At 43.0% G+C, this 72089-nt stretch overlaps 1 protein-coding gene across 2 annotated transcripts; it reads left to right on the top strand.

The window, feature by feature from the left end:
- The first annotated feature begins 13947 nt into the window (after positions 1–13947).
- On the top strand, positions 13948–71518 carry rims4 (regulating synaptic membrane exocytosis 4). Of its 2 annotated transcripts, none has more exons than XM_046318329.1 (6): positions 13948–14610; positions 34090–34228; positions 67063–67175; positions 67479–67580; positions 67875–68014; positions 69401–71518. In XM_046318329.1, exons 1-6 carry the CDS (start codon positions 14472–14474, stop codon positions 69617–69619), a joined length of 852 nt encoding a protein of 283 aa, XP_046174285.1. In that variant the 5' UTR covers positions 13948–14471; the 3' UTR covers positions 69620–71518. The 2 variants fall into 2 exon arrangements, with proteins under 2 accessions (XP_046174285.1, XP_046174284.1); XM_046318328.1 differs by having other exon boundaries at positions 13948–14625.
- The last annotated feature ends 571 nt before the right edge of the window (positions 71519–72089 follow it).

The following is a 72089-nucleotide window of genomic DNA, read 5'->3' as shown; positions in this document are numbered from 1 at the left end:
ACTTTTGATAAATATATTTTAGCAATTAGATTTACTTGTGATACTTTATTATCTTTAGACTTTTACTCAAGGAGTATTTTACTGGGTGATTTTCACTTTTACTTATTTAACTTTCTATTAAGGTATCTATACTTTTACTCAAGTATGACACCTGGTTACTTTTCCCACCACCACTGCACTGGAGCCTATGCAGTCAGGTCACATACTCTCGAGCAGAGGCACTGCTGTGAAGCCATGCGTTTGAGACAGATCGGCTCTGACCACTCTTGCAGGAAGGGCCAGATATGCTAGTTTGGTGCGACTGGTCCTTAAACCACTGATCTATCATGATTTGATTATGTACCACCCCCCTTCCCCTCCTTCCACATTCACCCTTTTTTCCTTCACCTGACTACCAGGAGATAGATACTATGTGCCAAATAACACCATATTCTCTATTTATTGCACTACTTTTAGTAGACACCATAATCGCAATACCCTCAAGGGCTGCTCTGTTGATTGAGAGTGTGGGGCAGGAGTACACTGTACTTACTGTACTTTCTAATTATTGGTGCTGTTCACTCTTGGACAACTTCCCAAATGATTCAATGGAGTTGTCACGTTCATTGTACGGAGGAGACCAAGGCGCAGCGTGATGTGAATACATGTTACTTTAATGAATGAAGAAACACTAAACAAACTATACAAAATAATAAAACGAACGTGAAGCTATATAATACTAGTGCAGACACAGGCAACTAGACATAACAACCCCATAAACATACAAAACCCCTAGACAGTAAAAAACACATACATCACCCATGTCACACTCTGACCTAACCAAAATAATAAAGAAAACAAATAATTCTAAGGTCAGGGCGTGACAGGAGTTGCCAAAATAATGTCTCCGTTTGGCAAGAGGTGCAACACTGGTCACATGAAAGGACTGACTAGACTGAAACGTGGTGGTTAGATTAAAGGACTCTGTGTATCTATGTTCTAATTTTGTCTATTGTGAGATTTGCGTCGGCAAGTACGATTCTGTGTGGCTTGGACATTAATTAGCAGGGTTTTATTTAAGCTATTGTTGATGCAACAGAGTTCACTGGGGTCCAAAATGGTTTTCTACAGAGCTCATTACAGTATGGGCAGACTTCAGTTTTAAAAATGTAGCTTGGAAAATAAAGGATTTCTGTGGCTGCTTGCGTTCTCTGGGTATTGTAGAGTGGTCTACAACTGTCCTGTCAATAAATGATCTATGATTTTCACATTTCAATGACATTATTGAAATGTGACTCGTCCCTTGACAGTATTAATTGCCATACTAAACAGGACAGGTAGAAAATCCCTGAGTGTTGGCGCCACAGAAATATGATTACAACTTTGCCTCACATAACAGTCTCACCAACAGCAGATATTGTAAAACAACAAATTAGAATATTCAAAATCAGGGCAAACCAGTAGTTCTGGATTAAATACTCCTTGATTTAGTAATGGTTGTGAATGCCAGTAGCTGTTACATAAGTATTATTCACATAATTTACCAAAAATAAATAGAAACCCTTCCAAGAATGATAGGATGCTCATAAATACAAACAACCACATGGACAGCATTTACTAATGAAAAAGTTATTAAAGAGTAGTGGAATATTATACGATGCCATTCATTTTTGTACACAGGTGACACCCAGCACAAGTCGGCTGGAGGATTTATGCAACAATGACAGGGTTGTTTTGCAGCTACTGTGACAGATATGATTCCAAAATTAAAGCCTGTCTCGGATGTCAAACGGCATCTTGAGGAAGAATACTGGGTAGAAATTACCTGAGGCCTATAAGCATGGCTGAGTCACTGAGCACAGCGAGAACCAACATAAAAAACAACATAACTGCCTAGCCAAAATGTCAAACATGCCTGGCATTTGAACAATAAACCACTGAAGGCTCATCCTTAAAGAAGGACAAACACTACTCTCTCAATGAATTAATTTCAGGATGTTGTTATCTGCAGGTGGCAAAGTATGGCGGGAGGAGCTATAGAAGGACTTGCACATTATAATGGCTGACATTGAATTAAATGGAACGGTATCAAACACATCAAACATGGAAACCACAAGTTCTATTAATTCCATTCCAGCCATTACAATGAGCCTGTCCTCATCTAGCTCCTCACACCAGCCTCCTCTGGTGCATACTAGCCTTTTTGTTATTAATTGAAATTGAATTAATCACACCATCTTTTCAAAATGGTTGACGAAGTCGTCTGCACACTCGCCTCCCTGCAGACCTGGCATCCTTTCACTCCCTCCTCGCTACATTTTCCTCCTCTGTCTCTGCTGCTAAAGCCACTTTCTACCACTCTAAATTCCAAGCATCTGCCTCTAACCCTAGGAAGCTCTTTGCCACCTTCTTCTCCCTCCTGAATCCTCCTCCCCCTCCCCCCCCTCCTCCCTCTCTGCAGATGACTTCGTCAACCATTTTGAAAAGAAGGTCGACGACATCCGATCCTCGTTTGCTAAGTCAAACGACACCGCTGTTTCTGCTCACACTGCCCTACCCTGTGCTCTGACCTCTTTCTCCCCTCTCTCTCCAGATGAAATCTCGCGTCTTGTGACGGCCGGCCGCCCAACAACCTGCCCGCTTGACCCTATCCCCTCCTCTCTTCTCCAGACCATTTCCGGAGACCTTCTCCCTTACCTCACCTCGCTCATCAACTCATCCCTGACCGATGGCTACGTCCCTTCCGTCTTCAAGAGAGCGAGAGTTGCACCCCTTCTGAAAAAACCTACACTCGATCCCTCCGATGTCAACAACTACAGACCAGTATCCCTTCTTTCTTTTCTCTCCAAAACTCTTGAACGTGCCGTCCTTGGCCAGCTCTCCCGCTATCTCTCTCTGAATGACCTTCTTGATCCAAATCAGTCAGGTTTCAAGACTAGTCATTCAACTGAGACTGCTCTCCTCTGTATCACAGAGGCGCTCCGCACTGCTAAAGCTAACTCTCTCTCCTCTGCTCTCATCCTTCTAGACCTATCGGCTGCCTTCGATGCTGTGAACCATCAGATACTCCTCTCCACCCTCTCCGAGTTGGGCATCTCTGGCGCGGCCCACGCTTGGATTGCGTCCTACCTGACAGGTCGCTCCTACCAGGTGGCGTGGCGAGAATCTGTCTCCTCACCACGCGCTCTCACCACTGGTGTCCCCCAGGGCTCTGTTCTACGCCCTCTCCTATTCTCGCTATACACCAAGTCACTTGGCTCTGTCATAACCTCACATGGTCTCTCCTATCATTGCTATGCAGACGACACACAATTAATCTTCTCCTTTCCCCCTTCTGATGACCAGGTGGCGAATCGCATCTCTGCATGTCTGGCAGACATATCAGTGTGGATGACGGATCACCACCTCAAGCTGAACCTTGGCAAGACGGAGCTGCTCTTCCTCCCGGGGAAGGACTGCCCGTTCCATGATCTCGCCATCACGGTTGACAACTCCATTGTGTCCTCCTCCCAGAGCGCTAAGAACCTTGGCGTGATCCTGGACAACACCCTGTCGTTCTCAACTAACATCAAGGCGGTGGCCCGTTCCTGTAGGTTCATGCTCTACAACATCCGCAGAGTACGACCCTGCCTCACACAGGAAGCGGCGCAGGTCCTAATCCAGGCACTTGTCATATCCCGTCTGGATTACTGCAACTCGCTGTTGGCTGGGCTCCCTGCCTGTGCCATTAAACCCCTACAACTCATCAAGAACGCCGCAGCCCGTCTGGTGTTCAACCTTCCCAAGTTCTCTCACGTCACCCCGCTCCTCCGCTCTCTCCACTGGCTTCCAGTTGAAGCTCGCATCCGCTACAAGACCATGGTGCTTGCCTACGGAGCTGTGAGGGGAACGGCACCTCAGTACCTCCAGGCTCTGATCAGGCCCTACACCCAAACAAGGGCACTGCGTTCATCCACCTCTGGCCTGCTCGCCTCCCTACCACTGAGGAAGTACAGTTCCCGCTCAGCCCAGTCAAAACTGTTCGCTGCTCTGGCCCCCCAATGGTGGAACAAACTCCCTCACGACGCCAGGACAGCGGAGTCAATCACCACCTTCCGGAGACACCTGAAACCCCACCTCTTTAAGGAATACCTAGGATAGGATAAGTAATCCCTCTCACCCCCCCTTTAAGATTTAGATGCACTATTGTAAAGTGACTGTTCCACTGGATGTCATAAGGTGAATGCACCAATTTGTAAGTCGCTCTGGATAAGAGCGTCTGCTAAATGACTTAAATGTAAATGTAAATCAGGAAGTGCAGTCACCCTTTTCCACAATGTTTGCAGATATTGCATTCACAGTAAATGCTGCGTATGGTAAAGTGTACTGCTGTATAACATGCCTTGCATAGCCGCGGGAAGTAGGGGTGCTGCAGCATGCTCAAAAAATGTAATAATATTAATAATTTAAAAATATATATTACTAAGACCTGTATTAGCAGACCAATATAGTCGTTTCTAGCATGGGCAAAAAAATAATAATGCAGCTCCGCCAATGTTGTTGACCATGACAATAAACTAAACCTTAAAAAATGTAGATGGTGTAACTAGCTGTCATGTTTTGTCGTATATTGTCTTGTCATTTTGCTTTTCCTTCTGTTCGTTTTCCCCCTGCTGGTCTTTTTAGGTTCGTTCCCTTTTTTCTCTCTCCCTCCCTCTCTGTCTTCTCTCTATCGTTCCGTTCCCGCTCCCAGCTGTTCCTATTCCCCTAATCAATCATTTAGTCTTTCCACTCCTGTTCCCTATCTTTTCCCCTGATTAGAGTCCCTATTTCTCCCCTTGTTTTCCGTTTCTGTCCTGTCGGATCCTTGTATATTGTTCACCTTGCTGTGTCTTTGTATCGCCCTGTCGTGTCGTGTTTCCCTCAGATGCTGCGTGGTGAGCAGGTGTCTGAGTCTGCTACGGTCAAGTGCCTTCCCGAGGCAACCTACAGTTTATGATCGAGTCTCCAGTCGGTTCTCGTCATTACGAGTGGAATTGTTTTTTATGCTTTATTTACCGCTCCGATTTGTCTAGGAGTATTGCATATTTCCTTTACTGGATTAAAGACTCTGTTTTCGCCAAGTCGCTTTTGGGTCCTCATTCACCTGCATAACAGAAGGATCCGACCAAAGAATGGACCCAGCGACTACAGACGCTCGTAACACTGCCGTCGAGATCCAAGGAGCCATGCTCGGCAGACACGAGCAGGAATTGTCTGCTGCTCGTCATGCCGTGGAGAACCTGGCCGCTCAGGTTTCCGACCTCTCTGGACAGTTCCAGATTCTTCGTCTCGTGCCACCTGTTACTTCCTGGTCTGCCGAGCCTCCGGAACCTAGGGTTAATAACCCACCTTGTTACTCCGGGCAGCCCACGGAGTGCCGCTCCTTTCTCACCCAGTGTGATTTGTGTTCTCTCTCAACCCAACACATACTCTAGAGAGAGAGCTTGGGTTGCTTACGTCATATCACTCCTTACTGGCCGGGCTCGAGAGTGGGGCACAGCTATCTGGGAGGCAAGGGCTGATTGTTCTAACAATTACCAGAACTTTAAAGAGGAGATGATTCGGGTTTTTGACCGTTCAGTTTTTGGTAGGGAGGCTTCTAGGGCCCTGGCTTCCCTATGCCAAGGTGATCGATCCATAACGGATTACTCTATAGAGTTTCGCACTCTTGCTGCCTCTAGTGACTGGAACGAGCCGGCGCTGCTCGCTCGTTTTCTGGAGGGACTCCACGCAGTGGTTAAAGATGAGATTCTCTCCCGGGAGGTTCCTTCCAGTGTGGACTCTTTGATTGCTCTCGCCATCCGCATAGAACGACGGGTAGATCTTCGTCACCAAGCTCGTGGAAGAGAGCTCGCGTCAACGGTGTTTCCCTGCTCCGCATCGCAACCATCTCCCTCCTCTGGCTCAGAGACTGAGCCCATGCAGCTGGGAGGTATTCGCATCTCGACTAAGGAGAGGGAACGGAGGATCACCAACCGCCTGTGCCTCTATTGCGGACTTGCTGGACATTTTGTCAATTCATGTCCAGTAAAAGCCAGAGCTCATCAGTAAGCGGAGGGCTACTGGTGAGCGCTACTACTCAGGTCTCTCCATCTAGATCCTGTACTACTATGTCGGTCCATCTACGCTGGACCGGTTCGGGTGCTACATGCAGTGCCTTGATAGACTCTGGGGCTGAGGGTTGTTTCATGGACGAAGCATGGGCTCGGAAACATGACATTCCTTTCAGACAGTTAGACAAGCCTACGCCCATGTTCGCCTTAGATGGTAGTCATCTTCCCAGTATCAGATTTGAGACACTACCTTTAACCCTCACAGTATCTGGTAACCACAGTGAGACTATTTCTTTTTTGATTTTTCTTTCACCTTTTACACCTGTTGTTTTGGGTCATCCCTGGCTAGTATGTCATAATCCTTCTATTAATTGGTCTAGTAATTCTATCCTATCCTGGAACGTTTCTTGTCATGTGAAGTGTTTAATGTCTGCCATCCCTCCCGTTTCTTCTGTCCCCACTTCTCAGGAGGAACCTGGCGATTTGACAGGAGTGCCGGAGGAATATCATGATCTGCGCACGGTCTTCAGTCGGTCCCGAGCCAACTCCCTTCCTCCTCACCGGTCGTATGATTGTAGTATTGATCTCCTTCCGGGGACCACTCCTCCTCGGGGTAGACTATACTCTCTGTCGGCTCCCGAACGTAAGGCTCTCGAGGATTATTTGTCTGTGTCTCTTGACGCCGGTACCATAGTGCCTTCTTCCTCTCCGGCCGGGGCGGGGTTTTTTTTGTTAAGAAGAAGGACGGTACTCTGCGCCCCTGCGTGGATTATCGAGGGCTGAATGACATAACGGTTAAGAATCGTTATCCGCTTCCCCTTATGTCATCAGCCTTCGAGATTCTGCAGGGAGCCAGGTGCTTTACTAAGTTGGACCTTCGTAACGCTTACCATCTCGTGCGCATCAGAGAGGGGGACGAGTGGAAAACGGCGTTTAACACTCCGTTAGGGCATTTTGAGTACCGGGTTCTGCCGTTTGGTCTCGCCAATGCGCCAGCTGTTTTTCAGGCATTAGTTAATGATGTTCTGAGAGACATGCTGAACATCTTTGTTTTTGTCTACCTTGACGATATCCTGATTTTTTCACCGTCACTCGAGATTCATGTTCAGCACGTTCGACGTGTTCTCCAGCGCCTTTTAGAGAATTGTCTCTACGTGAAGGCTGAGAAGTGCTCTTTTCATGTCTCCTCCGTTACTTTTCTCGGTTCTGTTATTTCCGCTGAAGGCATTCAGATGGATTCCGCTAAGGTCCAAGCTGTCAGTGAGTGGCCCGTTCCAAGGTCACGTGTCGAGTTGCAGCGCTTTCTAGGTTTCGCTAATTTCTATCGGCGTTTCATTCGTAATTTCGGTCAAGTTGCTGCCCCTCTCACAGCTCTTACTTCTGTCAAGACGTGTTTTAAGTGGTCCGGTTCCGCCCAGGGAGCTTTTGATCTTCTAAAAGAACGTTTTACGTCCGCTCCTATCCTCGTTACTCCTGACGTCACTAGACAATTCATTGTCGAGGTTGACCTTCAGAGGTAGGCGTGGGAGCCATTCTATCCCAGCGCTTCCAGTCTGACGATAAGGTTCATCCTTGCGCTTATTTTTCTCATCGCCTGTCGCCATCTGAACGCAACTATGATGTGGGTAACCGCGAACTGCTCGCCATCCGCTTAGCCGTAGGCGAATGGCGACAGTGGTTGGAGGGGCGACCGTTCCTTTGTCGTTTGGACAGACCATAAGAACCTTGAGTACATCCGTTCTGCCAAACGACTTAATGCTCGTCAAGCTCGTTGGGCGTTGTTTTTCGCTCGTTTCGAGTTTGTGATTTCTTACCGTCCGGGTAGCAAGAACACCAAGCCTGATGCCTTATCCCGTCTTTTTAGTTCTTCTGTGGCTTCTACTGATCCCGAGGGATTCTTCCTTATGGGCGTGTTGTCGGGTTGACAGTCTGGGGAATTGAAAGACAGGTTAAGCAAGCACTCACGCACACTGCGTCGCCGCGCGCTTGTCCTAGTAACCTTCTTTTCGTTCCTGTTTCTACTCGTCTGGCTGTTCTTCAGTGGGCTCACTCTGCCAAGTTAGCTGGTCATCCCGGCGTTCGAGGCACTCTTGCTTCTATTCGCCAGCGCTTTTGGTGGCCGACTCAGGAGCGTGACACGCGCCGTTTCGTGGCTGCTTGTTCGGACTGCGCGCAGACTAAGTCAGGTAACTCTCCTCCTGCCGGTCGTCTCAGACCGCTTCCCATTCCTTCTCGACCATGGTCTCACATCGCCCTAGACTTCATTACCGGTCTGCCTTTGTCTGCGGGGAAGACTGTGATTCTTACGGTTGTCGATAGGTTCTCTAAAGCGGCACATTTCATTCCCCTCGCTAAACTTCCTTCCATTACATTACATTTACATTTAAGTCATTTAGATTTAAGTCATTACATTTACATTTAAGTCATTTAGCAGACGCTCTTATCCAGAGCGACTTACAAATTGGTGCATTCACCTTATGACATCCAGTGGAACAACCACTTTACAATAGTGCATCTAAATATTTTAAGGGGGGGAAGGGGGGTGAGAAGGATTACTTTATCCTATCCTAGGTATTCCTTAAAGAGGTGGGGTTTCAGGTGTCTCCGGAAGGTGGTGATTGACTCCGCTGTCCTGGCGTCGTGAGGGAGTTTGTTCCACCATTGGGGAGCCAGAGCAGCGAACAGTTTTGACTTCCGCTAAGGAGACGGCACAAATCATCATCGAGAATGTGTTCAGAATTCATGGCCTCCCGTTAGACGCCGTTTCAGACAGAGGCCCGCAATTCACGTCACAGTTTTGGAGGGAGTTCTGTCGTTTGATTGGTGCGTCCGTCAGTCTCTCTTCCGGGTTTCATCCCCAGTCTAACGGTCAAGCAGAGAGGGCCAATGAGACGATTGGTCGCATACTACGCAGCCTTTCTTTCAGAAACCCTGCGTCTTGGGCAGAACAGCTCCCCTGGGCAGAATACGCTCACAACTCGCTTCCTTCATCTGCTACCGGGTTATCTCCGTTTCAGAGTAGTCTGGGTTACCAGCCTCCTCTGTTCTCATCCCAGCTTGCCGAGTCCAGCGTTCCCTCCGCTCAGCGTTTGTCCAACGTTGTGAGCGCACCTGGGAGGAGGGTGAGGTCTGCACTTTGCCGTTACAGGGCACAGACTGTGAGAGCCGCCAATAAACGTAGGATTAAGAGTCCAAGGTATTGTTGCGGCCAGAGAGTGTGGCTTTCCACTCGCAACCTTCCTCTTACGACAGCTTCTCGTAAGTTGACTCCGCGGTTCATTGGTCCGTTCCGTGTCTCCCAGGTCGTCAATCCTGTCGCTGTGCGACTGCTTCTTCCGCGACATCTTCGTCGCGTCCATCCTGTCTTCCATGTCTCCTGTGTCAAGCCCTTTCTTCGCACCCCGTTCGTCTTCCCTCCCCCTCCCGTCCTTGTCGAGAGCGCACCTATTTACAAGGTACGTAGGATCATGGACATGCGTTCTCGGGGACGGGGTCACCAATACTTAGTGGATTGGGAGGGTTACGGTCCTGAGGAGAGGAGTTGGGTTCCGTCTCGGGACGTGCTGGACCGTTCACTGATTGATGATTTCCTCCGTTGCTGCCAGGATTCCTCCTCGAGTGCGCCAGGAGGCGCTCGGTGAGTGGGGGGGTACTGTCATGTTTTGTCTTATATTGTCTTGTCATTTTGCTTTTCCTTCTGTTCGTTTTCCCCCTGCTGGTCTTTTTAGGTTCGTTCCCTTTTTCTCTCTCCCTCCCTCTCTCTCTTCTCTCTATCGTTCCGTTCCTGCTCCCAGCTGTTCCTATTCCCCTAATCAATCATTTAGTCTTTCCACTCCTGTTCCCTATCTTTTCCCCTGATTAGAGTCCCTATTTCTCCCCTTGTTTTCCGTTTCTGTCCTGTCGGATCCTTGTATATTGTTCACCTTGCTGTGTCTTTGTATCGCCCTGTCGTGTCGTGTTTCCCTCAGATGCTGCGTGGTGAGCAGGTGTCTGAGTCTGCTACGGTCAAGTGCCTTCCCGAGGCAACCTACAGTTTATGATCGTGTCTCCAGTCGGTTCTCGTCATTACGAGTGGAATTGTTTTTTATGCTTTATTTACCGCTCCGATTTGTCTAGGAGTATTGCATATTTCCTTTACTGGATTAAAGACTCTGTTTTCGCCAAGTCGCTTTTGGGTCCTCATTCACCTGCATAACACTAGCTTTTGTGTTGATTTGGTCCCCCATGAATAACATTTGCGTAGGCCGATGCAATGCCTGGTCTCTGCGTTAAACTGCGTTTTTAGATGTTTTAATGTCGTTTACGTATTATAGGGACACAAAGAGGCAGTTCGTCCATGAGAGGGTGGCCGAGCACCTTGTTGTAGCAGATTTGTTTTCTAGAGTTTTGGTGGACGGTGAGCGTAAGCTGTGGCTTGCAGGTTTAAGAGTACCATAATTTAGCCATTTAGGGGTTTTGCCTAACGTTAGTTGAGGATTTTGCATCCTCTTTCTTGCACAAACATTTGACAGCCTAGCATTTTCACATTTGTGCCAGTTAATTTTCACGTTGTCAAGAATCTAAGTGAGTTTGCAAGATCCAGTTGAAATGCTAGCCTACAGTTGCCCTGCTCTATTTGTTACCCTTCATGTGTTACCCTAAATGTCATCCCCAATGCAAATGCAGATGTTCTACATTAAATTCCTTGCATTTTGCAACTTGTATCAAAACTTACTTGACTGTCTTGCAATGTTAGAGGAATTTGAAAATTGCATGTAGCCAATCGCATTGTGTTGTGTGACCCAAAATGGCACTTTTTTAACATACTACACTGTACATACACAATAACAATCGTGTACTGAACCAAATATTGCAGTAAGCCTGCAGGTTACCATTTCCCAAGGTTGCAAAAAAACTGTTGAACTGCTCTACGTACATATAAAAGTTGGAATGTTAATACCGGGATCGGGATTACCTGGAAATAACAAACATTTCATTGCATAATCCCCACAGGCTAAACAGGGGCAGTGTTGGCTGATGAACTGAGAGTTATGTGGTGTTGGAGAGGCCCTTAAAGACTTGGATCAGACAATGGACCTGCACATTGTAATTCTTAGCTGAGTTTCTTCTACTCCAATCGCTCTATGGAGTCCCATTGAAATTCCATTGGGAAAGGGACCTGCCGGTAACTAGGTACAGAGGCCAGGAGTAATACAAATGCTCCTGGTCTGCTGTTACTACAGAAAAATCTGTTTGGAGGATTTGCCAGTGAACGGACACAATGTTCACCTAATCCTTTAATTGGATTCTGCATTGGTATGAGTGACACTTTGCCATAGCACAACTCCACTGCAGATGCTGGCGTCAGACAGTAGTTGGTCAAAATGTGACACAAAATGAGCCAGCATCCGTGTCAAAATCAAATCTTTGTTAAGTATATGGCTCCCCTTGAAAATAAAGTATTTTGCGACTTTGGAAAGAAGGATATCAGATCTTCTCCATTATGCAAGGTATGTCAATACGAACCCATTTTCCCCTGAACTTCACAGATGGTAATTTCCTCATTTGCCCACAAACTGTCACATTAAAACCTCAGTCGTTAAAAGCTTAAATTCGTGTTAATCTAACTGAAGTTTCCAGTTTCCAGTAGCTATTACAGTAAAAAAAATACCATGCTATTGTTTGAGGAGAGTGCACTAAACACTTTTATCATGACAACTGATTTGATACATTCCCCTCTGAAGGTAAATCATGTACTTACATTCAGCAATCTTGTTCTGATTTGTCATCCTGAGGGTCACAGAGATAAAATGTAGCATAGTTCTGTTTGATAAAATCAATTTTTATATTTAAATGTAGGAACTGGGTTCCACAGTCTATACCCCTGCTGTGTTTGATACACACAGGAAACTGTTGAGCGGGAGTAACCCAGCAGCGTTGCAGTTCTTGACACAAACAGGTGCGCCTGGCACCTGCCACCACACCCCATTCAAAGGCACTTAAATATTTTGTTTTACCTATTCACACACTGAATGGTACACACACAATCCATGTCTCAATGGTCTCAAGGCTTAAAAAGCCTCCCCCCCTTCATCTACAGTAAACTGATTGAAGTGGATTTAACAAATTACAAATCAATTAGCTATCATAGCTTTCACCTGGATTCACCTGGTCAGTGTATGTTATGGAAAGAGAAGGTGTCCTCATTGTTTTGAACACTCAGTGTATATTTACACACTAAAATACCATGTTAGTGTAAGCGCTGTTTGAAAAGACTGCCTGAAATTCCAGCCCGATTTGGTGGGATGGATTTTTGGCCTCCCATGGTGACATCACCATGCGTTAAATAAGTTAATAGACCAATAAGAAAGAGAGTTCCAAACCTCTCTGTCAAAAACAGCACATTTTCTGTTTTCACCTCCCCACTCAGACCACTCCCAGACAGTCCTAGCAGGTTTCAATCAAGGAACTCTCTGTACTTTGCTCCGTTCATCTTTCCCTCGATCCTGACTAGTCTCCCAGTTCCTGCCTCTGAAAAACATCCCCACAGCATGATGCTGCCAACACCATGCTTCAACCGTAGGGACGGTGTCAGGTTTCCTCCAGGCGTGACGCTTGGCATTCAGGCCAAAAAGATTAATCTTGGTTTAATCAGACCAAAGAATCTTGTTTCTCATGGTCTGAGAAATTCCAAATGGGCTGTCATGTGCCTTTTTACTGAGGAGTGGTTTAAAGGCCTGATTGGTGGAGTGCTGCAGAAATGATTGTCCATCTGAAAGGTTCTCCCATCCCCACACAGGAACTCTGGAGCTCTGTCAGAGTGACCATCAGGTTCTTGGTCACCTCCTTGACCAAGGCCCTTCTCCCCCGATTGCTCAGTTTGGCTGGGCGGCCAGCTCTAGGAAGAGTCTTGGTGGTTCCAAACTTCTTCCATTTAAGAATGATGGAGGCCACTGTGTTCTTGGGGACCTTCAATGCTGCAGAAATGTTTTAATACCGTTCCCCAGATCTGTGCCTCGACAAAATCGTGTCTCAGAGCTCTCCGGACAATTCCATCAACTGCATGGCTTGGTTTTTGCTCTGACATGCACTGTCACACTAGACAGGTGTGTGCCTTTCCAAATCATGTCCAATAAATTGTATTTACCACAGGTGGACTCCAATCAAGTTGTAGAAACATCTCAAGGATGATCAATGGAAACAGGAAGTACCTGAGCTCAATTTCGATTCTCAAAGGGTCTGAATACTTATGGAAATAAGGTTTTTCTGTTTTTGCTTTGAAATTTTCAGGTATTGTGTGAAGATTGATGAGGAATTTTTTTATTTATCAATTTTAGAATAAGGCTGCAACGTAACAAAATGTGGAAAAAGTCAAGGGGTCTGAATACTTTCCAAATGGACTGTACATGTGACACGTTAGGCTTCTGCTGGAAGAGCCAACGCTAGGTGGATGATTGGATGTGATATGCTATTCAGCGGAGCAAACATTTCGAAAGTGAAGGCGCGGTGTTTGAATGTTGACATGGAGGTGGTTGAGCAACACTGGGCTGAACAATGACGGATGGAGATAGAGGTACTGAAAAATAGTAACAGAGAGAAGGAGGAGAAGACAGAGCAAGAGAGAGAGAAGGAGACAAATGGAAGTCCAGAAAAGAGAGAGAAGGACAGTGAGAGAGAGAAAAACAGATGCAGAGAGCGAGAGAAAAAAAGAGAGCCAGTGAGAGCGAAAGATGGATAGGGGATGTAATAAACTTGCCAGCCCCATTGTGCTGGGGGAGTTCTGCTGACAGCACTAAACCACACCCAGTTTCCCACATCGGCTTTCCTATTGGCTGATCCACAAAATCCCAGCAACAGCCTGCTATCTCTCCTCCCCTCTCTTTCTCCACAAAGGACTTACCAGTGAATGAACTGAGTCAAGCACAAGCTGTTGAAATCGTAAATGCCTCTCTCCGCCGATCTTTATCACCAAGAGCAACCAGACAGACACCGACGCCATTGCAGTGCACAGGAGAACCCTACCCTGGGTGAAGCTACATCAATAGAGCATGCTACGTAGGAATATACCTTCTCTTCAACAAAACAACAGACTCCACTGAACTGAGAGTCTGTTTTTCCATTCAATTCTCCCCAGAATTATTATATTTTCTCATTCTAGGACAGCATTGCTCCTCTCCTCAGCGACTACACTCGAAGCAGACACTCCCACAACACACCAGGACACCCCAGTCTGACCATACAAAAGTTGTGGAAACCTATCAACTTTGGAGAGAAGCCTATCTTTACGGCCGGATATACGGTGGCCTTCCAGTGCAGAGAGAGAGTGACATTTGGGGAGAGAAAGAGGGGATTTGGGGATTTTTCTCTCTTCTGGTGGGTCTGTGAAAGTCTGTCAAGACGCCGCGTGCCGTGCTCCGCGTGAAGAATGCCCAGGCGAGGATGGCCAAGCCGGCTGAGCCAGCGCCAACACCTGGGCTCTACATGGAGCGCTCGCAGAGTCGGATCAGCCTGTCGGCCTCCTTCGAGGCTCTGGCCATCTACTTCCCCTGTATGAACTCTTTTGATGAGGACGATGTCGGTAAGCAGCCTAAAGGTGCTAGCAGCAGCCTCCACGGGCCTCCTCATTCACTACTTCCATCATTTCCATCTTCACTGCTCGTGGGCTTCTCGTAGTAGCTCATAATTGTTGTGACAGGTTGGTAGACAAGGTTGTGAAAGTTTGTGAGAGGAGCATGGTTATGCATGTTGGTATCCCTCTCTTGAACTCAATTCAAGTGTATTTGTGAGTCTTATGGTTTAGTGGTGGTTTGCATGTCTAATAAACCATCTGTGCAGATCTTTTGATGTATAGTGAACATAGCTTCTGATCAAATGTTGCCACGATGTAAATGTGTAATACATTTGCAAATGGCTGATGGGTGACTGTTAACAACTCCAAAATTAATATTATAGGTGTCACCCAACTTGATGCATTGCAAATATTAGAACTGCCATTTTAATGTGGAGCTTTGAGCACAAAGCAATTCAGTCTCTCTCTGACTGAGAAATTATTTATCCACACCAATCTCATTATAAATGGCTGGATGCATAAGCACAACTTTTCCCATTACTGCTGCCAACACACACACAAAAGTTGGCTACTTTAACTACTGTAATCAGATGGACGCTTGGAAAAGAGAGTAGTAGTTCTGTGTCTGAATGGCAATTGAAATGCTAATTCCTTTGTGATTTGACAAACTACACTTCTCAAGTTCAACACCCACTGATTACAGGTTAATTTCTCCTCTGTTGAGTCGAGCCACAAATACGCCCTCATCATTTCACTTCTCATTCAATCTATCGCTGTCATTATATTTAGGCTGATTTGGACTCTCCCTGGTGCACATTGACAGCCAAATGTGTGAAGGTGAGGAGAATTGATTGTGAGATCACTACTGTCGCTGTTTTATCTCATCTCTCCTCCTCTCTTTTCACTGTGTATGTCTCCATCTTCCCCTCTCTTTTACTGTGTGTTCTGTCTCCGTCTCCCCCTCTTTTTCACTGTCTCCATCTCCCGCTCTCTTTCATGACTCCATCTCCCCCTCTTTCACTCTCTCCATCTCCCCCTCCCTTTCACTGTCTCCATCTCCTTCTCTCCCATTCGCTTTCATTGTATATCTCAATCTCCATTATCTCCTCAGTTTTATGTCTCTATCTCCCCCTCTCTTTCACTGTATGCAGTGCCTTCAGAAAATATTCCTACCCCTTGACTTTTTCGACATTTTGTTCTATTACAGCCTGGATTCAACATTTATTAAATTGCTATTTTTTTTCTTTACGAGGAATTTAAAAACCTCTGTGGTCTTTGAGGTTGAATCTGTGTTTGAAATTCATTGCTTGACTGACGGACCTTACATTGTATGTGTGGGATACAGAGATGAATTCAAAAATCATGTTAAACACTATTATTGAGATTGAGTCCACACAACTTATTATGTGACTTGTTAAGCACATTTTTACTCCTGAATGTATTTAGGCTTGCCATAACAAAGGGGTTAAATACATTTCAGCTTTTCCTTTTATATACTGTACATTAAAAAAAAAATCGAACATATTTCCGCATTGATGTTGTGATGACACAAAATCTTAATTTATTCCATTTTAAAGACACAACCAAATATGTCAAGGAGTGTAAATTCTTTCTGAAGGCATTGTACAGGTATACAGTATCTGTATATGTCTCCATATCCTCTCCCCTCTCTGACTGTCAGCCTGTGGGGATCTGCATGTGAGACAAAGTGCTACCAGGCCAGACATCACATCTCCCCAGCTAAACCTCACCGCCAACAGGAACAGCACATCAGACTGCACCTCCCCATCAAGCTCTAGCTCTACGTACAGTCAGAAGAGTCACACACAGCAGCCCGTTGTCACAGATTTTTCACAGATAGAAATCTCTGGGATTTCATCATCAGCCCTTCCATGCTAGTATGTCATTACACTCGATTAAATGGCAGACGTTTTATTACATGATTGAATCCTTGCATGTATAGCTAAAACCCATGGTCACTGATCTACGTATGTAGCCTACATGTATTAAATGTTTCTCTGTTTCAGGATCTCATCCGCTTTCCATAACTCGCATCTCATTAGACTTAATCTTGTCAGACAGCAGACATAGACTTTTCATCATGGTAATTTTCTTGTGTGTACTGTAAGAATCACCGGAATAGAATGCAGCAGGTGAGCATATGGTAGTGATGCTACTGGGAAGCTAATGCTGGCAGAATGCATTGCTGTGGCTATAGCGTAGCGAACCTAGTGGTGCTGGGAGCCAAAGAGGAGGATTATTGCCTGTTGAGACATGTACTGGCACTCAGCCTTGATTACAGCTTGAAAACCATCGCTGACCCCTGTCACCATGTCTCAGCCTGGGGAAGAAGTGAATAAATATGAATATACTGTATTTGGGAATATATCTGGGGCCCAATTGTTACGAGCAGCATTTTAATGCCAAAAGTGAGGAAAATGGGGAACAAATAAAAGCAGAGTGACGGAGGAAATGAAATGGTCATGGAAAGAATCCTGTTTCATAATATTTGATACTGTCATATAGCTGCAGTACTATAAGCCATTTCATATGGATGAGGGATGCTTCTAATTCCACCAAATCTGTCAAATTTGGTTTGACAGAAAAGTAAAACAGCAACTCTAAATATCTACAAATGAACCTTAAACAGGAGTTGAAGAACACTGTGACGTTTCTAACAGAACATTGGATGAAACAACAGCAAAAACCAACAACATTGGACTAATTAGGGAAATAACCCCAGGGCACCCTCCTACTAATACCTACCATAAATCAATTTCTAAGAGGAGAAATTGGGCACAATATAGAAACACACATTGATGAAAAAATGAAACCATTTGTTTTGGTTGTGGTGATCTATACATTTGCAGGTAATGGCAAAGCTAATAATTACACATCAGTTATATCCAGAGGAAACTGAACATTTTATGTTGTTCAATCAGTCAGGTCTATGTTTTAGACAGTGCTAGAACATGGAGGAAGTTTATTTGCAGAAAAGTAGGTCTAGTCAGTGGTGAAAAGAGGCAATCCATTGAAGAACATTACATTTACATTTAAGTCATTTAGCAGACGCTCTTATCCAGAGCGACTTACAAATTGGTGCATTCACCTTATGACATCCATACTGTACATTATATCTACCGATTCCTGTGATATTTTGCATTGCATTGTTTTTCTGTGTCGGTAGAGTTGATTTCCTTAAGGGTGGGCTTAAAAATGAAATAATCACTTAACAATCTAATGATAGTGTTATTAACTGTTTGCCCTTTATGCATTCAGTAAGCTTTATTTACATATACTCTAACACTTTGCACTAAGTTGTTCTTATATCTGTGTAGTATAGCAGTAACAACACTAACATTATTAACATCTTGTTTTGCACATGGGCGCCTGACTGTCTGAAAGTGGGGGTGAAAACTCTTGGTGGTGCACCCAGACTATTTTTGCATTTTAAATGTTTTTTCTACACTGTTTTTCTTAACCCATTAGACTTGTTCTAGTATACGGGTTGAAAATGGCAGATTTGGGCACTGATAAATGCCTAAATTGGAATATAGAGGCTGTACAGTAACATGCTATACATCAAATAAAATACAATTTGATTGGTCACATACACAGATTTAGCAGATGTTATTGCGGGTGTAGAGAAATGCTTGTGTTCCTAGCTCCAACAGCGCAGTAGTATCTAACAATTCACAACAATACACACAAATCTAAAAGTAAAATAATGTATTTAAGAAATATATAAATATTAGATTGAGCAATGTCAGAGTAACATTGACTAAAATACAGTAGAATAGAATACAGTATATACATATGAGATGAGCAGAGCAGTATGTTATTAAAGTTATTATTAAAGTGACTAGTGTTCCATTATTAAAGTGGCCAGTGATTCCAAGTATATAGGTCAGCAGCCTCTAAGGTGCACGGTTGCGTAACCAGGTGGAAGCCGGTTAGTAATGGCTATTTAACAATCTGATAGCCTTGAGATGGAAGCTGTTTTTCAGTCTCTTGGTCCCAGCTTTGATGCACCTGTACTGACCTCGCCTTCTGGAATATAATGGGTGAACAGGCCGTGGCTCGGGTGGTTGATGTCCTTGATCTTTTTGGCCTTCCAGTGACATCGGGTGCTGTAGGTGTCCTGGAGGGCAGGTAGTTTGCCTCTGGTGACACGTTTGGCAGACTGGATGCCCAACAGGATGCTCTCAATTGTGCATCTGTAAAGGTTTGTGAGGGTTTTAGGGGCCAAGCCAAATTTCTTCAGCCTCCTGAGGTTGAAGAGGCGCTGTTGCGACTTCATCACCACACTGTCTGTGTGGGTGGATCATTTCAGATCGTCAGTGATGTGTACGCCGAGGAACTTGAAGCTTTTCACCTTCTCCACTGCTGTCCTGTCGATGTGGACAGGGGCGTGTTCCCTCTGCTGTTTCCTGAAGTCCATGATCAGCTTCTTTGTTTAGTTGACATTGAGTGAGATGTTATTTTCCTGGCACCACTCTCCCAGGGCCCTCACCTCCTCCCTATAGGCTGTCTCGTCATTGTTGGTAATCAGGCCTGCTGCTGTTGTGTTGTCTGCAAACTTGATGACTGAGTTGGAGGCGTGTGTGGCCACGCAGTCATGGGTGAACAGGGAGTACAGGAGGGGGTTGAGCACGCACCCTTGTTGAGTCCCTGTGTTGAGAATCAGCGAAGTGGAGGTGTTGTTTCCTACCTTCATCACCTGGGGGCGGCCCATCCGGAAGTCCAGGACCCAGTTGTACAGGGCTGATTAAGACCCAAGGCCTGAGATTAATGATGCACTTGGAGGGTACTATGGTCTTGAATGCTGAGCTATAGTCAATGCACAGCATTCTTGCATACTGTAGGTATTCCTCTTGTCCAGATGGGATAAGGCAGTATGCAGTGCGATGGCGATTGCATCGTCTGTGGATCTATTGGGGCAGTATGCAAATTGAAATGGGTCTAGGGTGTCAGGTAAGGTAGAGGTGATATGAAAGAGGTGATATGAACCTTAACTTCTTGCGTCGAGCCATCCAGCCTCAAGCTCATTACCATAACGCAACGTTAACTATTCATGAAAATCGCAAATTAATCGCAAATTAAATGAAATAAATATGCTAGCTCTCAAGCTTAGCCTTTTGTTAACAACACTGTCATCTCAGATTTTCAAAAATATGCTTCTCAACCATAGCAAAACAAGCATTTGTGTAACAGCATTTAGCGTTAGCATAGCATTTAGCGTTAGCATTCAGCAGGCAACATTTTCACAAAAACCAGAAAACCATTCAAATAAAATCATTTACCTTTGAAGAACTTCGGATGTTTTCAATGAGGAGACTCAGTTAGATAGCAAATGTTCAGTTTTTCCTGAAAGATTATTTGTGCAGGAGAAATCGGGCCGTTTTCTGCGTCATGTTTGGCTACCAAAAAAAAAGAAAATTCATTCATCCAAACGCCAAACTTTCTTCCACATTAACTCCATAATATCGACTGAAACATGGTAAACGTTGTTTAGAATCAATCCTCAAGGTGTTTTTCACATATCTCTTCATGATATATCATTTCTGGAAGTCTCCTCTCTGTCTCAATCACATGGATGAATGCGAGCAGCTTGGAGATTACGCAACAATTTCAACAAAGGACACCGGGCGGACCCCTGGTAAATGTAGTCTCTTATGGCCAATCTTTCAATGATATGCCTACAAATACGTCACAATGCTGCAGACAACTTGAAGAAACGATAGAAAGGGCAGGCTAATTCGTGGCGCTTTCACAGCCATATAAGGAGACAATGAAAAACAGAGCGTCAAAAATCCTGCTCATTTCCTGTTTGAAGTTTCATCTTGGTTTCGCCTGTAGCATCAGTTCTGGGGCACTCACAGATAATATCTTTGCAGTTTTGGAAACGTTAGAGTGTTTTCTTTCCAAAGCTGAAATTATATGCATAGTCAAGCATCTTTTCGTGACAAAATATTGCGCTTAAAACGGGCAGGTTTTTTTTATCCAATAATGACATAGCGCCCCCATAGGTTGAAGAGGTTAACTAAGCCTCTCAATGCACTTCATGATGACCGAAGTGAGTGCTATGGGGCAATAGTAATTTAGATCAGTTATCTTTGCTTTCTTGGGTACAGGAACAATGGTGGACATTTTGAAGCGTGGAAAGCAGACTGGGATAGGTAGAGATTGAATTTGTCCGTAAACACTCCAGCCAGGTGCTCTGTGCATGCTCTGAGGATGCTGCAAGGGATTCCGTCTGGGCTGACAACTTTGCAAGGGTTAACACGCTTAAATGTCGGCCACAGAGAAGGAAAGCCCACAGTTCTTGGTAGCGGGCCACATTGTTGGCACTGTGTTACTGTCAAAGCGGGTAAAAGAAGGTGTTTAGCTTGTCCGCAAGCAAGACATCGGTGTCCGCGACACGGCTGGTTTTCCCTTTGTAGTCCGTGATTGTCTGTAGATCCTTGTGTCTGAGCCATTGAATTGCGACTCCACTTTGTCTCTGTACTGACGTTTTGCCTGTTTGATTGCCTTACGGAGGGAATAACTACAGTGTTTGTATTCAGCCATATTCCCAGTTACCTAGTCATGGTTAAGAGCTCTGGCTCAGCGATTCACAACACTGTATGGGTTTTGATTGACAGCCATTCTGAACTTGAACATGACAATAAGTTGCCCCCATCCCTCCCGCTATTTCAGCAATTTTCTGCAAATTTTTATTGTCTGAGTGAGGGAAATGCCGTAAATTAAGAGGACTCCATGTATTTTGAAAGATGAGACATTGAGAATTATAGTAAATACTGATTTGATGTCATACAAACAAGCCAAAAACCTGTGAGTCGAGATGTGTACTTCACATTTCCATATCATAAAATTTAGGTAATTTACAGTGTCAACATTTATGATCACTATTATGGAGAGAATTTGCCATGGCAAAATGGGAGGAATAATATTGTTTTACCCAAAATGGATTTGAATTAGAATGTTGTACATGGTAGGTTCAGATTTTTTTTTTTGAAATTGTACATTAAGTTGTCATCTTTTTTTGTCACAAATAATGCAGTCACAATAATGCAGTACAATTACAAATGTGACTGTGATAGATCTTTTAACAATTTTCTTTCTAAATAAGGCAGTATAACACGTGAGGGCATTGAAAAAGAATTGTCAACTTGAAAATGCAAACTGGAGTTTTGCATTTAAATTAGGTAATTGATGATGTTCACATAAAATATTGCAAACATATACTATATAAATATCCATAACTTGCGGCCCTGAATCTGCAATAGAAATAATAAAATGTTGCTCCGGTAATATGGGTCATATTTGAACAGTTTGGGCTAGAGCTGGGTTCTCCAACCTTTTCTTTCATAAAAGCTACTTCATACTAAAACATGTTTTCGCAAGCTAATCATATACAGCTTGCATATTTTGTTATTGTGTAGGCCAAATTTGATGACTAAAAGCAAAGAACATTCATAACTTAATTGCATTTTGGTTCTTAAAACCACACATTGTTTTTACAAAAACCATTCTACTGTAGCCCACATTGAGAATCTTGCCTTTTTAAGATGAGAGAACAATCTGGTTTGAACAGTCCCTGCAGGACAAGGCTACTATCAATTATTTTCCAATTATTGTTAAATTGTCATTCTCTTTAATAGTGGCCTCTTGAACAATAACCACCGTGAGTAGGCTACATATCTGTCAACAAATGCTGAAGAAACATCATAATCATGAAAATCATTAAAATAATCATTAGTAGATGTCAAAAAGGCAGAATGCTGTTAAATGCCTGTAAACAACTTGGGAGGAAAATTATTTATCTGATTTAATTATGTAATATTAGGCCTAATGTCACTATCTACTTGCGAGTTACACATTGACAGCCTGCGAGCTACCGGACAGGCAGTTTTCTGCTCAGGTGCAACCTTTGGTAGGCTGAAGGATGACTACTCAGAGTCAGAGTTTGCACTACAGTGAAGCCTAATCAGACATGCCCATGCTCATCATGGTTCTAACAGGCAGAGTGAAACGATACAATGAATTTGCTGGTGGTGCACGCAGCTCAAATTATGTAACAGCACCTTTGGACCAACACCATCAGTAAAAATTTAACAACAGCACAAAAAAATGTATAAACCATTTTATTTTGCAGGTGCCTTTTCATTTTAAACACCAGTGGTGCAACTAGAGCTTTTTTTTTTAACCAGGCAAGTCAGTTAAGAACAAATTCTTATTTACAATGACGGCCTAGAAACAGTGGGTTAAATGCCTTGTTCATGGGCAGAACGGCAGATTTTTACCTTGTCATCTCGGGGATTCGGCCTAGCAACCTTTTGGTTACTGGCTCAACGTTCTAACCACTAGGCTACCTGCCACCCCTTTCTAACTAAACTAAAACAGTGGCACACAGGAGGGAAGCAAAACTTTCCAGTGCTCAAAACCATTAATCTTGAGTCCATTGGGGGAGTGGGTGAAAAATGGAATCTGTTCATTTTTATATCATATATAAAATTGTCATATCTATAGTATTACATTACATTACAAATCATATATAAATCATATATAAAATTGTCATATCTATAGTATTACATTACATTACATTACATTACATTACAAAACATTACAAATATTTAAAAAAAGACAGATTTCCCAATGGAATATGATCATCTGCAAAACAATACATTTGCACCCTTATTTTGAAAGTGGAAGTGCAGCTGCTCCATTGGCTCCATTGCTCAGGCGCCTCTGGTTATGCAGCAGATGGCTAAGTGCATCACTATTGCCTTCATGACACCTAGAATTACTGTTACGGTAACAGAAATGCCTTGGCTTTTCGTGGTCAGTGAGATTGATGGTGCTTCTTGGGCATGTTATGTTACGGTGCGAAAGGTTGTGAGTTCATGCCCTGGTGCACTTGACTCAAATCACACAGTCGGGTTTCATCTGACTGTTGGGGTTGCTGCTAGATGAGGCCAAAGTGTGGTGGATCGCTAAGTGCATCACTACTGCCATCCTGAGACCTAGAAGTACTGTCATCCAGATTCAGAAATGCATGGTCTTTTCTGGGTCAGTTTACAGTTATCTCCATGTTCACTTCATAGCCTCATGGCATGAATGAATAATCTCTCTATTGGGTCCTCAGCTCAACCAATGCCTCAAAGGTCAAGTATCTATTACCTTCCCCAAGGTCAGTGTCTCAGCTGTGTTCATAGGGTCCCATAATGGACTACATGTAAGAAATGTGTATTCAGATCCAACCCACCGCACAACCTTCTCCCAATGTATTTAAAGTATCATCCTTTACATCAAATGTTTGTGTTTACCACTCGTATTGACACACTACTGAGGATCTATATGCCGAGCCTGTTTTCTAGCGCATCCAGGAGAGGAACTGGGATCTATTGAAAAAAATCTCAGAACTTCCTATGCTTGTTACCACTCCCTCACTGTCAAGCCTGGTTTGATGCTGCCTCTCAAAATATTATTGAGACTGAGAGAGAGAGAAAAATAGAGAGAATGATAAGAGAGTGAAATAGACATGGCCTCGAGAAATGTAGTTCCCATACCTATGCACTTGCAGTCTGCATTGTATTAAACAATGAGGAATTAATGTTGTCAAGTTGTCATGTGTGTGTAGGGGGTAAACATCCCTTAGCCCCTAATGGATTTTGAATGAAAAAAGATGTGTATCTGAAGTTACTCAGTGGTAATGTGACTTTTTTAGGCTTTATCAAGTGTATAATCCTTCCACGATTTATATAATCTGTCACTATGTATGAGATTTCATCCTAGAGCAATCCTCTAAAAATGGCAAATCCATATTTGATTTACACAAACATGAGATAGATGAGATGAAGTAACCCTGTTAGCAATCTATTGATGTTCTCTTGTTAGCCATGTGAAACCCATTCATGCAGCTTGCTTGCATCAACCCCTCCACATCCTCCTCCTTTCCTTGCTTGCTTTGTTCCAGCTAATACAATGCTGTGGATATGCACAAACATGTGTTCTATGAAAGCAATGTCTGTACAGAACAAGCACTGATCTGACCTTTAAGCAAATGTGTGCTACAGCTACACCTCCCCATCTGGAGCTAGCTTATAACAGGAGCTGTGGAACATTCAGATATAAATATATGATGTAGAACAAACATGCCTCTCTTACATGTAGAATGAGGAATCATGTTGGCCCTATTCATGACATTTCTATCTGCAATGTTCCATGTTAGCCTACTGAATGTGGCCCAGGACTGTGTGACAGACCTAAATCATATGTTTCTCTTGGTCGTCTATTAGGATGGCTGCTTGTTTTGTTTTAGGCATTTACATAACATGCTCTTATCGGCTTTGCAAAATGGGACTACTTAGGGCTTAACACAATGAGCCCATCCCAAACCCATTGGCCGTACTGCAGCATTGTTATTAGGACATCTGTATCCTCCACATCAATGTCAAGCTTCATTTCTAGTGTATTATGGGATGTTATTACTCATGGTATTTGATTTAGATGCCATCGACCAGAATGACTATATCAAGTCAGACAAGTTACAACAAAATAGAGTTGCACAGGTTGCGAAATTGTAATATTGTGTATGGATGAGTTCCAAACAAAGGATCAGAGTCTGTTTCATCAGAGACATCTGCAACCCTGTGTATATCCTTCATCAGATGTAGGATTGCATATTCTGTTCAGTGACTTTCAAACTTCATGACCTGGGTCATCTGATCAAACCATCTAACACAGAAGACACCCCAGAGGCAGAGTGGTCTACAGCAATACCCTTATCTCTGGCAGACCATTCCTTGAAATCATTAGGGATTGATGAGTTACAGGCACCACCAATCCATCACCTGCTTAATGGTTCATTAATGGAAGAGTGAGTAATGGAGTGCTATATGATGGCCCAATCAATGATCAGAATTAAAAAGAGCATTGACGACTGGGGTTTGGGATCGATAACAGGTGATAGGAATGGTGATAGGAATGGTACATTTACTTATATTAAAACATTAGAAAATATCAATTTCACAAGCCATTCTCTGTTGGAGGAGAAGCAGATACAGATGTTGATAGAGATAGTGATAAAACATGTTGTTTCTGATGCATGAGTTTTTGAAGATACAATGTTCAGTTTCGTGAACTTAAAAAACTAGAATGTATTTCATCAATCAATGGGATTTTCACACCACAGGCATTTACAAGGCCTGTGCCTGTTTTGTAGTGTCGTGTGTTCAAGGATGCCAAGGAAAGCCCCAAATATCCCCAAATATTTTACAAATAAAAAATAAAGATGATAAAATAATGTATATATGTTTTTATTAGGATCCTCATTAGTGACTGCTAGTTTTACTGGGATCTAACACATAACGAAAAATACATTGCAGACAAAAGACTGTTTGGATAATTTTCCTTCAATTCACAAGTGCCTGAATCATATATTGTGCCTCTGGCCTGAGACGATATGTTCAATATGTAGCCTACCTAGGCTCATGTCAACTAGCTAGCTAACTTAGCTGGTACATTGTTCCCCATGCGACGACGTTAGGCTTGCAAGCATTTAAGCTAGGTAGCCTATGACAACAAAAACTAAAAGTGTACTTTATGATAGAGCCATAGACCGTTTTGCCAACCTGAAAGTGAGGAGGATGGCATTGGCGTTCAACTAGTCTACAAGTAGTCCACACACACACACACACACACACACACACACACACACACACACACACACACACACACACACACACACACACACACACACACACACACACACACACACACACACACACACACACACACACACACACACACACACACACACACACACACACACACACACACACACACACACACACACACACACACACACACACACACACACACACACAAATCAGTACCATGGACAGCCACACCATATTTAGGATCATTGATTGGACTAAATAGTTTTCAGTATCTTTAAGTTTGATTCATTTGTATTAAATTAAGAAGGGTAGCCTAGTGCGACAGGGTAGCCTAGTGGTTAGAGCATTGGACTAGTAACCGAAAGGTTGCAAGTTCAAATCCCTGAGCTGATAAGGTACAAAATCTGTTGTTCTGCCCCTACCCACTGTTCCTAGGCTGTCATTGAAAATAAGAATTTGTTCTTAACTGACTTGCCTAGTAAAATAAAAAATATATGTTTATTTGATGATGTTGAAATGGTGCTGGAATAGCTGTGGCAGTGGACTTTGTGCTGACTTGCAATAACTCCGTTGTTCTAAATCAGTAGTTGTTTAGTAAACTGTCGAAAACATTAAGTTGCTTGACCATGCGATATTTGCTTTGTGGACTTCGCTCTCCGGTTTTGTAATGAAACACAAAACCGCAACTGTGTGACTGTTGTCTTTTTGTTGTCTTGACCTTATTGTATATCATGGTGGCGTATGAACAAATGGGTTAAAGAGCAAAAATCGCAATTATCACAACATAGGCTTGGCTTGGCTTCAGCAGTGATTTTACCCATGTACCGCTACTGATATCTTGTGAACCATTTAATAAGCAAAATTATCAGCAGGTGTTTTAAAAATACCCCTTCTTTCCCTTTCCCTGTTTCAAATTTATATGCTAAATGATTTCAGCCAATTTAATCAATGTGCTCTATTTCATTTATATCCCCACACTAGGGACCTCTGTAATGAGACCTACTTGTACATGTGCTACATTAGACTGGACACCAAAGTTATCAATCTGGTTCACATTGATGGGAAGGTATGTGTGTCATACGGTCCAGATTCTTGTCTTCATATGCAAGGATTGTAGATTGGTGGTTTCCTAGAGGCCTCTAAGTAAAGACAAAGTCTCTTTTCATGTAAAAAAAGCAGATGCTTGAAAACAAACCTATGTTGAAATGAGGTAATCAGCTGAAAATGCATTGCTTTCTGAGTCTGTTTTTTAGTGTACATTTGTTACAGAGAATTGAAATGTATTTAAATACTGTATACATTATCAATTTGTTATATTGCTGCTATACTAAACAACAATATAAACACAACATGTAAAGTCCCATGTTTCATGAGCTGAAAAAGATCTCAGGAATTTCTCTCAAATTCTGTGCACAAATTTGTTTATATTCCTGTTAGTGAGCATTTCTCCTTTGCCAAGATAATCCATCATCCTGACAGGTGTGGCATATCAAGAAGCTGATTATACAGCATGATCACTACAGAGGTGCACCTTGTGCTGGGGACCATAAAAGGCCACTCTAATATGTGCAGTTTTGTCACAAAACACAATGCCACAGATATTTAAACTTTTAAGGGAGTGTGCAATTGACATGCGGATTGCAGGACTGTCCAACAGAGCTGTTGCCAGATAATTTAATGTTCATAGACTAGAGCACATATAACATCGTACCAATAATGCTTTTTATGATGAGAAATCAATGAGTCTGTGTATTTTCCTTCAGTTTATAGCACTATTTTTAATGGCAAGTCATTTATTATACTATTTGCAACAGAACAGGTCTCTGTATTCAGTGTTTATTGAATTTTTATTGTCCCTTTCTATGGGATATGAATTCTTATACCATTTGTACTGTACATCTGTCTCAACCTTGCAAGAACCATTATAGTCCTACCTGCTGTGCATAACACTATTGTTCAGCTGGATCTTGCTGGAAAGGTGAAATAGTGTTACAGTGTTACACTCATAAGAGAGTATAAGTAAGACATAATGATCCTTCTATAAAATTTTAACAGGGTTAAAACATTTTCAAAGCCACAGGACACACTTCCAGAATGTCTTTGGTGTGGTTTCCCATAGCAACAACATCCTTTTCATACTTGTTGTGGCAGAATGTCCTTTTTCAGACATAGCTTTAGAGAAGTTGTTAGGACAGCATGCTGCTCATTGCTTTTATATAATACACTCGGGTTGATATGGTTTCAGACAGCATGTACAGGTAGTATGTGAAATGTGTCTAAGATTCAGGATTTGAATGCTGAACATGATTTTATTCCCATTCTTAATGAGTGGAATTCGGTTACCTGCAGACAGGATGCGTATCAATGCACAATTATTTGAAACCAGTCTTTGAGTAACCCCAATATGCCTATGTTTAATTTCCCAGTGAACAGCATGGAAATAGCAATGTTCTGGGTCACATCTGAGCAATATTAAAAACCTAATCCCTGACACCCCCTACTGGAGTTGCTATGTAAGACTGGGCCAAGTACAGATATCACAGTTATTTTACACGCACCAAATGATCAAATCTCAATAGTATGATTATTGCACGGAAGACTATGGACCAATTCTCTGTATCTTTGGGTAAGGTGTCTATAATGTTCAGTACTGTACTGCATGGTTGTGAGACAATGGCACAGTACAAAGTTAACATAGACTAGGATGACCTGCAACTGATACTGCACTCTGTCTGCTCCACCAGGCTGTAAAAAGGGGACATTTTCCTGTCCTTAGTAATAGATTGACGATGTCAAAGACTTTTTATCAAGCCTGTTGGAGCACTCTATCAAAAAGTGTCTCTTGCTTAGAATGAGAAATGTTAGGTAGGCGAGGCTACTACTGTGAACATCTTGTATTTACTGAGAATTAGAAATAGAAAAAAACGACTTTTGTCTCTATAACTAAAACGACCTTTGTCTCTATAACTAAAACTACCTTTGTCTCTATAACCTTGTACTTTGCACAAGGACAAGGTAGCCAATTTATTATTACCTTGACATTATGAACCGGTAAGGTTCCTCTTAATTCATTGTTATGCGTTGATGGACAGGAATAACTATGAATTGTTACTGTAAATAATGTGGCTGTGTGGTTGGCACTTGTTGTACAACAGTTCTGGCATTCTGTAGATTTCCAAATTTAAAGTTTTGCACTGCTGTACATCAACAGCTCAATTTGGAAAAATTCTCCCTCTGAGTTAAGAAATACTGCCTTTCGAAAAATCAAAGCCCTGTTTTTAAATGCTGCTAGTGTGTTTGCAGTTGGAGGCTAAATCAAGGAAGTGATTCATGAGCTAGTATGTGGAGCAAACATTATCCTATTATTGATACAGCCTAGTATAATATTGTTTTGTTTTAGGTTTTGGAAAAGGAGGTTTGGGTGGAGATTTGAATGTAACATTGACACTTTGATGCAGGCTAAATCCTTACATAATAAACAAGATCATATGAGAAACGGACAGATGCACATAATGAACCTCAAATGACGCAATGGCACAACCCATCGACCCTTGCCACACAGGCACAAACTGGTTAAATCTATGTTGTTTTAATGTAATTTGTCAACACCTTGTGATGTGGAATCTACGTGAAAAAGACATTGGATTTTAAAATATTAACTATTGTTTTGAGGGTGGAATTTCCAACACACTATTAGGTCATCATGGTAACCAATTTTAAACATAAACAAACCTTGTATAAAATTTGTTGAATTTGTACCTTTGAAACAACAGCTCTTCAACATAATATCCATAATATCCACTATAAGCAAGAAGGCTGCACCTTCTACTGGAGAGTTGATCTGTCTACAGCTATCCCCTTGGTCTCCCATCCAGGGTTTTAACCAAGCCCAGCACTGCTTAGCTTTCATATTTATAACTGACTATTACTAAGTAGAATCTCAATTCAACGGCTCAGACACAAGAGGTATGTGGCAGGGTCTACAGTCAATTACGGACTACAGGAAGAAAACCAGCCCAGTCAAGGACCAGGATGTCTTGCTCCCAGGCAGACTAAATAACTTTTTTGCCCGCTTTGAGGACAATACAGTGCCACTGACACGGCCTGCAACGAAAACATGCGGCCTCTCCTTCACTGCAGCCGAGGTGAGTAAAACATTTAAACGTGTTAACCCTCGCAAGGCTGCAGGCCCAGACGGCATCCCCAGCCGCGCCCTCAGAGCATGCGCAGACCAGCTGGCTGGTGTGTTTACGGACATATTCAATCAATCCCTATACCAGTCTGCTGTTCCCACATGCTCCAAGAGGGCCACCATTGTTCCTGTTCCCAAGAAAGCTAAGGTAACTGAGCTAAACGACTACCGCCCCGTAGCACTCACTTCCGTCATTATGAAGTGCTTTGAGAGACTAGTCAAGTACCATATCACCTCCACCCTACCTGACACCCTAGACCCACTCCAATTTGCTTACCGCCCAAATAGGTCCACAGACGATGCAATCTCAACCACACTGCACACTGCCCTAACCCATCTGGACAAGAGGAATACCTATGTGAGAATGCTGTTCATCGACTACAGTTCGGCATTCAACACCATAGTACCCTCCAAGCTCGTCATCAAGCTCGAGACCCTGGGTCTCGACCCCGCCCTGTGCAACTGGGTACTGGACTTCCTGACGGGCCGCCCCCAGGTGGTGAGGGTAGGTAACAACATCTCCACCCCGCTGATCCTCAACACTGGGGCCCCACAAGGGTGCGTTCTGAGCCCTCTCCTGTACTCCCTGTTCACCCACGACTGCGTGGTCACGCACGCCTCCAACTCAATCATCAAGTTTGCGGACGACACAACAGTGGTAGGCTTGATTACCAACAACGACGAGACGGCCTACAGGGAGGAGGTGAGGGCCCTCGGAGTGTGGTGTCAGGAAAATAACCTCACACTCAACGTCAACAAAACTAAGGAGATGATTGTGGACTTCAGGAAACAGCAGAGGGAACACCCCCCTATCCACATCGATGGAACAGTAGTGGAGAGGATAGTAAGTTTTAAGTTCCTCAGCATACACATCACAGACAAACTGAATTGGTCCACTCACACAGACAGCATCGTGAAGAAGGCGCAGCAGCGCCTCTTCAACCTCAGGAGGCTGAAGAAATTCGGCTTGTCACCAAAAGCACTCACAAACTTCTACAGATGCACAACCGAGAGCATCCTGGCGGGCTGTATCACCGCCTGGTACGGCAACTGCTCCGCCCACAACCGTAAGGCTCTCCAGAGGGTAGTGAGGTCTGCACAACGCATCACCGGGGGCAAACTACCTGCCCTCCAGGACACCTACACCACCCGATGTTACAGGAAGCCCATAAAGATCATCAAGGACAACAACCACCCGAGCCACTGCCTGTCCACCCCGCTATCATCCAGAAGGCGAGGTCAGTACAGGTGCATCAAAGCTGGGACCGAGAGACTGAAAAACAGCTTCTATCTCAAGGCCATCAGACTGTTAAACAGCAACCACAAACACTGAGTGGCCGCTGCCAACACACTGACTCAACTCCAGCCACTTTAATAATGGGAATTGATGGGAAATGATGTAAAATATATCACGAGCCACTTTAAACAATGCTACCTAATATAATGTTTACATACCCTACATTATTCATCTCATATGAATATGTATATACTGTACTGTATATCATCTACTGCATCCTTAGGTAATACATGTATCACTAGCCACTTTAACTATGCCACTTTGTTTACATACTCATCTCATATGTATATACTATACTCGATACCATCTACTGTACCTTGCCTATGCTGCTCTGTACCATCACTCATTCATATATCTTTATGTACATATTCTTATCCCCTTACACTGTGCATAAGACAGTAGTTCTGGATTTGTTAGTTAGATTACTTGTTTGTTATTACTGCATTGTCGGAACTAGAAGCACAAGCAATTCGCTACACTCGCATTAACATCTGCTAACCATGTGTATGTGACAAATAAATTTGATTTGATTTGATGTGCAATCCTGAGATTGATTGTTGAGAGATCTCCATTTAATAGATTTACCATTGCTATCGAAGTAATTCCAAAGGTTAGATTTAACAGAGCAAATTAAATTTAACCATACTTTATCAATCATATATCATCAATATTGCTATTTAGGCTTATATAGCATTTGGGAAGTCATCAATAGCTGTTGTTTAAATTCCAGGATTCAACTAAAAATAGACAACAGACAACAGACTTTTAGCATGCTTATATGGAAAGACGTTCAACAAGCACAGCACTTACACTTACTGATGATTAGCTAAGAGAAATTTATGATAAAAATATAGTGGGAGATGTTTTGTTCGACTTCAGTGTGGGTTTTGACATTATCGTTCATAGTCTGCTGCTGGAAAAACATATGTGTTATGGCTTTACACCCCCTGCTATATTGTGGATAAAGAGAAGTTGTTCTTTATAGAAGTCTCTCCAACATAATAAACAATTGATTTCAATCTTTACTAATGACACGCCACTAACTTTGAGGAAAGCCAGTGTGTCGATGTATGCAGATGACTCAACACCAAATCTTGTAATAAATAATATTACATTTGAGCAAGTTGAGGTGACTAAACTGCTTGGAGTAACCCTGGATTGTAAACTATCATAGTCAAAACATACAGTAGCTAAGATGGGGAGAAGTTTGTCCATAATGTAGCGCTGCTCTGCCTTTTTACAACACTATCAACAAGGCAGGTCCTACAGGCCCTAGTTTTGTCACACCTGAACTACTGTTCAGTCGTGTGGTCAGGTGCCACAAAGAGTCACTGTGGAAAATTACAATTGGCTCAGAACAAGACAGCACGGCTGGCCCTTAAATGTACACAGAGAGCTAACATTAATAATGTGCATGTAAATCTCTCATGGCTCAAAGTGGAGGAGAGATTGACTTCATAGCTACTTGTTTTTGTAAGAAGTGTTGACATGCTGAATATACCGAGGTGTCTGTTAAACTACTAGCACACAGCTCAGACACCCCACAAGACATGCGTAACTAACTGAGCGTCACCAACAACACCACGTATAGTCTCAAGTTTGACGGTTGACAGCCCGCAGAACTTGTATCTAGCGTTGGATGTAATCCATATCCTGGCCATCTGATTGTTGAACTTTACGGAAGCCCATTTTCACTAGAGTAGCTATTTCCCAATCAATATGTGCATTGCAAATCAAGCCGGGTGGGCGGGGTTTGCTCCATTTCAACCATTGGTCCTCCTAAGGAAAGCTCTGCGGCTATGCAAATCGAAATCTCACAGTCTTTTCCCAGAAAACACGGCGCCACCACATATTAATAGGCAAAAGGGAGCATAAATTGATGACATAATTGTAATCCAAACCAAACCCTCAGGTAAGTCAGTTACCAAAATCTGTTTTGGACGAGACTGACTTTATGAACAAAAAAATCCTATTTACACTTTGTAGTACATTTTTACACTATAATGAATGTTTCTGACTCATGTCAATGCCACATTGGCTGTTTAAAACCAGAGAGATTGGTTCCAAGGGGCAGTTGACCTTTAAGAAACAAACACATTCCTTAACAATGAGGTCCTTCATTAATAGCTTGAACTGCCCTAGATGCACCAGAGTATCAAGGTGTAGAGAGCTCTGCAAATCATTCCATTTACGGGGCGCCAAAAAATGGAATGCAGAATTACTTAATTCTCTAGAGATCAACGGGACCTCTAGAGTTAGCCAGTGAAGTGTTACCTCTGTTTACCAAACATGTCTATTCCCTGTGTGAATTGTAGATGCTGAGGGTAGAAGGCTAAAGGGGATCCAAAGGAGCACTGAGACGGGACTGGCTGTAGAGATGCCCAGCCGCACTGTACGCCAAGCCAGCCACGAGTCCATTGAAGACAGCATGAACAGCTACGGCTCAGAGGGCAAGTGAGTACAGAAACATAACCAGCACCATTAGCACTTGGGGCGCCCACTGATTCACAGTGGTTCTGTGTGGATCAGTGGGTATGCATGTGGCGCTAACAAAGCCAAGCTTGTGGGTCCACTCCAGCGCAAATCACATAAACATACTAAATGTGTATGCATTTACTGTACTGTATGTCCCTCTAGATAAAACCATCTGCTAAGTAAGGTGAAGTATAGTATAGTGAAGTATATTGTTACTAGTGGCACCCGCCCTTACGGGCGGTAAATCATTGGTAATTAATAATTTGATTCAATGCAATTCCACCCTCCTCAACATTATGTTTATCTGTTCAGCTTTTTGGTGTCTGGATATGCCGCTGATGCGCTCATCTCTCATCTCTCATCTTGAAAAAACTCCCATAAATCCTGTGGAATCATGGCACTGGCTTTCTCTTGGAAATGCATTGTGTCAAACATCTACTAGCTCACTTTTGATGTCTATATTTTGAACCTTGCTTTATTAGTAGGGATTAGAGGATAAAACAGAGCAGCTATTAGGCCATGAAATGCAGTTGTTGATTTGGGAGTGGACACATTATACCTCCAACACCTGCGATAGTTTGGTTATTTTATTAAAAGTATTAAGATGCATCCATTATGATGCATTTAAATACAGCGCATAATGGAATAGAAGCAGATAAGACTTTGGGAAATCATTCTACAGTTTCCAAATTGGCCGAGAAAGGCCTAGCCTGGGTACCAATTTGTTTCCGCTATCATTTCACCCTTTGCCACTCGTTGTCATGCCATCAGACTGGCCTTTTGGCAATCTTCTAATATAGCATTGTCTTCCGACAGGTTGCGTCACTCCTCATGAGCGTCACCGCTCATCCCTCAACCGACCTGTCTTGTTGGTTGTGGAACTCACATCACAATTTTAATATTCCTAAGCATCCAACAATCAAAATTGAAAAATATAGCTCCTAATTAGATTGTAGGCCAATTTGGAAACTGTAGGCCAATTTGGAAACACTTTTTTGGTCACTACATGATTCCATATGTGTTATTTCATAGTTTGGTAAAGAAAAACCCTTGAATGAATAGGTATATCCAAACTAATATATATATATATATATATATATATATATATATATATATACATTATTTAAAAATATATATATCTTCACACACCACACACAGAACATTACCCTTTTTACTATTCTTTACTCCTTATTGTTTTTTGAGAAATGTCTTAATATCGTGCATTTTTATTATAAATGTGTATTGCACCATTATGAGCTGTTATTTCATTACTTCTTTTTTTGGAAGGGGGTTGGGAGTATTTTTTTCTTGGCTTTCCTTGTACACTTCTTTTTTTAGAATTGTTTATTTAATTAGAGATGTTGTATTTTATCATTTGACATTTGAATACTTGTTTTTAGTTTTTGACATAAAAAAAGCATGTTTAAATGTTTAAATAGTAAGCACGGGACTTTTCCTTGAATTGATGACAGAATTAGTGACAATAAAGAGAGAGGTGGGGGGCTGTGACCATAAAGGGAGAATGTGTTCCGGAGTTCTAAATTGAGCAGCTGCTGAAAAATGAGCTCCTGTATATATTGAGATTTAAATGTTTTTTTAGAGTGAAGTACATCGAAAAAATCAAGAGAAAACTGCAAGACTCAATAGAAGAGAAAACCAGGAACAAACCAAAAAAGACGGGCTTTTGAAAAATTAACTATTTTTCATAAAATTGTACAGTTATCTTAGCTAGTTGAATTGCTAGCAGAATTGTTTACTTGTTGCTAAGCAGTTGCTAGGAACTCTCCTGTAAGAAGCTAGCTAGCTTACAAAGAATAACAACAAAAAATATCTAGTTAACAGAAGAAAGGAAGATAAAATAAGGACAAAAGAAGGACAGAAGAAAAAGGAAAAGAAAGAGGACAACTGAAGTGAAACAGTCAGCACTTCTATTGCAACTTCGTATTTCGTCGTCCTAACGTAGTCTACACTGCTATCTGCCCAGCAGCTAGCCAGCTAGCAAACGTCCACCGTCTACCGAATAGCAGCACTGTAGAAACTATTACACTCAACTGAACGACTTGATTAGTGTAGTGTTAGCTAACTACATAGTTGTCTTTGCTGTCTTCGTATCCAAGATAATTGTGTAGTTTAGAGCGTGTAGTCTTAGAGTGATTATCTTAATTTACCGAGGTTAGCTAGCCAGCTATTTGTCGTCCTTAACGTAGGAGACTCTGCTAGCTAGCCAACAGCTAGCCAACGTCTACTGAATAGAACTTCCGCACTCAACAACCCGGTCGCATTCCGCTTCGCTCCACAGGTAGTATCACATTTTTCATTTCATTTCTTTACAGCACAACGGTTTGATTTGTTTGATCGTAGCTAGCTACATAGCTAGCTACATAGCCGTCTGTGTATCAAAGATAATTGTGTAGTCTAGAGCGATTTTCTAGGTTAGCTAGCCAGCTATTGTCGTTCTTTTAACGCAACGTAACGTAATCAACACTGCTAGCTAGCCAGCTAGCCCCGAATAGCAGCACTGTAGAAACTATTACACTCAACGAAACGACTTGATTAGTGTAGTGTCAACAACGCAGCCACTGCCAGCTAGCCTACAAAGTCAACAACGCAGCCACTGCCAGCTAGCCTACTTCAGCAGTACTGTATCATTTGAATCATTTTAGTCAATAAGATTCTTGCTACGTAAGCTTAACTTTCTGAACATTCGAGACGTGTAGTCCACTTGTCATTCCAATCTCCTTGCATTAGCGTAGCCTCTTCTGTAGCCTGTCAACTATGTGTCTGTCTATCCCTGTTCTCTCCTCTCTGCACAGACCATACAAACGCTCCACACCGCGTGGCCGCTGCCACCCTAATCTGGTGGTCCCAGCGCGCACGACCCACGTGGAGTTCCAGGTCTCCGGTAGCCTCTGGAACTGCCGATCTGCGGCCAACAAGGCAGAGTTCATCTCAGCCTATGCCTCCCTCCAGTCCCTCGACTTCTTGGCACTGACAGAAACATGGATCACCACAGATAACACTGCTACTCCTACTGCTCTCTCTTCGTCCGCCCACGTGTTCTCGCACACCCGAGAGCTTCTGGTCAGCGGGGTGGTGGCATCGGGATCCTTATCTCTCCCAAGTGGTCATTCTCTCTTTCTCCCCTTACCCATCTGTCTATCGCCTCCTTTGAATTTCATGCTGTCACAGTTACCAGCCCTTTCAAGCTTAACATCCTTATCATTTATCGCCCTCCAGGTCCCCTCGGAGAGTTCATCAATGAGCTTGATGCATTGATAAGCTCCTTTCCTGAGGACGGCTCACCTCTCACAGTTCTGGGCGACTTTAACCTCCCCACATCTACCTTTGACTCATTCCTCTCTGCCTCCTTCTTTCCACTCCTCTCCTCTTTTGACCTCACCCTCTCACCTTCCCCCCCTACTCACAAGGCAGGCAATACGCTCGACCTCATCTTTACTAGATGCTGTTCTTCCACTAACCTCATTGCAACTCCCCTCCAAGTCTCCGACCACTACCTTGTATCCTTTTCCCTCTCGCTCTCATCCAACACTTCCCACACTGCCCCTACTCGGATGGTATCGCGCCGTCCCAACCTTCGCTCTCTCTCCCCCGCTACTCTCTCCTCTTCCATCCTATCATCTCTTCCCTCTGCTCAAACCTTCTCCAACCTATCTCCTGATTCTGCCTCCTCAACGCTCCTCTCCTCCCTTTCTGCATCCTTTGACTCTCTATGTCCCCTATCTTCCAGGCCGGCTCGGTCCTCCCCTCCCGCTCCGTGGCTTGACGACTCATTGCGAGCTCACAGAACAGGGTTCCGGGCAGCCGAGCGGAAATGGAGGAAAACTCGCCTCCCTGCGGACCTGGCATCCTTTCGCTCCCTCCTCTCTACATTTTCCTCCTCTGTCTCTGCTGCTAAAACCACTTTCTACCACTCTAAATTTCAAGCATCTGCCTCTAACCCTAGGAAGCTCTTTGCCACCTTCTCCTCTCTCCTGAATCCTCCTCCCCCTACCCCCCTCCTCCCTCTCTGCAGATGACTTCGTCAACCATTTTGAAAAGAAGGTCGACGACATCCGATCCTCGTTTGCTAAGTCAAACGACACTGCTGGTTCTGCTCACACTGCCCTACCCTGTGCTCTGACCTCTTTCTCCCCTCTCTCTCCAGATGAAATCTCGCGTCTTGTGACGGCCGGCCGCCCAACAACCTGCCCGCTCGACCCTATCCCCTCCTCTCTTCTCCAGACCATTTCCGGAGACCTTCTCCCTTACCTCACCTCGCTCATCAACTTATCCCTGACCGCTGGCTACGTCCCTTCCGTCTTCAAGAGAGCGAGAGTTGCACCCCTTCTGAAAAAACCTACACTCGATCCCTCCGATGTTAACAACTACAGACCAGTATCCCTTCTTTCTTTTCTCTCCAAAACTCTTGAACGTGCCGTCCTTGGTCAGCTCTCCCGCTATCTCTCTCAGAATGACCTTCTTGATCCAAATCAGTCAGGTTTCAAGACTAGTCATTCAACTGAGACTGCTCTTCTCTGTATCACGGAGGCGCTCCGCACCGCTAAAGCTAACTCTCTCTCCTCTGCTCTCATCCTTCTAGACCTATCGGCTGCCTTCGATACTGTGAACCATCAGATCCTCCTCTCCACCCTCTCCGAGTTGGGCATCTCTGGCGCGGCCCATGCTTGGATTGCGTCCTACCTGACAGGTCGCTCCTACCAGGTGGCGTGGCGAGAATCTGTCTCCTCACCACGCGCTCTCACCACTGGTGTCCCCCAGGGCTCTGTTCTAGGCCCTCTCCTATTCTCGCTATACACCAAGTCACTTGGCTCTGTCATAACCTCACATGGTCTCTCCTATCATTGCTATGCAGACGACACACAATTAATCTTCTCCTTTCCCCCTTCTGATGACCAGGTGGCGAATCGCATCTCTGCATGTCTAGCAGACATATCAGTGTGGATGACGGATCACCATCTCAAGCTGAACTTCGGCAAGACGGAGCTGCTCTTCCTCCCGGGGAAGGACTGCCCGTTCCATGATCTCGCCATCACGGTTGACAACTCCATTGTGTCCTCCTCCCAGAGTGCTAAGAACCTTGGCGTGATCCTGGACAACACCCTGTCGTTCTCAACTAACATCAAGGCGGTGGCCCGTTCCTGTAGGTTCATGCTCTACAACATCCGCAGAGTACGACCTTGCCTCACACAGGAAGCGGCGCAGGTCCTAATCCAGGCACTTGTCATCTCCCGTCTGGATTACTGCAACTCGCTGTTGGCTGGGCTCCCTGCCTGTGCCATTAAACCCCTACAACTCATCCAGAACGCCGCAGCCCGTCTAGTGTTCAACCTTCCCAAGTTCTCTCATGTCACCCCGCTCCTCCGCTCTCTCCACTGGCTTCCAGTTGAAGCTCGCATCCGCTACAAGACCATGGTGCTTGCCTACGGAGCTGTGAGGGGAACGGCACCTCAGTACCTCCAGGCTCTGATCAGGCCCTACACCCAAATAAGGGCACTGCGTTCATCCACCTCTGGCCTGCTCGTCTCCCTACCACTGAGGAAGTACAGTTCCCGCTCAGCCCAGTCAAAACTGTTCGCTGCTCTGGCTCCCCAATGGTGGAACAAACTTCCTCACGACGCCAGGACAGCGGAGTCAATCACCACCTTCCGGAGACACCTGAAACCCCACCTCTTTAAGGAATACTTAGGATAGGATAAAGTAATCCTTCTCACCCCCTCCCCCTTAAAATATTTAGATGCACTATTGTAAAGTGGCTGTTCCACTGGATGTCATAAGGTGAATGCACCAATTTGTAAGTCGCTCTGGATAAGAGCGTCTGCTAAATGACTTAAATGTAAATGTAAATGAGATGGGGGCTGTAACAATGGTCAGGTGTGAGTGTGGTGATATCTACAGTACATGGCATGTCTCAGCCTAGACACATTGGCGGTCAGGATCTCTAGTCTCCACCGAGCATTGTTAATACCCCATGGTTCCCATGGAGAAACAAGCTTTGAGTGTTCAGAGATAAAAACAGTTGGCATAGAAGTATCTAGTCTTCAGAGGTGAAAGACTAGTTAGGAGACTGAAACTAGTGTATTTGGTGCAGTGATTGTCATTAAATTATTTATGTTATGTTTAACAACCAATCAGGGATCATGCACAAAATCCTGCTGCATATTGAACGTTGAGATTGCAGAAAGGCTAGACTATTTGGCAATGACACGGGGTAAGAGGAGTGAAATGTCAGCACAAAACAGGTTCTGGATTTCAGGCCTACATTGTGACATCATGGTTGCTCCGATTTACAAACATCCCAAAAACAATTTGAAAATAAACAAAAATACAACCAAAGCAGAACATAAATTGTCATCTCACTACATGATTTTGTTCTTTCATGCCTAAAATTAAGAAAACATAAAAAATCATTGAAGGAGATCTGGCCGAAATGTTGTGGCTTATGGCACTATAATATAAATATTCCTGAAGAATTGTTGTGAACCGATGAACCGGTGATTTCAATACAAGTTATTTGCACTTACAAGTACTAATCCAGAGTCAGAATGCAAAATGCCTCTGCTAAGCTTTTGTGTATCCAATGTTGCTGTTCTTTTTCAAAACCATAGGGAATGTAATGTGGATAGGTACAGTGTGATTTTGATGTATACCACACAAAACATGTGGATTGGCTGGCTCAGACTAACACCGATGGTAGCTGGTGTAACAGCGTCCTAGTCCTGTGGTGTTATTAAAAGAACAATGCTTACACACATTACACAAAAGAAGGGAAAATGGTGGTATTATCGGTGCCCTTTTTTGCTTTAATTTTATCACGAGTAAGAGGAAAATATAGTATTTCTTTCCTCTATGGAAGTTTCCCTTGTTGACAGCCGCCTACTAAACGTCAGCAAGCTCTGTACTCTGCAAAGTGAGCCATCATCAAAGGACCAGGAATGACCACTGCATGCACACTGTAGTGTTACGTAACATATGTGGCTACTCCGACAGGGGAAACAGCATCAGGGAGGGAAATCAACCTCATTGAAGCTGGATTACAGGGAATTGAACAGTCGGGGATTACTTTTTTTGGCACAGAGGATGGTTCACCATATTTTATTGGATCTCATGAACAGAATACATAAAATCTTTATATAAACAAGCCGTTGAAAAACTTGGGGCCGACTGGCGAGGGAAAAATGGGCTATTACCTTGATTTGGTTTTCTCTCTGAAAGTTCATTCTTGAAAGGCAAAGAAATGGGTGCAATTTATTAAACAATCCAAACAAAAAGACTGCTCCGGTTCAGATGAGGACTCATGCATGAACAAACACTCACACTATTCAATCAGTTTCATGGTTTTTTTCCATCTCACCTGAAAGCATGGTTTGCAGTTTTGATTGTATAGGCTGAGGCTCTTATACAGCCAAATGAATAGTAACTTTTTTGGAGCAACCTCTATAGTAGGTGAGTTCCGTTCTTATCAATTTAGGTTTATACAAGTCAGCACCTTATGTTTGTGCTATAAGGAATGAGAATAGAGGGCAAAGATGGTGTTAGGGTGGGATGAGGTCAAACAGAGATTAATGAACAATGTAGATCATCGACAATATAGATCATATAATATCTTGGGCATGGACCAAAAATAGGCTGCATAGTTGATGGCTTTGGTTGTCTCCTCAGTCTACACTGCTGGTTTAACCCAGTTAAACATCACTATGTTCACATTTCCATGAAAGCTGTACACCACCAGGGTACAAAAATTGTCTTAGGGTCATTTTTGACTCGGAAGTTATAAAATAATTTAAACACAACAAGAAACACACACACACGCACACACACACACAAAATTGAGATTGAGTGCTGCTGAGTGAACTCAGACAAAATGAAACGTTCTTGTGCATCTGCAGCATCTCCCCTCCACGAGACCATATATGACTCAAGTTCACAGAAAAAAATCAACAACATTTCAGACAAAATAAACATTTCTTGAACGCATTGTTTACTAATTGGTAATGCAGTCAGAGGCTGTAAAGGTGCTGCAGATGACAGTCCCCCCCCTCGTTCTCTCTTTGCTGAAGCCAGGAGTGCACGTTTCAGTGCCCAACAGGTCATAGATATGAATTTCCAGATGTCCAGGAGGAACAAGAGAACAATCATTTAGAAGAGGAGGAGGTATCTGAAGAAGAAGACGGGGAAGAATACAACCCAATCTTCAGATAAAGATGAAATCCCCCAAGCTGAAAGAGATACATTTTTGTCAAATTACAGCAAAATAACATGGTCCTTGTTACCATATAACAACCAGGACAGGATGTCAGCACAAAATGTAACAAGCATGACCCCAGGGCCCACAAGACAAGCAGTTGCCCATGCTCAGGACATCGCCTCAACATTCTACATATTAATCACACCAGCCTTAAAAATAAATCATCCTGGAGATTACAAATTTGAAGTGTTTCTGTAAATATGGAGACAACTGGAAAAAGATGGATGAGATTGACCTGCGTGCCTACATAGGGCTGCTAATCTTAGCGGGTGTGTATAGGTCCCGAGGTGAGGCTACATGTAGTCCCTGGCATGCAGAGAGTAGAAGGGCGATTTTCCGTGCCACGGTGCCACTGAAAGTCTTTCACACTTTCTTAAGAATGCTACAATCTGTAACCGTGAATCAAGATCTGCAAGACGTGTGAGAGACAAACTGGAGGCCATAAGAGAGGTCTGGGAGAAGTGGGTAGAGCGTCTGTCGTACCTCTACAACCCTGGGCCTGAAGTAACAGAGGATGAGCAACTGGTTCCATTCAGAGGTACATTTTAATTTTCATATCTGTAATGTAAGTGATTTTCACTGTTCATTTTATTATGTATTTCTGTAATATAATTTATTTATGTGATTTGTTTTCTGTGACACTGATACTAATTACTGATAGCAATCTCTTTTTTGTTATCCTTTACGGCAGTATATGCCCAGCAAGCCAGCAAAGTATGGCATCAAGATATGGGTGGCCTGTGACGCACAATCCAGCTACGCTTGGAAGATGCAAGTCTACACAGGGAAGCCGACCAGTGGAGGCCCAGAGAAGAACCAGGGGATGTGATAGATGGACAGAGGGGGCATAATGTCAAGTGTGACAATTTATTCACCTCTTATGAACTCAGCTAGTAGCTCCAGAAGAGAAAGATCACCATGGTTGGCACAGTCCTTGCAACAAGGGGGAGAGAGGCCTTCTCATCAAAGTTTTCCTTCACCTCCACCACCACTCTAGTTTCTTACCTCCCAAATAGGAAGAAGAATGTGGTTCTCCTGAACGCACTACACAAAATGGCTGAGATCAGTGATCGTGAGGACAGGAGGCCAGCGGTCATCCTGGATGGCAGGGTAGCCTAGTGGTTAGAGTGTTGGACTAGTAACCGAAAGGTTGCAAGTTCAAATCCCCGAGCTGACAAGGTACAAATCTGTTGTTCTACCCCTGAACAGGCAGTTAACCCACTGTTCCTAGGCAGTCATTGAAAATAAGAATTTGTTCTTAACTGACTTGCCTAGTAAAATAAAGGTAAAATATAAAAAACAAGAAAGGATGCATGGACAACCTGGACAAGGTGATGGGATATGGAACAAGATAAACCCCATTTGGAAGAGGTGGGTGTTCCTGGAGCAGCTGGGAAAGGCAACTGTAACCCCATACATTCAAAGAAAGGAGCACCTCCCGCCTCTGCAGCGCTTGTGAAAGCTGTTCAGGGGGCTGAATCTTGTCCTGATCCACCTGAGGCTGCAGCTGGGGCAGGCAAGAGGAGGAGATGCCAATTCTGTCCGCCAAAGAAGGACTGTAAAACAAATACCATGTGCTGCACATGTGAGAAATACATCTGCAATGTCCATGCACACACGTGCATATTATCCTTCATGTCATAATTAGAGTTGATTGATTTATGTTCATCAAGTTTCTTGTTTTGTATCTATTATCATATTTTATTATTTTTTATTGTTGTTGTTTAAACACCTTGTTGGTGGGGAAAATGGTTAAAAAAATGGGAGAAGACTACTTTTTTGTAGTTGAATTCCTCATTGTACAGTATATAAGAATATCACTATGTTGCCAAAAAAAGTTAGACTTTTATTTCCCTTCAATAAAATGCATTCAAAACTACTTTCTGCACATTTCTGCTACTTTCTTAGGCTATACAAGTGCTACCTCTTACTACAAAATTAATGTTTACACCTATGCAGCACCTTTAGCAATAATAATAATAATAATAAACCTCTACTTTAGTAAAGAAAACATTATGACAGGTCTGTTTTAATAAAAACAAGTGGTGTCCACTGATCAAATGCAGTCTTTCTGAATTGTGAAGAGAGAAAACCCAGATATTCACAACATTTGTGATGAATGACAGGTTGTTTCTTCATGCAAAATAGATTTGGGGTTTAAAATTCAATTAAGCTGCTTTATTTTAGGGGTTTAGTGAAGGCCTGTCATTTTTTAACCTTAGGACAAGGGGAGTATACAGAATGTTAAGACTACACAAGGGTTAAATCCTACTGTTCCACCATGGATTTGGAATTCATTGACAATTTGGACCACTTCTGGGAGAGGCCCCAGCTTCACAAGGGCTTGCATCTAAATATGAGAGGTGCAAAGGCTCCCTCAGAAAATACCGAAGAGGCTCTTATCACACATTTACTCAGCCGAACCCCGATTCAGGTAATTCTTCCAATTCCAACTCTTTCACAGCATTATCATCGTACTGCTATAGATTTCCATGCTCCCAGGTGTATTGTCAGTAGTAATCTTGTACCCATAAAGTTGAACTATGTTGCTGTTAGCCAAAATGAGAGGCCTGCTGTGGTCAGCTTACCCAATGCATTTATTTAAAAATACCTACAGTATAAGGATACCCCTGCTATTTTCAAAGCATGTAGAGGGCTTGGATGGTTCTACAGAAACGTGTGAAGCTTGATGTCAAAGATGGACCATATAGATGTCTGCATGCATGACACTAACCCTGACACTCTGGTTGTCACGGAGACGTGATTAATTGCTTGATTATGGATAAGGACATTGAAATAACAGATTACTAAATTTTCAGGGGTGATAGACTGAAAAAAGGTGTAGGGGTGGCTATATACAGGACAAGTCAAAGGTTTGGACAAAAAAACACATTCAAGGGTTTTTCTTTATTTTTACTATTTTCTACATTGCAGAATACTAATGTTTAAATACTTGAGCTGTGCTTAATTTAGGTTGCATGTATAATGAAACCGATAGAATAGTCCCAGAAGTGCACACTCTTGGTATTATCAGCTTCATGAGGTAGTCACATTGAATGGATTTCAATTAACAGGTGTGCCTTGTTAAAAGTTAATTAGTGTTTTACGTTTGAGCCAATCCGTTTTGTTAGGATCTCATTTGGACTAATCTCACAAGAGTCCTTAAACATCGAAATACAATTTATAATACGATCACATTTTCACGTATAACACACTGGGTGGTATACAGAAAATAGCCCAATTTGGTAAAAGACCCAAGTCCATATTATGGCAAGAACAGCTGAGAGAAACGACAGTCCATCATGACTTTAAGACATGAAGGTCAGTCAATGTGGAACATTTCAAGTGCAGTCGCAAAAATCATCAAGCGCTATGATGAAACTGGCTCTCATGAGGACCACCACAGGAAAGGAAGAATCAGAGTTACATCTGCTGCAGAGGATAAATTCATTAGAGTTAACTGCACCTCAGATTGCAGCCCAAGTAAATCCTTCACAGAGTTCAAGTAACAGACACATCTCAACATCAACTTTTTAGAGGAAACTGCGAGAATCAGGCCTTCATGGTTGAATTGCTGCAAAGAAACCACGACTAAAGGACACCAATAAGAATTTGAGATTTGCTTGGGCCAAGAAAACACTAGCAATGGACATTAGACCGGTGGAAATCTGTCCTTTGGTCCAGATTTTAGATTTTTGGTTCCATCCGCTGTTTCTTTGTGAGATGCAGAGTTGGTAAACGGATGATCTCCGCATGTGTGTTTCCCACCGTGAAGCATGGAGGTGTCATGTTTTGTCTTAGATTGTCTTGTCATTTTGCTTTTCCCTCTGTTCGTTTTCCCCCTGCTGGTCTTTTTAGGTTCGTTCCCCTCTTTCTCTCTTCCTCTCTCTCTCTCTTCTCTCTATCGCTCCGTTCCTGCTCCCAGCTGTTCCTATTCCCCTAATCAATCATTTAGTCTTCCCACACCTGTTCCCTATCTTTCCCCCTGATTAGAGTCCCTATTTCTCCCCTTGTTTTCCGTTTCTGCCCGGTCGGATCCTTGTCTATTGTTCACCGTGCTGTGTCTGTGTATCGCCCTGTCGTGTCGTGTTTCCCTCAGATGCTGCGTGGTGAGCAGGTGTCTGAGTCTGCTACGTTCAAGTGCCTTCCCGAGGCAACCTGCAGTTCAAGATCGAGTCTCCAGTCTGTTCTCATCATTACGAGTGGAAATTGTGCTTTATGATTGTATTTTTACTTTACTGGATTAAAGACTCTGTTTTCGCCAAGTCGCTTTTGGGTCCTCATTCACCCGCATAACAGAAGGATCCGACCAAGAATGGACCCAGCGACTATGGATTCTCTCTACTCTACTCTCGAGTTCCAGGGAGCGATGCTCGGCAGACACGAGCAGGAATTGTCTGCTGCTCGGCATGCCGTTGAGACCCTGGCCGCTCAGGTCTCCGACCTCTCAGGACAGTATCAGAGTCTTCGTCTCGTGTCACCAGCTACTTCCGGTTCTTCCGAGCCTCCGGAACCTAGGGTTAATAACCCACCATGTTATTCTGGGCAGCCCACTGAGTGCCGCTCCTTTCTCACCCAGTGTGATATAGTGTTCTCTCTCCAACCCAACACATACTCAAGAGAGAGAGCTCGGATTGCCTACGTCATATCACTCCTTACTGGTCGGGCTCGGCAGTGGGGCACAGCTATCTGGGAGGCAAGCGCTGAGTGTACTAACAATTATCTGAACTTTAAAGAGGAGATGATAAGGGTTTTTGATCGCTCAGTTTTTGGGAAAGAAGCTTCCTGGTCCCTGTCTTCCCTATGTCAAGGTAATCGATCCATAACGGATTACTCTATAGAGTTTCGCACTCTTGCTGCCTCCAGTAACTGGAACGAGCAGGCGTTGCTCGCTCGTTTTCTGGAGGGACTCCACGCTAAGGTTAAGGATGAGATTCTCTCTCGGGAGGTTCCATCCAGCGTGGATTCTTTGATTGAACTCGCTATTCGCATTGAACGACGGGTAGATCTTCGTCACCGAGCTCATAGAAGAGAGCTCGCGTTAACTGTGTCTCCCCTCTCTCCGACACTACCGTCTTTCCCCACTGACTCAGGTGTTGAGCCCATGCAGCTGGGGGTATTCGCATCTCGACTAAGGAGAGGGAACGGAGAATCACCAACCGCCTCTGTCTCTATTGCGGTTCCGCTGGTCATTTTGTCATTTCATGTCCAGTTAAAGGCCAGAGCTCATCAGTAAGCGGAGGGCGACTGATAAGCGCTACTAGACGGTCCTCTCCGTCAAGTACATGTACTATCTTACCGGTCCATCTACGCTGGACCGGATCGGCAGCTTCCTGCAGTGCATTAATAGACTCTGGGGCAGAGGGCTGTTTTATGGACGAAGCCTGGGCGCGGGAACATGACATTCCTCTCAGACAGTTAGGGAGCCCACGGTCATGTTTGCCTTGGATGGTAGTCCTCTCCCCAGTATATTATATGAAACACTACCTTTAACCCTCACTGTATCTGGTAACCATAGTGAGACCATTTCTTTTTTGATTTTTTGTTCACCTTTTACACCTGTTGTTTTGGGTCATCCCTGGCTAGTGTGTCATAATCCTTCTTTTGATTGGTCTAGTAATTCTATCCTTTCCTGGAACGTTTCTTGTCATGTGACGTGTTTAATGTCTGCTATTTCTCCTGTTTGTTCTGTCCCCTCTTCTCAGGAGGAACCTGGTGATTTGACAGGAGTGCCGGAGGAATATCATGGTCTGCGCACGGTCTTCAGTCGGTCCAGAACCAACTCCCTTCCTCCTCACCGGTCGTATGATTGTTGTTCTGATCTCTTCAAGAAGCGTTTTGCATCCGCTTCTATCCTTGTTGCACCTGACGTCACTAAACAGTTTATTGTTGAGGTTGACGCGTCGGGGTGGGCGTGGGAGCCATTCTGTCCCAGCGCTCCGATACTGACGATGGGGTCCACCCTTGTGCGTATTTTTCTCATCGCCTGTCACCGTCGGAACGTAACTATGATGTGGCTAACCGCGAACTGCTCGCCATCCGTTTAGCCCTAGGCAAATGGCGACAGTGGTTGGAGGGGGCGACCGTTCCTTTTGTCGTTTGGACTGACCAAAAGAACCTTGAGTACATCCGTTATGCCAAACGACTGAATGCGCGTCATGCTCGTTGGGCGTTGTTTTTCGCTCGTTTCGAGTTCGTTATTTCTTATTGCCCGGGTACTAAGAACACCAAGCCTCATGCTTTATCCCGTCTCTTTAGTTCTTCTGTGGCTTCTACCGATCCCGAGGGGATCCTTCCTGTTGGGCGTGTTGTCGGGTTGACTGTCTGGGGAATTGAGAGACAGGTTAAGCAAGCACTCACGCACACTGCGTCGCCGCGCGCTTGTCCTAGTAACCTTCTTTTCGTTCCTGTTTCTACTCGTCTGGCTGTTCTTCAGTGGGCTCACTCTGCCAAGTTAGCTGGCCATCCCGGCGTTCGGGGTACGCTTGCTTCTATTCGCCAGCGGTTTTGGTGGCCTACTCAGGAGCGTGACACGCGCTGTTTCGTGGCTGCGTGTTCAGACTGCGCGCAGAAGAAGTCTGGTAATTTTTTTTCTGCTTCTGCTCCTGGTCTTGCTGGGTCTCAGTCTGTTCCCTGCCATCGCATCTCTCCTGTTCTTGTTCCTGCCCTTGCTGTGTCTCAGTCTGTCCCTAGTTGTTTCTCTCCTGGCCTGTTTGGTCCTGTTTGCTCTAAAGCTTTCAGTTCTCTACCCGTGTCTCATTTTTTTTTTTTTTTTTTTTTTTTTTTTTAAGAGTAGTACCCTAGTTTCCCTTTTTATCGTTTTTCGTTACGGTCCTGAGGAGAGGAGTTGGGTTCTTTCTCGGGACGTGCTGGACTGTTTGTGATCTATGATTTCCTCCGTTGCCGCCAGTGTTCCTCCTCGAGAGCGCCAGGAGGCGCTCGGTGAGTGGGGGGGTACTGTCATGTTTTGTCTTAGATTGTCTTGTCATTTTGCTTTTCCCTCTGTTCGTTTTCCCCCTGCTGGTCTTTTTAGGTTCGTTCCCCTCTTTCTCTCTTCCTCTCTCTCTCTCTTCTCTCTATCGCTCCGTTCCTGCTCCCAGCTGTTCCTATTCCCCTAATCAATCATTTAGTCTTCCCACACCTGTTCCCTATCTTTCCCCCTGATTAGAGTCCCTATTTCTCCCCTTGTTTTCCGTTTCTGCCCGGTCGGATCCTTGTCTATTGTTCACCGTGCTGTGTCTGTGTATCGCCCTGTCGTGTCGTGTTTCCCTCAGATGCTGCGTGGTGAGCAGGTGTCTGAGTCTGCTACGTTCAAGTGCCTTCCCGAGGCAACCTGCAGTTCAAGATCGAGTCTCCAGTCTGTTCTCGTCATTACGAGTGGAAATTGTGCTTTATGATTGTATTTTTACTTTACTGGATTAAAGACTCTGTTTTCGCCAAGTCGCTTTTGGGTCCTCATTCACCCACATAACAGGAGGTGTGATGGTGAGGGGGTGCTTTGCTGGTGACATGGTCTGTGATTTATTTAGAATTCAAGGCACAGCATTCTGCAGCGATACACCATCCCATCTGGTTTTCCGTTAGTGGGACTATAATTTGTTTTACAACAGGACCATGACCCAACACACCTCCAGGCTGTGTAAGGTTTATTTGACCAAGAAGAAGAGTGATGGAGTGCTGCATCAGATGACCTGGCCTCCACAATCACTCAACCAATTGAGATGGTTTGGGATGAGTTTAACCTGCAGATTGAAGGAAAAGCAGCCAACAAGTGCTCAGCATAAGAGGGAACTCCTTCAAAACTGTTGGGAAAGCATTACTGGTGAATCTGGTTGAGAGAATGTCAAGAGTGTGCAAAACTGTTAATGCAAAACTTTGAAGAATCTAAAATATATTTGTTTAACACTTTTTTGGTTACTACATGATTCCATATGTGTTATTTCATAGTTTGATGCCTTCACTATTATTCTACAATGTAGAAAATAGTAAAAACAAAGTAAAACCCTTGAATGAGTAGGTGTGTCCAAACTTTTGACTGGTACTGTATGGGAAATTGACTCTAGTAGCATCATGTTCCCTAAGTGTCACTATTCCCAAAAAGTTTCAATTTCTGGTTACTTGTTTATAGCAGGTATTTTCTAATCTCTTTGTATATCTCAGGGAGACAAACGCCCGCTTTAAACATCCTAGAGTAACAAATATAGCTAATACATGATTCTCTATAGAACTTTCAGATCTCATTATGATGAGAAATCAGGCCTGAGCAAAGACAAAAAAGAGACTTGTTAGCCAATTGGCAGCTTTTCAGACAATTGAGAAATACATGTACTTCCTCAATTTAGAAAGTTGAATCCAGCTACTTTCTAAGTTCTATTTCTGACTGTTAGTGATCCGTCCAAATATTTAAAAACAGTAAATGCAATGAAGTTTGGGAATTCCCCTCCTTCCCCGCCTAAGCAAATTCTGTTAGACTCTGGCATCATTACTGGGAAAAATTAAATAAGTGATGTTTTTAATCATGATTTTATCTCAGTACAATTTTAATTTGAAAGAAATATTGGTTTAGCTGGCCCTGGTCAGTCAGTAGATGGCTCCTCCCTCTCCCAACCCCCAGTTGGATTGATGGAGGATCAGGCAACTTCTGGTGAATCTTTGTTTTCATTACAACAACTTTGTACTTGTCATGTGCTACGGTCTTGGAAGGCAGCACATATACCCCTTCACAAAGGTGGTGACCCTTGTGACCAAAATAATTACCGGCCCTTTTCCCTAGCAAACATTTTAGAATCCTTGGTAAATACTCAACTTAGATCCTTTTAAACATAAGATGTATTCTAAATGTACACCACCATCTCTGCTTCTGCTAAATTACGTTTTTTAATTGTTTGGATAGGAAGAAACATTGTGGAGCCCTTTTTATTGACCTGTCTAAGGCTTTCAACACTGTGGGTCACTCATGACTTATTCAGAGACTTACAATAATTGGTCTGAACCAGGCTGCATGTTGCAGGTTTTGAAAATTATTCATAGGACAGAATACAGCGTATTTACTGATGGTGTTAAATCATGTTTTGTGGACATAACAGAGGGTGTCCCACAAGGTTAAAGTCAGCTCTTTTCACGATTTCTATTAACAATATTGGTTCATCTGTAAAAACGTTCAACCTTTACCTGTATGCAGATGACACTTTTGTGTATGCTATTGCCCCCACGTCTGACCAGGCTCTTTCAGTCTGTCTTTATTGCCCTGCAGAGGGCCTTTGTTGAACTAAAGTTAGTGCTTAATGCTGGTTAAACAAAGTGTAAATATCTGGATATCCCGATACATGTTAATGAGTTGTTAAAAAGTTATGTATAAAAATTGGCTTATTTTACAGAAATAGGTTGTACCTTACGGTAAATAGCAGAAAACAAATCATTCAGTCGATATTCATTCCGATTTTAGACTATGGCAATATAATTTACATGAATGCAGCTGCCACTGTATTGAAGCCACTGTATCTAATAGTGCATAATGCTTCTTTATGGGCAGTAGGTTCAGCCCACATCAATAGGCTGGCCCTATTCGAAGTCTCGCAGATCTATGCATTAAGCTTTTTTGTCTATAAAGCCCTCTTGTGTAAACTACCACCCTACCTTCCTTCTCTGGTAACCAAAGATACAAGCTTTCAGACAAGATCTCGGGAACGGTAAACTCTAGAGGTCCCTTCGATCTTGACAGAGATATGTAAATCTGTCTTTATCTATTTTGCACGTTGCTTGTGGAATGGTTTAAATTTCATGAATTGGTGCCTCTGATGCAGTCAGAGAGCAATGTGAGAACCTTTTTAAGGAATAATGTTTTTTTTTTCTATGATTGATCTTAATTTTTTAATTTTTAATTTTGTATTGTGTTGTGTTTTTTTGCTTGCTTAGATCTTGTATGTAACCAGGCCTATGTTTTGTATATTTCTCCAGGTCGTTGTTGCAAATGAGAATGTATTCTCAGTCAACTCATGCAATCTAATTTCAAAAGCTATTTTATATACCATAGGTTGCGTGAGATTGGCTCTCGTTTTCTCAAGAATATGTACATAATCCCAAAACATACCCATGCCTTGTTTCAGTGTCGCTGAAATATGTTGACTTAGTTTTTGTCACAACAAACAAACATAGAAGTCTAAAATGTGATTGAGTATGTGGACACCCCTTCAAATGAGTGGATTCGTTAATTTCAGGCACACCTGTTGATGATAGGTGTATAAAATCTTTACTAGATGCTGTTCTTCCACTAACCTCATTGCAACTCCCCTCCAAGTCTCCGACCACTACCTTGTATCCTTTTCCCTCTCGCTCTCATCCAACACTTCCCACACTGCCCCTACTCGGATGGTATCGCGCCGTCCCAACCTTCGCTCTCTCTCCCCCGCTACTCTCTCCTCTTCCATCCTATCATCTCTTCCCTCTGCTCAAACCTTCTCCAACCTATCTCCTGATTCTGCCTCCTCAACCCTCCTCTCCTCCCTTTCTGCATCCTTTGACTCTCTATGTCCCCTATCTTCCAGGCCGGCTCGGTCCTCCCCTCCCGCTCCGTGGCTTGACGACTCAATGCGAGCTCACAGAACAGGGCTCCGGAAGGCCGAGCGGAAATGGAGGAAAACTCGCCTCCCTGCGGACCTGGCATCCTTTCACTCCCTCCTCTCTACATTTTCCTCCTCTGTCTCTGCTGCTAAAGCCACTTTCTACCACTCTAAATTCCAAGCATCTGCCTCTAACCCTAGGAAGCTCTTTGCCACATTCTCCTCCCTCCTGAATCCTCCTCCCCCTCCCCCCTCCTCCCTCTCTGCAGATGACTTCGTCAACCATTTTGAAAAGAAGATCGACGACATCCGATCCTCGTTTGCTAAGTCAAACAACACCGCTGGTTCTGCTCACACTGCCCTACCCTGTGCTCTGACCTCTTTCTCCCTCTCTCTCCAGATGAAATCTCGCGTCTTGTGACGGCCGGCCGCCCAACAACCTGCCCGCTCGACCCTATCCCCTCCTCTCTTCTCCAGACCATTTCCGGAGACCTTCTCCCTTACCTCACCTCGCTCATCAACTTATCCCTGACCGCTGGCTACGTCCCTTCCGTCTTCAAGAGAGCGAGAGTTGCACCCCTTCTGAAAAAACCTACACTCGATCCCTCCGATGTCAACAACTACAGACCAGTATCCCTTCTTTCTTTTCTCTCCAAAACTCTTGAACGTGCCGTCCTTGGTCAGCTCTCCCGCTATCTCTCTCAGAATGACCTTCTTGATCCAAATCAGTCAGGTTTCAAGACTAGTCATTCAACTGAGACTGCTCTTCTCTGTATCACGGAGGCGCTCCGCACCGCTAAAGCTAACTCTCTCTCCTCTGCTCTCATCCTTCTAGACCTATCGGCTGCCTTCGATACTGTGAACCATCAGATCCTCCTCTCCACCCTCTCCGAGTTGGGCATCTCCGGCGCGGCCCACGCTTGGATTGCGTCCTACCTGACAGGTCGCTCCTACCAGGTGGCGTGGCGAGAATCTGTCTCCTCACCACGCACTCTCACCACTGGTGTCCCCCAGGGCTCTGTTCTAGGCCCTCTCCTATTCTCGCTATACACCAAGTCACTTGGCTCTGTCATAACCTCACATGGTCTCTCCTATCATTGCTATGCAGACAACACACAATTAATCTTCTCCTTTCCCCCTTCTGATGACCAGGTGGCGAATCGCATCTCTGCATGTCTGGCAGACATATCAGTGTGGATGACGGATCACCACCTCAAGCTGAACTTCGGCAAGACGGAGCTGCTCTTCCTCCCGGGGAAGGACTGCCCGTTCCATGATCTCGCCATCACAGTTGACAACTCCATTGTGTCCTCCTCCCAGAGCGCTAAGAACCTTGGCGTGATCCTGGACAACAAACTGTCGTTCTCAACTAACATCAAGGCGGTGGCCCGTTCCTGTAGGTTCATGCTCTACAACATCCGCAGAGTACGACCCTGCCTCACACAGGAAGCGGCACAGGTCCTAATCCAGGCACTTGTCATCTCCCGTCTGGATTACTGCAACTCGCTGTTGGCTGGGCTCCCTGCCTGTGCTATTAAACCCCTACAACTCATCCAGAACGCCGCAGCCCGTCTAGTGTTCAACCTTCCCAAGTTCTCTCACGTCACCCCGCTCCTCCGCTCTCTCCACTGGCTTCCAGTTGAAGCTCGCATCCGCTACAAGACCATGGTGCTTGCCTACGGAGCTGTGAGGGGAACGGCACCTCAGTACCTCCAGGCTCTGATCAGGCTCTACACCCAAATAAGGGCACTGCGTTCATCCACCTCTGGCCTGCTCGCCTCCCTACCACTGAGGAAGTACAGTTCCCGCTCAGCTCAGTCAAAACTGTTCGCTGCTCTGGCTCCCCAATGGTGGAACAAACTCCCTCACGACGCCAGGACAGCGGAGTCAATCACCACCTTCCGGAGACACCTGAAACCCCACCTCTTTAAGGAATACCTAGGATAGGATAAAGTAATCCTTCTCACCCCCCCTCCCCCCCTTAAAATATTTAGATGCACTATTGTAAAGTGGTTGTTCCACTGGATGTCATAAGGTGAATGCACCAATTTGTAAGTCGCTCTGGATAAGAGCGTCTGCTAAATGACTTAAATGTAATGTAAATGTAAAATCGAGCATACAGCCAGTCAATCTCTGTAGACAAACCTTGGCAGTAGAATGGCCTTACTGAAAAGCTCATTGACTTTAAACGTGGCACCTTCATAGGATACCACCTTTCCTACAAGTCAGTTCATTACATTTCTGCCCTGCTAGAGCTGCCCCGGGCAACTGTAAGTGCTGTTATTGTGAAGTGGAAACGTCTAGGAGAAACAACGTCTCAGCTGCAAAGTGGTTACTGTAAAGTTTGGTGGAGGAGAATACTGGTCTGAGGCTGTTTGTCACGGCTCAGGCTCCTCAGGTCCAGTGAAGAGAAATCTTAACGCTACAGCATCAATGACATTCTAGACGATTCTATGCTTCCAACTTTGTGGCAACAGTTTGGGGAAGGCCCTTTCCTGTTTCAGCATGACAATGCCCCTGTGCACAAAGCAAGGTCCATACAGAAATGGTTTGTCGAGACCGGTGTGGAACTTGACTGATGTGCACAGAGCCCTGACCTCAACTCCATCGAACACCTTTGGAATGAATTGGAACGCACACTGCGAGCCAGGCCTAATTGCCCAACATCAGTGCCTAACCCCACTAATGCTCTTGCGGCCGAATGGAAGCAAGTACCCGCAGCAACGTTCCAACATATAGTGGAAAGCCTTCCCAGAAGAGGGGAGGCTGTTATAGCAGTAAAGGGGGATCAACTCCATTTTAATGCCCATGATTTGGCAATGAGATGTTTGACGAGCAGGTGTCCACATAATTTTGGTCATGTAGTGTACCTCTGCATATTTCAGCTGGCAAAGTAATGAAGCATGATGATTGAGCATGTGTATTTTAATAAGGTAATGGGCACAGGATCATTATTAATGCATGAAAATAGACCTGTTAGTCAAATTATAATATATTTTGTGTTCATACATTTGCCAACATGAATATACGGTACATTAGAAACATAGGGGTAATCATTTTAATTTATCAAGAGTAAAACTTTAATTTCATTGGAACAGGATGTAATGCATAATAGCAACAGAGAGTAAAAGAGTTATTGGGTCAGTCTGTATTTTGTTATCCCACTCATTACCCAGAATGTCTGTGTTTCTTCAAGCGCTATTTGATAAAGAAACAGTGAACCTGAGTCGAGTGTGATGGCAGAAGATAGATGAGATAGGGTGAGAAATCTCCCAAGACTGCCTGTCCAAATGTGTGGCAGCTGGTTTGGACTGTCCCTGAAGTGCTTTAAAAATAGATCAGCGAAGAACCAGAGAGAAGGGGGAAAAAAAACTAGGAATCGAGGTCATAACTTTAACACATGGAGGAAATTCATTATGCGTCTTCAGCACCTATGTTCAGCTCAATGAGCAAGGTTGGTACAGGGATGGGGGGTTGGGGGTTTGCTTATTCTAGTGTTTTTGTTTTTGTTTTCATTTGAATATTCAGAAAGTGCCTTCTGAATGTATTCACACCCCTTCATTTTTTCTCTCTCCACATTTTGTTGTTACAGCCTGAATTAAATATGCATTAAATTGAGATGTTGTGCCACTGATCTACACACAATAACCCACAATGTCAAAGTGAATTTAGATTTTTGAAAAAATTCACACAGACCAAGGATGTTTTCCTGTGCTTCGCAAAGAAGGGCATCTATTGGTAGATAAAACAGACACTGAATATCCCTTTGAGCATGGTGAAGTTATTAAATACGCTTTGGAAGGTGTTTCATTACACCCAGTCACTACAAAGATACAAGCGTTGTTCCTAACTCAGTTGCCAGAGAGGAAGGAAACTGCTCAGGGATTTCACCATGAGACCAAATGGTGATTTTAAAACAGTTACAGAGTTTAATGGCTGTGATATGAGAAAACTGAGGATGGATCATGAACATTGTAGTTACTCCACAAAGACAGAGTGAAAGAAGGAAAACTGTACAAATAAAACATATTCCAAAACATGCATATGTTTGCAACAAGGCACGAAAGTAATCCTGTAAAAAATGTGGCAAAGAAATTGACTTATTGTACTGAGTACAAAGCATTATGTTTGGGTCAAATCCAACACATCAATGAGTATTTTCACATTTTCAAGCATAGTGGTGGTTGCATCCTGCTATGGATATGCTCATCATCGGCAAGGTCTAGGGTTTTTTTAATATAAAAATAAACAGAATAGAGTTAAGCACAGGCAATATCCTAGAGGACAACCTGTTTCAGTCTGCTTTCCAACAAACACCGGGAGACAAATTCACCTTCAGCAGGACTTAAACCTAATACTCAAGGCCAAATATAGACTGGAGTTGCTTCCCAAGACGACATTGAATGTTCCTGAGTGGCCTAGTTACAGGTTTGACTTAAAGCGGCTTGAACATCTATGGCAAGACTTGAAAATGGCTGTCTGGGCAGTGATCAACAACCAACTTGACAGAGCTTAAAGAGTTTAAAAAACAATATTGGGAAAATATTGTACAATCCAGGTGTGCAAAGCTCTTAGACACTTACCCAAAAAGACTCACATCTCTAATTGCTGCCAAAGAGGTGATTGTGATATGTAATGACTCAGGGGGTTGAAAACGTATCTAATGAAGATATATTAGTGTTTTATTTTTCATTAATAGTTTATTTTCTTCCACTTTGACATTACAGAGTATTTTGTATAGATTGTAAAAAAACAAACATCCATTTTAATCCCAATTTGTAACGCAATAAAATACTTTCTGAAGGCATAGTACATCTTTGAACTATCAGGTTATGATTTATACTCAGTGACCCATAGCAATCCATTAGAGAGTGGTTACATTTCCACACCCCCATCCCTCTACATCCTAAACATTGTGGCAGGGTCAGGCAGTTGAAATGACAGATTGTGCTTTAATTGTTTGTACTGAATTAATTGCACACATATACCGTCAAAATGTCCCTATCATCTAACAATAAGTAACAACAGCGTTAACTAATTATAGAAAGTGAGTCCTGGATTGCCCGCTAATGAGTAGAAATGAATCATTCATCAGCTCAGTCGTATAGCTGCTATATAGCCGGCTACCGAGGGCAGGACGGCTCATAATAATGGCTGGAAAAGAGGAAATAGAATACCATCAAACACATGGAAACCATGTTTGATGTATTTGATACCACTACACTGATTCTGCTCCAGCAATTACCACAAGTCCATTCTCCCCAATTAAGGTGCCACCAACCTCCTGTCAAGCTGCTTCATCATAATCAAGACCATAATTCAAATCAAATCACATTTATTTCTCACATGCACAGAATACAACAAGTGTAGACCACCATGAAATGCTTACTCACCGCCATACCAGGCGGTGAATGCGACCAGTTCTTGATGGTGCGGCTGTCTAACTTTTTGAGGATCTGGGGACCCATGCCAAATCTTTTTAGTCTCCTGAGGTGGAAAAATCTGATCGAATCATATCAAATGTTATTGGTCACATACACGTGATTAGCAGATGTTATTGTGGGTGTAGCGAAATGCTTGTGTTTCTAGCTCCGACAGTGCAGTAATATCTAACAAGTAATATCTAACAAATTACACAACATATACACACAAATCTAAGTAGGAATGAATTAAGACGATATATTAAGACAATATACATATGGATGAGCGATGTCATAGCAGAATGGACTAAGATACAGTAGAATAGTATAGAAACAGTATATACATATACATCCTGTACCCACTTCCACTATGGCCTACTGTAGTAAAAACTGATGTCTCCAGTTTATAAAGCAGTATGTGCTCTCACCTGATGACTTGGGGCAACATATTTGTTGATAGTTTGAGTAGAGACATGTCAAACAAGGAGGTAAAGTCTCTTGGATTTTCCTCTCCCTCTTGCAAGCATACTCGCAGTCGCTCAGACAGGCAGCCTGTGTCTGGCAGCATGGTGTAATCTGTGATCTGAGCCAAACAGAATGTAAAATGTCACTTCTAGGACTCAAAGGTACAACTGCAGATCCTAAAACACGCCTTGGCTTCTCACCTCGGGGTCCTCTGCATCTATCTGGTTCAGATTAATGTTATCACCCATGAGCCACTGGAAAACGACATCTTGTATAACAAAAATAGATAGGGCACATTACAACTGAATGGAGTCAGTAGGGGATCAAATAGTGGATCACCAACCATTACTATTGCAGTGCTATATGGATCACACTCTTTCACAACTATTCTTGTGTTACTGTGGAGACGTTAACAAGCCTCCCATTGGGAAGTCGTCAAATACCCTTTTCACACAACTGAGCTGAGCAAAGATATGCACAGCCATACTATACTGCCCTGGCCTGTTTATGCACCATCATAGTTGCTGGAACCATTCTGGAAAGGACAAAAATCTCTAAACCAACACATTGCAGTTGGGTTGGCATGATCGTGTGAAAAGGGTATAAGAGCCTACATTATTGGCTCTCAAACGTGACAAGTCTGAGTGTTTATAGACAGACACTCCACTTACCATTATTATTATAAGTTATGTAAACATTATTAGGTGAATGAGATACCATATAATAGTATAGAATAGTATAGAAAATAGTATATGCACATGAGATGAGTATTGCCAGATATGTAAATATTAAGTGACAAAGATACCATAAAGTGGCCAGTAATTCCTAGTATTTGCCCATAGGCAGCAACCCCCCCCCCGTTCAGCTAAAAAGGTGGCGCAGGGAATTCAAAAATATTCTTTAGAAATATTTAACTTTCACACATTAACAAGTCCAATACCTCAAATGAATGATAAACATCTTGTTCGTCTACCCATCATGTGAGATTTTTTAAATGTTTTACAGCGAAAACACAACATATATTGATGTTAGACCACCACCAAATAAAAGGAAAAAAGCAGCCATTTTTTCCAGCCAAAGATAAAGTCACAAAAACAGGAATAGAGATAAAAATGAATCACTAACCTTTTGAAAATCTTCATCAGGTGACAGTCATATGACATGTTACACAGTACAATAAATCGTTGTTTTGTTCCATAATGTCCAATACTAGTGTCCAAGTAGCTGCATTTGCTATCACTTTCAGCTCACGTGCCCAAAAACGGACTGCTGGTCCAAGATAACTCGCACGAAAACTTCCAAAATATATATTCCAGGTCGAATAAACTGGTCAAACTAAGTAGAGAATCAATCTTCAGGATGTTATTATCATATATATCCAATAACATTCCAACAGGATCATACGTTTTCATCTGGGGCAGCAGAGTAGCCTAGTGGTTAGAGTGTTGGACTAGTAACCGGAAGGTTATAAGTTCAAATCCCTGAACTGACAAGGTACAAATCTGTCGTTCTGCCCCTGAACAGGAAGTTAACCCACTGTTCTTAACTGACTTGCCTAGTTAAATAAAGGTTAAATTAAAATCTGGAGCCAAATGGAACAGCGGTATCTCCCACAGAGAAATGCACCACAGGAAAATGGCATTCTGTCGGGACACTGGCTATTTCCCCTCCCATTCGGTCAAAGTTCACAGCAAATGCTCCATTCCACTTTCTACTGAATGAGGACATCTAGTGGAAGGTGTAGGAAGTGCTTCCAGATCCATATCTTGTTGGGAAAGGAGGGGGTGGGCAATCTTGTTTGGAAGATTGCCTGCCCTATGAGTTCTGTTATAATGACATACATAATTCAAACAGTTTTAGAAACTTCAGAGTGTTTTCTATCCAATAGTAATAATAATATGCATATTTTAGCAATCTAGGACAGAGTTTGATGCAGTTCACTATGGGCACGCAATTCATCCAAAGTGAAAATACTGCCCCCTATCCTCAACCAGTTTTAATGTGCTAGTGATGGAAGTTTAACAGTCTGTTGACATTGAGATAGAAGCTGTTTTTCAGTTTCTCGGTCCCAGCTTTGATGCACCTGTACTGACCTCGCCTTCTGGATGATAGCGGGTGAACAGGCAGTGGCTCGGGTGGATGATGTCCTTGATGATCTTTTTGGCCTACCTGTGACAACGGGTGCTGTCGGTGTCCTAGCTTGCCTCCGGTAATGCGTTGGGCAGACCACACTACCTTCTGGAGAGCCTTGCAGTTGTGGGCGGTGCATTTTCTGTACCAGATGCTTTCAATTGTGCAATTCTGTAAGAATTTGTGATGGTTTTGTGGTGCCCTCTTCACGACTTTCTTGATGTGTTTGGGCCATGATAGTTTGTCGCTTCGACCTTCTTTCTTGATATTTTCATTGATATTGTTAACAAACACACCCCCATGAAGAAATTCTTGCAGAGTTACTCCACCTCAATAATTGCATTTGGCGAAATGCTCGGCACATGCATACTCAGTCTGACTGGCTCTCGATCAGGAAAATTAGAAATAAGTCCACTCAGGCTATCTGGAAAGCCAAAGTTAGTGACTTAAGGAGCAGTTCTCTCTCTGTGGGTCTAACCCCAAAAGGTTCGGGAAAACAGTTGAAGACCTGGAGAATAAACCCTCCTCCTCGTCGCTGCCCATGTCCCTTAAAGTTGATGATGTTGTTGTTACTGACAAGAAGTACATGGCTGAGATTTTTAATCACCACTTCATTATGTCAGGATTCCTATTTTACTCAGCCATGCCCCCTTGCCTGTCCAACATTTCCTCATCTCTCACCCTTCTAATGTGACTAGCCTTGATGCTCCTCCCTGTTTTTCCCCTGCTCAGCTAACAAAGTTTCTCCCTGCGGGCGGTCACTGAGTCCGAGGTGCTAAAGGAGCTCCTTAAACTTGACCCCCCAAAAAACATCTGGGTCAGATGGTTTAGACCCTTTCCTCTTTAATGTTGCTGCCCCTATAATTGCCAAGCCTATCTCTGACTTTCTTAACCTGGCTCTTCTCTCTGGGGGGGTTCCCATTGCTAGGACGGCAGTCACTGTTCGTCCTTAATTTAAAGGGGGAGATCAAGCTGATCCTAAATGTTATAGGCCTATTTCTATTTTGCCCAGTTTATCAAAAGTGTTGGAAAAACTTTTCAATAATCAACTGACTTGCTTCCTTGATGTCTATAGTATTCTCTCTGGTAAGCAATCTGGTTTCTGCTCAGGTTATGGATGTGTCACTGCATCCTTAAATGTCCTCAATGATGTCACCATTGCCCTTTATTCTAAGCAATGTTGTGCTGCTATTTTTAATGACTTGGCCAAAGATTTTGATATGGTAGACCATTCCATTATTGTGTGCCGAACAAGGAGTATTGGTGTCTCTGAGGGGTCTTTGGCCTGGTTTGCTAACTACCTCTCTCAAAGAGTGCAGTGTATAATGTCAGAACATCTGCTGTCTCAGCCACTGCCTGTCACCAATGGTGTACCTCATGGCTCGATCCTAGGCCCAACGCTCTTCTCAATTTACATTGCTCAGGCAGTAGGAAGCTCAGCTGACCCCTCCCCAGATTTTGTGGATGAGCATTTTCTTGTTTGCTTATGGCCTTATACAACCCGCTGAGTGCGGTCTTAGTCCACGTTTGGGGTGGTAAATAGATGGCTACAAAAAATAGAGAACTGAAAACCAGTGGTGGAAAAATTATTACATTGTCATACTTTAGTAAAAGTAAAGATACCTTAATAGAAAATGACCTAAGTAAAAGAGAAAGTCACCCAGTAAAATATTACTTGAGTAAAAGTCTAAAAGTATATGATTTTAAATATACTTAATTATCAAAAGTAAATGGAATTACTAAAATGTACTTAAGTATCTAAAGTAAAAGTTCCTTATATTAAGCAAACCAGACGGCACACTTTTCTTGCTTTTTTTATTGATGGTTAGCCAGGGGCACACTCCAACACTCAGACATCATTTACAAATGAAGCATTTGTGTATAGTGCGTCTGCCAGATCAGAGGCAGTAGGGACGACCAGGGATGTTCTCTTTATAAGTGTGTGAATTGGACCATTTTCTTGTCAAAATGTAACAAATACTTTTGGGTGTCAGGGAAAATGTATGGAGTAAAAAGTGCATTATTGTCTTTAGGAATGTAGTGAAGGTAAAGTAAAAGTTGCCAAAAATATAAATAGTAAATTAATGTGCAGATACCCCAAAAAAACTTTACACCACTGATGAAAACTCTCTTGGTAGATAGTGTGGTCTACAGCTTATCATGAGGTACTCTACCTCAGGCAAGCAATATCTCAAAACACCAGTGTCAACGTCAACAGTGAAGAGGCAACTCCAGTATCCTGACCTTATTAGGCAGAGTTCCTCTGTCCAGTGTCTGTGTTCTTTTGCCCATCTCAATCTATTATTTTTATTGGCCTGTCTGAGAAATAGCTTTTTCTTTGCAATGCTGCCTAGAAGGGCAGCATCCCGGAGTCACCTCTTCACTGTTGACGTTGAGACTGGTGTTTTGCAGGTACTATTTAATGAAGCTGCCAGTTGAGGATTTGTGAGGCATCTGTTTCTCAAACTAGACACTCTAATGTACTTGTCCTCTTGCTCAGTTGTGCACTGGGACCTCCCAACCCTCTTTCATTTCTGATTAGAGCCTGTTTGCACTGTTCTGTGAATGGAGTAGTACACAGCGTTGTACCAGATCTTCAGTTTCTTGGCAATTTCTCATGTGGAATAGCCTTCATTTCTCAGAACAAGAATAGACTGATGAGTTTCAGAAGAAAGTTATTTGTTTCTGGCCATTCTGAGCCTTTATCAATCCCATGCTCCAGATGCTCAACTAGTCTTAAGAAGACCAGAACAACAGTTTTCAGCTGTGCTAACATAATTGCAAAAGGGTTTTCTGTGATGATCAATTAGCCTTTTAAAATGCTGAACTTGGATTAGCTAACACAACGTGCCATTGGAACACAGGACTGATGGTTGCTGATAGTGGGCCTCTGTACGCCTATGTAGATATTCCATTACAAATCTGCCGTTTCCAGATACAATAGTCATTTACATCATTAACAATGTCTACACTGTATTTTTGATCAATTTGATGTTATTTTAATGGACAAAAAAAAGCTTTTCTTTCAAAAACAAGGATATTTCTAAGTGACGCCAAACTTTTGAACGGTGGTGTATGTACAATACGTTGACTCACTTTGTCTCTCCCTCTCCTTACCTACCCCTTGTTTCCCTTTGTGTAAGCAAATGGTCATGCTTTTGTTTGACCACTAGGGACCTGTTTTCATTGTATCACGTTAGTGATAGATAACCTATATCATGTGTGTTTATGTTAATTGAATAGAGCATCAATTAAACATAGTTAGTTGATAAAATTAATAACAGTCATCAGATGAATGATTGTCACATCATGACAGTAGGATCGTCTCGAATGGAGCTCATCCAGTTTATTATCCAGTGATTGCACGTTGGATAATAGAACGGATGGTAGAGGCGGTTACCCACTCGTCGACGATTCTCACAAGGCACCCTGATCTCCTCCCCTTGTATTTCCTTATTTTCTTCATGTGAATGACAGGGATTTGGGCCTTGTCTGGAGGCAACATTATATCCTTTGCGTCCAACTCATTAAGTGGTAACAATTCATCACATTTCTGGTACTTCAACAAAAACAAACTGGGTACCAGTGTTTGGGATGGTACATGTTTTTAATACATTTCAAAGCTGCAATGGTGTACATATAGTGAAATGTAAATACCACAGTAAAATCAAATGCACCTGTGGACCTAGAAGAATAATTGTATCTGCAGTCACAATGTCAGCAGTCTGTAACACTGACCTGGGAGCCACAACAACACACACTGCATTACACTTTATTACAGTATGTTAGTTGCCATGTCCTGTAATGGACTGAGTTATTCAGTGACAACATCTAAACATAGCAATGGCCACCCCTAGTAAAGCGATAACAAATGCCCTCCTCATATATCGCCCTTCAACACAACATCCGCCTTACCCCCTCCAATATTCAAGGCAAACCCCTGTGGGTTCATGTCAATTAAACATTCGATAGAGAACTGCCACTGTATTGGTGCAGTGGAACTCAGTGCTCTTATATAATAGCGGCAGCTTTGGCTTAATGGTGTCTGACAATGAGGCTGTAGTTTGGGCGGCCTGTCTATGGCAGGAAGCAGCACAGAGTGGTCCTCTGGCGGCAGGCCAGCACTGAGGAGCAGCTAAACCACCAGCCTGGAGGCAGAATTAAGGGAATTACTTGATGTGTGAATTTTGGCAGCATTTTGTCTCTGACGGAATAAAATACAAAGGAAATCGGGATGAGCTGAGTATAAGAACTCAGGTGCCTCTCCAATCACTGTGATTGAGTGAAGGGGGTGAAGTTGTAAAATAGTCATTTTATTCTAAACGAATTATCATATGCCATTTAGCAGACATTTTACAGCTGAAGTCGGAAGATTACATGCACCTTAGCCAAATACATTTAAACTGAGGTTTTCACAATTCCTGACATTTAATCTTAGTAAAAATTCCCTGTCTTAGGTCAGTTAGGATCACCACTCTATTTTAAGACTGTGAAATGTCAGAATAAGAGTAGAGAGAATCAATTATTTCAGCTTTCATTTCTTTCATGACATTCCCAGTGGGTCAGAAGTTTACATACACTAAATTAGGTAGCATTGCCTTTAAATTGTTTAACATGGGTCAAATGTTTCGGGTAGCCTTCGACAACCTTTCCACAATAAGTTGGGTCAATTTTGGCCCATTCCTTGCTCGCACACGCTTTTTCAGTTCTGCCCACAAATTTTCTATGGGATTGAGATCAGGGCTTTGTGATGGCCACTCCTATACCTTGACTTTGTTGTCCTTAAGCCATTTTTACACAACTTTGGAAGTATGCTTGGGGTCAATGTACTTTTGGAAGACCCATTTGCGACCAAGCTTCAACTTCCTGACTGATGTCTTGAGATGTTGCATCAATATATCCACATCATTTCTCTACCTCATGATGCCATCTATTTTGTGAAGTGCACAAGTCCCTCCTGCAGCAAATCACCCCCATAACATGATGTTGCCACCCCCGTGCTTCACGGTTGGGATGGTGTTCTTCGGCTTGCAAGCCTCCTCCCTTTTCCTCCAAACATAACAATGGTCTTTATGGCCAAACAGTTATATTTTTGTTTCGTCAGACGAGAGGACATTTCTCCAAAAAGTATGAATCTTTGTCTCCATGTGCAAGTGCAAACTGTAGTCTAGCTTTTTTATGGCAGTTTTGGAGCAGTGGCTTCTTCCTTGCTGAGCGGCCTTTCAGGTTATGTCGATATAGGTCTCGAAGGCTGCGTGGTCCCATGGTGTTTTGTACAGATGAACATGGTAAATTCAGGCCTTTGGAAATTTCTCCCAAGGATGAACCAGACTTGTGGAGGTCTACATTTTTTTGAGGGCTTGGCTGATTTCTTTTGATTTTCCCATGATGTCAAGCAAAGAGACACTGAGTTTGAAGGTAGGCCTTGAAATACATCCACAGGTACACCTCCAATTGACTCAAATGATGTCAGTTAGCCTATCAGAAGCTTCTTAAGCCATGACATCATTTTCTGGAATTTTCCAAGCTGTTTAAAGGCACAGTCAACTTAGTGTATGTAAACTTCTGACCCACTGGAATTGTGATACAGTGAATTATAAGTGAAATAATCTGTCTGTAAACAATTGTTGGAAAAATTTCATTAACAAGTCCAATACAGCAAATGAAAGATAAACATCCTTTTTAATCTACCCATCATGTCCGATTTAAAAAAGCTTTACAGCTAAAGCAGAACATATGATTATGTTAGGTCATAGCCAAGTAAAAAAAAATGCCTTTTTTCCAGACAAGGATAGGACATCATGTTACACTCATAGGACATCACGTTACACAATACATGTATGTTTTGTTCGATAATGTGCATATTTATATCCAAAAATCTCACTTTAGATTGGCGCCTTACGTGCAGTAATGTTTTGATTCTAAAACATCCGACAGTTTCTCCCATTTATTTTTCTTTCTCCTTTTTGCCAGTCTAAATTACAGTGGGATGTGCCTTGCCTCTGACGCCCAATTCAGTGACTTCCTAGATGGGATGGGCCCTGCACAGTTTGTTGGGCGACAGACATTAGCCACAACATCATTGGGTGAGAGTTACTAAACGCTGTGGTTGAGATAGCTCTGGAGCCAAAAGAAGTCCCTTAAATTTGATTTGATTTGATTTATTTAACCTTTATTTAACTGGACAGATATATTGTGCAGTAATGGACAGAAGGGGCCACACCTCACCACATGAGCAAAATATATATTGTTTGTCTTAAAGTAAAAAGTTTTGTGTGGTTTCATGAGTTGGGACATGTATTAACATTAGGTAATGTGTATGAACCATACAGCCATAAAGTTTGTGTGAGTGAGTGACTATAGTCATAGATATGTTTATAATTATCCAGGTGATGTTGAAATAGGCCTGCTGGAGAGAAATGGTGGTTTGGAGGTGGAGATTGTGCAGGCCAGAGGACTCACACAGAAACCTGGATCCAAAGGACCTCCAGGTGAGCAAGGAGATGCAACCATCATCTAATCCCTTTAGTTCTCTGGGAGATGATATCCAATCAGAACTCAAAATAAACCATATATTGCTACAGTGGAGGAAGAAACAAAACCATGTTTGAGACACTGCAAACCTTGTTCCTCATGGTAGATTTCAAGATGTCAAAGTCTAATCTTTAATCGTGTAATCTGAAATGGGTGATGAAAAGCGTATCTGTGTGATCTGATTGCGTTGAGGTATTACGTGTTCCCCAGAGACACACAATGCAATAATACCTGTCTTCTCTTGTTGCCAGCGGCTTACATTAAAGTGTACCTACTTGAAAAGGGGATCTGTGTTGCAAAAAAGAAGACAAAGTCGGTTAGGAAATCCCTGGACCCTCTGTATAACCAAGTGCTGGTGTTCTCGGAGAGTCCACAGGCGAAAGTCGTTCAGGTAAGGTAAAACAGATTTCAGGCACTATTCACTCATCAGTTTCATGTTCATAAGGGCACGCAATGGAAAATGTTTAAAAATGTTTTGAAACAGAAATTGATCATGAGTATCCTGGTCCAGGTAGTCCCTCCCCTTTTCCATCTGTTTTCTTCTGCTTGGTGCCCAATGAACATGGCCCTGGTGGTCTCTACGATAATTACAATGGCAGTGACTGCGGCAATCAAAGATACTGTATCTCTGAATATTTACTCCTGTTGACAATAACCTCAAATGCAGGACGCCGGGCTAATGTTAACTAGTTTTGTTGTCTAATTTTGTAGACTAGCCTATGAAGATGTAACGACAACATCATGTAAAGTATATCTATAAGTGTAGCGTCAGCTACCATCTACCATTACCAGTGGAACAAATTCCTTGCCTGAAGGTGCAATCAGACAATGAAAAGTGATGATTTGGACGATTGCTCCAGGAAGCCTGATATACAAGTCCACGGGAGATTTTTCTCCACTCATTCTTTCCTCCCTGCTCCCTCTCACACCTTCTTCCTGTTTACTTCTCACACACACACCTGTGGCAGTACAGACATACAAAATCCGTTTCTATTAGTATGGGATCAGGCTTGCCCACTCAGCTATGAGAACAAGCACAATGGAAGGACTGAAGGCATGCTGAGTTTACTCCACCGACATACATTAGTGACTGTGCCAAAGAAAGAATAAAGTATAGTGACTGCCCTATTTTCATATTTTGATAGCCTTATCCATTTGAGCCAGGCTCTGTATATCCCAAGTTTAGTTTCTCTATTGAAGCCGCAAAAGGGCTCTGCATGGATAAGGCTAACTAAAGTCATGCCCTAGCAGTTAGAACAGAGGTTAATAGCCTTTCGAAACAGTCACTGTTTACTTGACAGCTTGTGAATAATCCCAGCAATGATTTGGTGTCCTATCACTGCATAATTAGATCTTTGCACCTCCCTCCTTATCATTCTGTTCAGACACATTTCTGCCTCTTGGCATGGGAACACAGGGATAAAATGCCTGGTTTTCTGGTATTAGAAAGGAAAGGGGATGTTGAACATTCATCTGAAATAACATGTTCAGAGGAGAACATTTACTCCTTTCTGTCATAACAAACATTATAGGCTTAAATAAAACCCAGCCCCTCTGAAAAATGTCCTCTGGAAACCTGAGGTTGAGGAGGAACCATATTTGTAGTGGATGCCGAGGCAGGGAAACAATCTTCCGTCCAAAGATTGAGAGACATTAGTAGAAGTGATTTGTCTACTGAGTCACAGAGGAAATCAATTTTGGTCATTGATTATTTTGTCCTGCAGGAAATAGCATCTCTGTTTGTCTCACTGACATTCCCATTTTATTTCTCTAACAGGTGATTGTTTGGGGAAACTACGGACGCATGGATCGTAAATGCTTCATGGGTGTCGCCCGCATCTTATTGGAGGAGCTGGATTTGACAAGCATGGTGATTGGCTGGTACAAGCTTTTCCCCACCTCGTCCATGGTGGACCCCACGATGGCACCATTGATCCGGCACTCTTCCCAACTGTCCTTGGAGAGCACCGTGGGCCCATCCTTTGAGCGCTCTTAAGAACTTTGCTAACAGGCTCTTTTTTGAACACACCCTTCCCTTTGTGTGCCCCCCAAAAGAAATGCACTACCCCTTCAGAGGGACATATATTGACCGTAGTGTACTGCTCTGAGATGGTTAGTGACACTGGCCTTGCACTGTTTTTCAGAAATAATTTATTTTAAACAGCAGAAAAAGGGGGCACCAAAGTTCTAGAAAGACTTTGAGAATAGGAGTTCCTTATTCTTACTCTTGACTTAGGCTGTTTTTTACATGGCCCCAGATAATATGTCAATGCGTGTCATGGGAGCAAGAGAGAGGTTTGCAACCCTCCTTCTGGGGATGTATCATTCCTGTGTTCTGGTGGCAGCCATTGGGTCTGAAGCTGAAGGTTGCAACACAGAGGGGAATGTGCAATATCATGGTTATAATGTAGCTGGTACAGAAGCAAATAAGCCAACGCAAGTTCTAGAAATCTACCACCAAGGAAAGCAGATTCTCTCTACAATTAAATAAGCCAAGCTGAGAATTCAAATTTAGATTGAGCTTAATAAGTGTTGTTTGAATAGATTTAAGATTGTCTTTGAAGCTTGTCTAATATTTTAACAGTTTCAACTGTGCCAATTTACCAGTAAGTGTCTTGACTTTGTGGCTTGTGCCATTGTTCAAAAGGGTAATTTTGGAAAGGAAACATCTGATTACAGCTCGTGACAGGGGCACTGAAGCTTCAGTTAGAGCTGTCCTTTTTTAAATTACAATCATCATTATGACACTGTCAAAGCAGGTAGTGATTAACACAACTCCACAAGTGAAGCAGTGAGGAAAGCTTGAAATATATTTTCTGATCATCTACAAAGGTCTGAGAGGAAATAGGACAGATATATAATTAAATCAAAGGAATTTACAGAAAATTGTAGAGCTGTAGGGTAATGAAAATAACATGTATTTTATTTGGCCGCTTTATTATAGATGTTTTTCTATTAGTCTTGAGTGAGCCAAAGTGTGTTTTCTGATTTATTTGATTCATGTTCAAAGGGCAGAGACGCAGAACTTGGTAGCATAGTAAGGTTGTAGCATTAGGTGGTAGCATCTGCATGACAGAATACCATATTAGCTTATCACAAAATAATAATAGTAAGCATGAGATATTACAAGGGGAAGAGAAACAACACAAGTTGGTTAAAACTAAATTGTAAATTGATTGAGGAGCTAAACGACAAAAGACACACAGTGCCAACGAACAGTTAAAAGTGGTTCAACATGTAGAATGGTCGGGAAATAAACATAAGATTATGGCCAATGTTCTGGTCAGAGGGGATAGGCTTTTAACCATTCACTGGAACATTGTGTATTGTCCTTAACATGTAGCAGTTAAATTCAGATTTATGAAGATTATTGCAATTCTGACTTATGTGCTACTGTTGAAAACAGAATAGCTATATTAACTTTAAAGAAATAAGTGTATTTGGTCCGTTTAAGTACTACACAGAACACCCGGGTCTAGCTAGAATGAGCCTACATGTTGTGTATAATGTATTAAGTCAAATTTTTATGAAATGTAAAAAATTAAAATAATTTGGAGACAACATTTTGAAAATGCTGAATTAACTTGAAGACTAAATTCAAGTCTTAAGATGAACATTAAATTGTAGGCACAGCATCAAAGTGATGAAGATAAGAGCTCACTAGAGCAGGTAGCACTGGTACAGAAATATGATACCAAGACTTACTGTTTTGAAACATGTATTTTTCCAACCAATATCTTCATTTTGTAAAGCAATAAGTAGCAGCACCCATCCACAACAATCCACAACAAACCTCCATGTTATGTCCCTCGAAGTGTGATGTATAAGGCTAAAACTATTATTAAGCTAATACAACCTGTAAGTAATTTATATGCTATCCAGTGTAGACAATAAGTGTGTAAAGTATGTATGTATGTATGTATGTATGTATGTATGTATGTATGTATGTATGTATGTATGTATGTATGTATGTATGTATGTATGTATGTATGTATGTATGTATGTATGTATGTATGTATGTATGTATGTATGTATGTATGTATGTATGTATGTATGTATGTATGTATGTATGTATGTATGTATGTATGTATGTATGTATGTATGTATGTATGCATGCATTTGTCAGTTCACACACACACACACACACACACACACACACACACACACACACACACACACACACACACACACACACACACACACACACACACACACACACACACACACACACACACACACACACACACACACACACACACACACACACACACACACACACACACACACACACACCCGTGTGTGAGTGAGTGTATAAGTGTATGCATGTGTTTGAACTGACAAATGCAACATCATTAGGGTTGCCCAATAGGACAAGAGGACAAAATTAAACAGAGATGGTGATAGGTTGAGAAACAGTTTCACTCATAGTCTGACTAGAAAACTAATTTACAACGTTGTACCAAGTT

The sequence above is a fragment of the Oncorhynchus gorbuscha genome, linkage group LG21 (assembly GCF_021184085.1).
Source record: "Oncorhynchus gorbuscha isolate QuinsamMale2020 ecotype Even-year linkage group LG21, OgorEven_v1.0, whole genome shotgun sequence".
Taxonomy (NCBI): Eukaryota; Metazoa; Chordata; class Actinopteri; order Salmoniformes; family Salmonidae; genus Oncorhynchus; species Oncorhynchus gorbuscha.
This window is presented reverse-complemented; position numbering and strand designations above follow the sequence as displayed.

What these genes read in the sequence shown, in the direction of transcription:
- rims4 (XM_046318328.1), top strand. Translation starts at nt 14,472, where the DNA reads ATGGCCAAGCCGGCTGAGCCAGCGCCAACACCTGGGCTCTACATGGAG. An exon ending in AGCTACGGCTCAGAGGGCAA is followed by an intron (nt 34,229 to 67,062) that starts GTGAGTACAGAA and finishes CCTTTTTGCCAG; the next exon opens with TCTAAATTACAGTGGGATGT. An exon ending in TGGATCCAAAGGACCTCCAG is followed by an intron (nt 67,581 to 67,874) that starts GTGAGCAAGGAG and finishes TCTTGTTGCCAG; the next exon opens with CGGCTTACATTAAAGTGTAC.